The sequence below is a fragment of the Primulina tabacum genome, chromosome 6 (genome assembly GCF_025594145.1).
Source record: "Primulina tabacum isolate GXHZ01 chromosome 6, ASM2559414v2, whole genome shotgun sequence".
Taxonomy (NCBI): domain Eukaryota; kingdom Viridiplantae; phylum Streptophyta; class Magnoliopsida; order Lamiales; family Gesneriaceae; genus Primulina; species Primulina tabacum.
In genome coordinates, this window is record NC_134555.1 from 10,524,878 (window position 1) to 10,588,590 (window position 63,713).

The 63,713-nt window shown below is 38.1% G+C and overlaps 3 protein-coding genes, 1 long non-coding RNA gene and 1 pseudogene across 4 annotated transcripts; 2 read left to right on the plus strand and 3 right to left on the minus strand.

The window, feature by feature from the left end:
• Nucleotides 1-5,444: 5,444 nt before the first annotated feature.
• On the minus strand, nt 5,445-5,897 carry LOC142550035 (uncharacterized). Its single transcript, XM_075659278.1, has one exon. The coding sequence runs from the start codon at nt 5,895-5,897 to the stop codon at nt 5,445-5,447; it is 453 nt and encodes a 150-aa protein (XP_075515393.1).
• A 3,397-nt stretch (nt 5,898-9,294) lies between these two features.
• On the minus strand, nt 9,295-12,706 carry LOC142550036 (uncharacterized). The gene is made up of 3 exons (XM_075659279.1): nt 11,633-12,706; nt 9,820-11,559; nt 9,295-9,747 (listed from the first exon to the last, which is right to left on the minus strand). The coding sequence occupies exons 1-3, from the start codon at nt 12,704-12,706 to the stop codon at nt 9,295-9,297; spliced, it is 3,267 nt and encodes a 1,088-aa protein (XP_075515394.1).
• An 8,914-nt stretch (nt 12,707-21,620) lies between these two features.
• LOC142549144 (U-box domain-containing protein 19-like) lies at nt 21,621-24,165 on the plus strand (annotated as a pseudogene).
• A 4,413-nt stretch (nt 24,166-28,578) lies between these two features.
• On the minus strand, nt 28,579-30,939 carry LOC142550037 (uncharacterized). Its single transcript, XM_075659281.1, has one exon. The coding sequence runs from the start codon at nt 30,937-30,939 to the stop codon at nt 28,579-28,581; it is 2,361 nt and encodes a 786-aa protein (XP_075515396.1).
• Nucleotides 30,940-33,196: 2,257 nt separating this feature from the next.
• On the plus strand, nt 33,197-34,818 carry LOC142548069 (uncharacterized). Its single transcript, XR_012820859.1, has 3 exons — nt 33,197-33,280; nt 33,946-34,482; nt 34,592-34,818. It is a non-coding gene; the product is annotated as an uncharacterized LOC142548069 (long non-coding RNA).
• The last annotated feature ends 28,895 nt before the right edge of the window (nt 34,819-63,713 follow it).

Genomic DNA, 63,713 nt, shown 5'->3' on the forward strand with positions numbered 1-63,713 from the left:
GTTACTCATCTCATTTCCATTGTCAAATTGTCCCCAATATGTTACTCCTCTAAGGGGTGAGGCCAGAACTTGGTTTTATACCCACCGGTGGGGGCCAGACAGAAATGGTTTTATACCCACCATTGGGGGCCAAACAGAAATGGTTTTATACCCACAATTGGGGGCCAGACAGAATCAGCAATTCTCGTCTCATTTCAAATTGACTCGTAACAGTGTAACAAAGAGTTCAGAGGTAACAGATAGAACTTATCAGATTTCTCAGAGTTCAGACTTTTAGACATGTACAGCGGAATCAAAAGAATTCGAAGCATAGCAAGAAAACATAATCGATCGAATTTTTCAACGGAGCAAACCAATATTTTCGAAAATGACATACCAACATGCATGTCATGTTATCTATATCAAGGTTTAAAAATAGAAAGAAGATACGTAAAACAAAAGCCCACTTACAGATTTCTTGTACGAAGCTTCCTCTTGAAATTTCGACAGCACTTCGGCGCAACTTTAACAAACACTGTCTTCGGTCGGCCAGCACTTCGGCGCAACTTTAACAAACACTGTCTTCGGTCGGCCAGCACTTCGACATGGAAAAGTAACTCTGGACTGTACGAAATTCTTTCCTCCTTCTTCTTTGACTTCGGCCGAAATTTGTGAGGGGTGAGGGGAACCGAAATTTTAGTGTCTTTCTTGGAGCACTTTTTCCTTCCCTTTGATGTGGTATTTATAGGCCAAAGATAGCCCCTTCACCTAGCCCCTTGGCCGAAATCTTGGGGTCCAAGATTAGCCATGAATGTAGTCCAAACTCCCATGCATTCCTCAAGTCCAAGGTTAGCCTTAATTGTGGTTCAAAATCTCATGCACTCTTCAAGAGTCACCTTGATCTTCTATAGGGTCATTTCTTGCATCATTAATGTGTCTTAGTCCTTTAGCTCCTCTCTTAGCTCCTTCATGGTTTTACTCAAAGGTTATTTCTTGCATACTTAAATTGTCCAAACCTTAGCTCAACTTACTTCTCCCTTTTTGGTCCTGTTAGGACAACTTGGTTGAGCTGCTTTGAGCTGACAGATCATGTTCTTGAGCTGGGGTTTTACTCCTCCCGTGACAATACTTTGATGGATGCGATTACTTGTAGCTTGGCCTCCTGCTGAGCTCATTCCCTGAGCTTTGAAGTTGCTTTCCTCGAGTTAAATTTAATGAAAATCTAAGTTAATATTCAAGTTATTTAGTTGGAACAAACATTTTTCAGCTTAGTTTTAGTAAAATTTCAAGTTCGTATTACTTACTTGATTTGCTTCGGATCGTAAAATCTCGGGTTCTCACACAGCGGCATCCTTCCTACCCCGAGAATCAGTTTCCTCCATCAGTCCATCAGTTGTTCTTTCCCCTGCCTTCACTACACTCAAGGGATTTGTTGCTCTCCAGATCTTTACTGCCTCATAGTGAGCCATCTCAGTTCAAATCTTGGCCACGAGTTCCTGAAGGTTGGGTTGAATGAATATATTGCTTGGAACCTCATTTTGGACGACAATGGCGCCAACAGGGCTTGTGGCCACTGGTCATGATTTCGAAGATGAAAATAACCAAGCAGTCAATTCTATTTGATTGTCTTCTCCGATTTTGGTCCCCTTCCTGCAACGTCTTCATATTCCCATTCGGTCCACTGTCCATAACTTTGTACGATGTATCTTTGTTCCTGGGGTTGCCAGTGGTTGGGCCAGACTCTCCCTATTTCATTGACGATCCTGCTGCCCCGACTTTATCTCACACTCGCTACTGCTATCCCTCCTATCGGGCAGAGGTTAAGGAATGGTCTTCGAGTACTGGTGTTCCCTCCGTGGTTGAACACATCATGTTTCTCTGGGTGTTGGTATGTCATTATATATTTTGCCCTTCGTCTGGCAAGCCATCTTCTGAATACCTGCCCTTAGCATGCTCCCTCAGCACCGGTCGAGTGTATAATTTAGCGGTAATGCTTCTAGGGTCAATATACCGTAGGTCTCAATCAGTGTGTTCGACATGACCCAATTTCCAAGCTTGGGGGAGTATCTTGGTTTTTGCAGATATGGGCCTTCTCGTACTTCCCTGGCGTGATGGACTTTCTTGCCGGCCCTCCGACTATGTTGCGCACTACTTCATTGATGGGCAGCTATCTCATGATTTCAGCCTCTGACCTGATGGACTATCTGCAACGGTTGAAGCTTGAATCACTCAACCTACCTGCCCGACCCAGCATTTCTTGCCTCACACAGCCTTTCTGGGTTGGTGTTTTTCTCGATTTTTGTTGTCGCTCCCCAGATGATATTGTTGCACTAATCTTGACCCGGTATATCCATCCCAGACTGTTGGTTGTAGATTGTTCTTCCTCATGACCGCCATACAATGATAAATCTAGTTGGTCATTTGAATTCTATAACCCCTCTTTATATGCATATCAATTTTGTCTTTCGCCGGCGGTCCCCTCACACCACACTCTCCTTCCCGGTGGACGTGACTCATATTGCTTCGGAGGTCCAGTCTAGGAGACTCTCTAAGGCCACTGTGCAACTCCTATCCACGTTGCCCCAGAGGTTTCTCAGCCCAATGGTGCAAATTGACCAAAGTATGGTTGAGTCATTTGCTGTCTGGTGGAAGTCTCGCTACCTAGATCTGATTCCATCGGTAGTCCGCCACCCTGGTATAGTCTGGTATCCTTTTGTTTACATTTATGTTTACACTCTTTGCCACCAATATTTGTTATTCCAGTATTGATTTGGTGCTTCTTGTAGGTGTTCGTAAGCGAGATCTGGCTTCCGATGAGGACAGTCATGTGGCTGTCAAGCTCCCAAAAATGGATACTCAGGGGAGTTCAAAATTCAAACAGGATCCTGTTACAATGCCCAAAAAATATCAATCCTCAAAGACAAAGGCCGCTCCCAAAGTTGCTCTGACAAGAAAAACTATTCCTAAGCTCCAGACAGTGGGTCGGCGATATCATACTCGCCATTCAACTAAGCTGATTTCTGGCCCTAGCAACACTTTTGATGATCCCATTATCCTTGGTGAAGATGATTCACCTCCTGTCTCTGCGCAGCCAAGTCCCAAGAATTCTGGCACCGAAGTCTCTGACAATAATGAAGCTTTTGACACTGATTTCAGCTCAGCAACATCTGGACAGGGAGCTCCCCAAGCTGGAATTTCTGGTGTCAAACTCGATGATGATCCTGGTGATTCTGGGAAACGAACCAATGACTTCTTGGCTGAGGATGACACGTTTGTCTTGCGGGAGTTCCCCTCTACTGTCTGTTTTAGTCCAAATCCTCCTAGTTCACTGCCTACTACATCCACTCCCTCCATGGTAATTTCTTTCGAATGTTTTTCTGTCCTGTATGTTTTCAGTACTACTCATGCCTGACTTTAACTTTATTTATTCGACATGATCTTACATCTCGTAGTGCGTGACTCGGACTCATTGGCGAGCCGGAAAGCCAAGTTGATCTGAACTTCTCAGACAGTGTTCCCTCTGCGACTTCTACTCTTGAGAGATGTGCCCCATCCATCGAAGCTCTTGCTCATGCCAAGATGGCGGTTCGAAATTTCCTTGGTCTTGGCTTGCACCAACTCAGGGAGTCCCAAAGATTGGCGATGCTCTCATCCATATCTATTCTTAAGACTTTTCCAGAGTTTGCAACCTCGGAGTTCAGCATACTTGATGGTCTTTCGATCATCTTTTCGCAGTCCGATGCAGCCTTTGCCATCAGCGCAGATATTATGTCTCATCGTACGTCCTTCCAAAGAAAGCGTGAGAAAAAAAAAAGAGCTAGAGAAGCATGACAAAGTGCTTCGTGAACAGATTGTTGCAGCAAGCGGCCAGTTATGACGCAGAGGAAGCTGAGATTAAGAAGCTGGAGGAGGAGATTCATGAGGCGCCGAGCTAGGATGGTCACCTTGCTGGATGAAGCAGAGACTTTGGAGGTTACTCTGTTGGGCAGCAGGCGAGATTCGCAAGCTGTCGGTCAGCAACTCCTTAGTCTCAAGGATGACTATCAGCTCTGGACGAGACAGCTTCAGGAGGCCGAGATCACTCAGTCTTGATCTTGTTTCGCTTAGTTGATTGGCATGTATTAGTTTGAGACAGCCGCTTGTATATTGTTTGATAGGCACATTTGTAGGAACTTTACTATCGTTTCCCCTATTTTAGATTTGATTCTATGCCTTTAGTGCCCTCCTCTTGTTGGTTTCTCTTGTGTGCAAAGACACGTTTATTCTCAGCAGGTAATGAAGGATTGCAAATTGGCCATGGGTTGGCCTCATTTCCTTGGTACATTCGATATTCCAGCCTCGAAGTCTTTTGAAGCACATGTACTTCTCAACTCTTATGTGTTATTACGTGATGTTATATGCTGCATCCACTCAAGACAACTCCCTCATCCTTAACATCACGCATTGCACTTCAGTCGGAACCCTTTCCCGCATACATAGTATATGCATTTGCACTTCAGTTGGACCCCTTTCCCGCATACACGTATATGCATTTGCACTTCAGTCGGACCCCTTTCCCCCATACACGTGTACTTACTGTTCTTGCATGCGGTGACTCCGCTTTTGATTTGTTGACTGGTGGTTTGGTGTTGTGGATGTTGGGTGATGGATGTGGAATGAAGGTGAGTTTGTATGTGATGTTGTGGATTGGATGTTGGGAAGGAGTTTCTATTAATTCTTAATCCACTTAACCCAACTCATTTCAATAGCTTCAATCAAAACCATAGATTGGCTTAAAACTCCCCGCTCGCGATTATTTCCTCCCCTGATATCTTATTGAAACAAAATGAATTCAATATGATAAAAGTGGCCTCCTGGCCAACTTGAATTGATCATTTTTATTTTTAGAACCATAACCAACAAATATTTACGTTAGTGGCCCAAAGGCCTACTTCAAATAAACTCTTACAACATGAAGCTAAAACATATAAAAATGGCTGGTTAGCCTATTTTTCTTCTAAAGTAAACTTCTGGGTCCTCTTGGGATTCGCATAACGCCCTTGTTCTCTTCTGTTCTTCCTTTATTACTCGTTGTCCGCTCGGTGAGCTCAACTCCCAGCTCAGTGTGTTTCTTTCATGTCGTATTCTAAGTGGCCTCAAGGCCTACTTAATGGGTCTGTCACTGCACATACAAACAACCAATTTATATAATGGCGGTACGGTCTACTTCACCATGATTTGTTTTACCATAAAAAAATTGGAAATATCGAATAATAAGTGGCCATAAGGCCGACTCTCTAGTGAAACAAAGGGCCTTCAAAATAATGAAAGTTGCTTACTGTCCCACTTTCTCCGATCAATTTTATTGTTGAATCATAAACAACATATATTTATTTCAGTGGCCCTAAGGCCTACATCACATGAATAATATTTTCTTTCATAAAGTTAATGACATCCCCTTGTTCAGCTTTCTTCATAGGCACTTCTTATACCCATTTGGTGAAAAAATATGTGGCCACAAGGATGAACGAGTGGCCTTTAGATGATGCGGGATAGATTTTCCCTTTTAATTCCATGGCCCATCCCTTGAATGGCCATGGTTTGACGACGCTGTGAAGTTCATCCGCCGGAATTCTTTGGATGTTCCCATGTTTCTGACATGGCTGGCATCCCTTAGCATATTTGATGCAATATTTTAGGATGGATGGCCAATAGTAGCCATACCTCCTTATTAACCATCTCATCTTTACTCCAGATTGATGAGCTCCACACACTCCCTCGTGAACTTGTTTCATGATCTCCAATGCCTCTGGGAAACCTATGCATCTGAGGAGCAGACCATCTAAACCTTTTATGTACAAATCTCCCTCCACTAAAACGTAATTAAGAGCTCTCATTTTTAAACCATGTGGAATATTTCTCCCTGTTGATTCTAACATCTGTTTCATGTAATCCCTCTGTTAGGTGAGGGTGGGGCCCACACATTGAATAATTTAATATTAAATTCACATCCCACATCGAATGTTTACAAAAATGAACGAGGGAAATTTGTTATAAATTGAGTCTTCCTTGTTTATTTTTAGTATCCCAAAATCAAAAGTTTTTCAGCTTTGATAAAAAGAGAGTGCATAGAAAAAAGAGTGTATTTTTTTCTTGAGTGCGGGAATTCTCTTGTGTGAGTTAGAGAAATTATTTTCTCGATATACTCGGGGTTTGGGAGTGAGAAATATTGAGTGTATTGGTGTATACACTTGTTGTAATATTTCTTCCAGTTATAAAAGTTGCAAGTGCTCCCGTGGACGTAGCCTATATTGGGTGAACCACGTAAATCTTTGTGTTCTTGTTGGTTATTTTATTCCGCATTTTTGGGTGCTATTATCATCGTGATCGGCATTGCTTTGGGGTAATTCCCAACAACTGATATCAGAGCCTTGTTGTGAAAATTCTTAAAAATTCTGAGTATGCTTTGTGGTTGCAACTCTATCTGATCTTCCACATCAGAAAAGATTTTTTAGATTTTTTTGTTAAGGCTAGAGAAGTGATGGCCGGAGATGATGGATCGGGATCGGGAATCAGCAAGATCGACGGAATAGATTTTTTGTTCTGGCAGTTACAGATTAGAGATTATCTGTATAGCAAAAAGTTGCATCAACCTCTATCAGGAAAGAAGCCGGAAAAGATGGAGGATGATGACTGGAAGCTTCTTGATCGACAAGTGTTAGGTGTGATACGATTGACCCTAACGAAGAACGTGGCACATAACGTGGCGGAGGCAAAAACAACGCAGGAGATGATGTCCATTTTGTCGGACATGTATGAAAAGCCATCGGCAAATAATAAAGTACATCTCATGAAGAAGTTATTTAACTTGAAGATGAGAGAAGATGCATCGGTGGCTAAACACATCAATGAATTCAACACGATTGTTTCCCAGCTAACATCTGTTGAAATTAAATTTGATGATGAGATTTGGGCTCTTATTCTTTTGGCGTCTTAACCAGACAATTGGGAACCGATGCGGGCAGCGGTTAGCAACTCTGTTGGAAAAAGAAAGCTACGATTCAATGATGTTAGAGATCAAATTTTTGCTGAAGAAGTTCGCAGGATGGATTCGGTTGAAGAAAAATCATCGAGATCTTCTCTAAATCTCGAGAACAGAGGAAGGGGCAGGAGTGGAGAAAAGAGTTTTAACCAATGGCATGGTAGGTCCAAGTCAAGAAATGGAATAGACAAAAGTAACTTTGAAAAGAATGTGGAGTGCTGGAGCTGTGGTGAGGCTGGTCACTTGAAGAAGAATTGCAAATCAACAAAGAACGACGCTAATGTTGTTACTGAGGAGGTACATGATGCTCTATTACTATTCATGGAAAGCCCGGTTGATTCTTGGGTTATGGACTCGGGAGCTTCGTTTCATACCACTGGTAATCGTGATGTATTCGATAATTACATTGCGGGAGATTACGGAAAAGTTTTCCTGGCTGATGGAAAACCTTTGGAAATAATTGGTATGGGTAATATCCGGATGAAGATGAAAAATGGATCTGTCTGGAAAATAAACAAATTAAGGCATGTACCAAAGTTGACACACAATCTGATTTCAGTGGGACAACTTGATGACGAAGGTCATAAGGTGACCTTTGGTGATGGTTCCTAGAAAGTGAAAAAGGGAGCCATGATTGTTGCTCGGGGAAAGAAAACTGGAACACTTTATATGACTTCCAGTTTGAGAAATAAATTAGCGGCTGTGGATGCTGGAGCTAATTCAAGTATATGGCATAGTAGGCTTGGGGATACGAGTGAGAAGGGAATGAAAATGCTTGTTTCAAACGGAAAGCTACTGGAATTAAAGATCGTTGAACACAAGCTGTGTGAAGCTGTATTTTTTGGAAAGCAGAAAAAGGTGAGCTTTACAAAAGAGGTTAGAGAACCGAAATCGGCGGATTTGGAGCTGGTACATACTGATGTATGTGAACCATCTCCTGTGACATCCCTTGGAGATCACTCAATATATTATGGCACTACTGTTGACGATTCGAGCAGAAAATTTTGGGTTTATTTTGTGAAAAATAAATCGGATGTTTATGAGACCTTGAAACACTGGGAGTTAGCCATGGAAAATGTGATGGATTCATTGTCATCCAATCACATGTGGGAGTTGTCAGAACTTCCTGAAGGTATAAAGGTTTACATAGCAAGTGGGAGTACCGGTTAGAACACGATGGTAGCAAGCGGTACAAAGAAATACTTGTTGTAAAATGTGAAAAGGAAGTCATTGGTTACACTGATATTTTCTCTCTGGTGGTAAAGTTAACTACTATCAGGACTGTACTTGGATTGATGGTAAAAGAAGATTTACATCTGGAACAGTTAGATGTAAAGACGACGTTTCTTCATGGTGAGCTAGATGAAGAAATGAATCAATCACATGGATTTGAAGTACGAGGGAAAGAGAAAATGGTGTGCAAACTTCAGAAGAGCTTGTATGGTCTCAAACAAGCTCGAAGACAGTGGTAAAAGAAGTTTGATGGTGTAATGAATAATGATGGTTTTCTGAGGTATCAGGTTGATCACTGTTGTTATGTGAAGCTTGATGATTATTATATCATACTACTGATATATGTAGATGATATGTTGATAGCAGGAGCTTGTCTGGAGAAGATTGATAAACTCGAGAAAGAGTTATCAAAGGAATTTGCTTTGAAGGATTTGGGTGCTGCAAAACAAATCCTTGGAATGGAGATCCTTAGAGATCAGGTGAATGAAATCTTGAAGCTTGAGAAGATTCCTGGAAGCAATAGTCCAGCTGATATGCTCACGAAGGCTGTTATCATTGAAAAACTGAAGTTGTGTTTGACTTTAGTTGGTCTCCTGGACTAACAAAGGAGGTATGAGCTGCTGCACTGATGGTGTGAAGACATGATTAGAATCAAGTTTTCAAGTGGGAGAATTGTTAGGTGAGGATGGGACCCACACATTGAATAATTTAATATTAAATTCACATCCCACATCGAATGTTTACAAAAATGAACGAGAGAAATTTGTTATAAATTGAGTCTTCCTTGTTTGTTTTTAGTATCCCAAAATCAAAAGCTTTTCAGCTTTGATAAAAAGAGAGTGCATAGAAAAAAAGAGTGTATTTTTTTCTTGAGTGCGGGAATTCTCTTGTGTGAGTTAGAGAAATTATTTTCTCGGTATACTCGGGGTTTGGGAGTGAGAAATATTGAGTGTATTGGTGTATACACTTGTTGTAATATTTCTTCTAGTTATAAAAAATGCAGTGCTCCGTGGACGTAGCCTATATTGAGTGAACCACGTAAATCTTTGTGTTCTTGTTGGTTATTTTATTCCGCATTTTTTGGGTGCTATTATCATCGTGATCGGCATCGCTTCGGGGTAATTTCCCAACACCCTCCAGTCACCAGCTAAGTTTATATCCAAGTTGAGCGTGTCTACCTGAATCCCTCTTTGCTGAATTGAAGGGTGATTTTTCTTCTGAATCAACACTAGTCTGTGTGTAAGTTCTGGAGACATCTTCAGTCCCAAACCAACCTGTGCCAACTCGTCTGCCTCCCAGTTTTCTTGTCTTGGGACGTGTACTAATGATACTTCTTCAAAATCATCTAGAAGTTGGGATGTCGCAGTATAGTATGGAGCCAAGGACAAACTTGTGCATTTGAACTCCCCTGATAGCTGTTTGAGTATCAGATGAGAATCCCCTGATATTAACAATTCTTTCGCCCCTAAATCTTTCAGAATTTCCAATCCAATAACCAATGCTTCGTATTCCGCCTAATTGTTGGTGCATAGAAAATCCAAATTAAAAGATAGAGCGGTTTTCACACCTCTTGGGGAGGTGATCACAATACCAGCTCCAGCTGTTGTTTCTGTACTTGATCCATCGAACTTCAACTCCCACGGTCGAACTCCCACTCCACAAACTGGAAAACCAACCTGCTCTCCACTAAACTCATCAAGTGAAGGATGGTCAGCTAAAAAATCGGCTATAGCTTGGCCTTTTACTGATTTTTGGGGGTAGTAGGTCAATGTAAACTCGGCCAATGCTAAAGACCATTTACCAATCCGCCCGGAGAGGATGGGTCTATTGAGCATATATTTAATCAAATCGGTTATAGCCACCACAAACACTCTTGATTGAATCAAATAATGTCTTAACTTAGTACAAGCATAATACAGTGTTAAGCACAGCTTCTCAATTACAGAGTATTTCACCTCTACTGGAGTAAGGAATCTACTCAAATAATAGATGGCTTGTTCATTTCTTTCATGATTATTTTGAACTAGTAGACATCCAATTGATTCATGAGCATCAGATATGTATAATTTAAGGGGCATTCCATACTTGGGAGGCATAAGAACAGGTGGGTTAGATAAATATATCTTGATCACATCAAAAGCTTTCTGATGCAACTCTTCCCATTCGAACTCCTTGCTGTCTTTGAGCTTCAACAACTGTGAAAATTCCTTCGTCTTCCCTGCAAGTTTAGAAATGAAACTTCTCAAGTAATTCACTTGCCCAAGGAAACGTTGTAACTCCTTCTTGTTCCTAGGCAGATTTGCCTCCATGATAGCCTTCGCTTTGTTTTTATCCACTTCGACTCCCCTTTGATGCACCAGAAATCCCAAAAGGTTTCCTGCTTTCACGCAAAAGGCACATTTCGATGGATTTAACTTCAACTCATGTTGCCTCATTCTTTGGAAACTCTTCCTCAATTGTTCAATGTGATCAGCAGCTTGTTTAGATTTCACAACAATATCGTCTATATATACTTTAATATGATGTTCTATCATATCGTGAAAGATTGAGTTCATAGCCCTTTGATACGTGGCTCCTGCGTTTTTTAGCTCGAATGGTATAACAAGACATTCAAACGTACCAACAGCTCCTGGACATCTGAATGCAGTTTTGTAAGTGTCAGTTTCTACTATTTTGATCTGATTGTAACGTGAGAATCCATCCATGAAGGATAACAACTCATGCCTAGCCATGAAATCAATCAACATATCAGGTATTGGCATCACATATACATCTTTGGGAGTTGCACAGTTCAAGTCTCGGAACTCGATGCATATTCTGACCTTGTCATTCTTTTTCATGACTGGCACAATATTCGAAAGCCATTTGGTATATCTGATTTGTTTTATAAACTTGTCCTTTAACAATTTCTCAACTTCTTCTTTCACTTTCAACTCGACTTCTTTTGACATGCGACGAGATGGCTGATGAAATGGTTTGAAACCTTCTTTGAGTGGAATTCGGTGTTCGACCAATTTCCGGTCCAACCCTGGCATGTCATCATAACTCCATGCAAAACAGTCTTTGTACTCCTTCAACGTACTGATCAAATCTTGTTTCAACAGCTCTTCCAGTAGCTTACTCACATATACCACTTTTGGATTCTCAAGCTCCCCCAAGTTAATTTCTTCCAACGGGTCTTGTACTTCGTGTTGGCCATCTTCAATTTGAGATGGCGTCATCAACAATTCATCAAATTGGAGTTCATCCTCTTCGTATTCTTCTTCTTGGACAATCTCAGTTCCATAGGTGTCCCATGGTTCCTCAACTTCTAATTTGTTGACTACCTGCTGCACATGTGCCTTCCATATAGAGGCTGCAGCTACCTCTTTTATTTTTTGGTTCAAATCAATCATCAACCTCCTCAATCAACGGTTGATTTATCGGCCTAGGCGGCACGATAACAGTAGGCTTGAGGATTCTTTCCAACACCAAGCTTGGAGTTGGTGTTTGCATGTACAATGGATTTTCTTTCTTGCTATTGCTACGAATTTTGATAGGCCCAAAATCCCCATTGTAATATCTGGCCTCCACTGCACCTGCAGTTGTTTGGAATGGCTGTCCATCCGCTTCTACAACCTCCACATCATCCCCTTTCCAAAATAACAACAGTTGGTGTATTGAGGATGGGATACACTGGTTTGCATGGATCCAATCTCTGCCTAACGACGCTTGGAAGTTGGCGGAGGAGTTCACCACCAAAAATGCACATAAAGACGACATGCTCCCTACAGTAACATCAGCGGGGAATACTCCAATGGTCTTGGTGGTTTCCCCGATAAACGCAGCAACAGAAACCTCAGTAGGGATCAAATCTTCTTTAGTTTTGCCCAGATTTCTTAACATCCTTACTGGAAGAACATTCACAGCTGAGCCATTGTCAATCAAGACCTTAGACACTGGCTTCCCATTCACGTGGGCTTTGATGTACAACGGCCTTATGTGCTTGGTCATGGCCGATGTAGGTTTCTCAAGTATCACTTGTTTAGGCTTATTTGGGTGATCTTCCTTTATAAACACTCTTGAACTCCCTTCAAGGAGTTTATTTGCATGCTCTTTCTTTTGCATTGATTCCTTGGGCATCAACTCCCCATCCTCTTCTTCCATCATTTTAAATCTCTCGGGTAGTATCACCACTCCTGTGGCACAATCCACAGTGATGTGAAACTCTCCCACGCAAAAATTGATTGTTTTTCCTCTTTGATCATCCTCCTCACTTAACAGATCATCATCATCGTCTACGAACTTATCCTCAGTAGCTGATCTTCCAAACTTGGACTTACTCCCCACCTGATCTCTGATTACTGGACTGTCAATTGTGGGTTCCTTTCTCAATTTAGCTGACTCTTCTCTCCTTGCAATAGCTCTTTCTCTCAACAGCCGTCTCTTCTGAGTCCTAATCGGTGGCCTAGGGAACTTTTTGTGTTGGGCCATTCTCCAAGACTCACTAAACTCCCCTCTAGCTGGAAGGACGTATCATGGCTTTGCTCTCCTGCCCTCCATCATTTTTCCTTTTGAGAGTTCATATGCACGCCGCTCTCCGCCTTGATCAGATGATACTTTCCTGGTTTCCACCCTTCGTGACTCAACTTCATATGTATTTCTCCTATCTGAGTACCTTTGGTTATGATAATGGGATGATTCCCCTCTAAACTTTTGATTCTCACGCACTGATCTTTCAAGGAAATGTTGGTTCATCGGCCTAGAGGCCGTGGATTCGCCAACATTCCTAGTTAAACGCTGCTGAAATGTTCTTAGTCGATCGGTATTATACCTTCCAGTAACTTCATACAGTTGACCCTTTGGGATCCAGCATTTCTTGACTATCCGCTCTTTCACTGCAAAAGATCGACTTCTTTTCTCATTGAAAAGATCCCTCAAATCTATCACATTCACATTGACCAAATCTACTGGGGGAAAAGGATCATCATCCACCGTCATAGACTCCTGTTTGTTAGGAAATTTCACGACTCCCTTGTTAATTTTGTCCTGCAAAATGTTCTTGAACGCCCAACAAGAGTTAGTAGCATGATTGTAGGAGTTGTGGTACTTACAATACTCTCGTCCTTTCAGCTCTTCTGTGGGTGGCACCCTGTGATCAGGTGGAAAAGTGATGAATTTTTCTTTTACCAAAAAATCAAAAACTTCCTCGATCTTTGACACATCAAATGTATACTGCATGTCTTTGGGGAGTTGGGAGTTGTTCTTCTTTTCAAGTTCTGCTGGCTTCTTTTTTAGCAGGGGAACTGTGCAAGAACCAGCTGATTGAATTTCTGCCAATGCCACGTCTTCCACCTCTTGATAATAAGACCCCATAGTAGTTTTCTTCTTGTATGACTCTTCCCGTAATAGTTCTTCGTATTCAGCCACTTTAGCAGCTAGCTCGAAGAAATCCCTGAACTCCATACCTTGGAATTTCTTCCTTAATTCAAAATCTAGCCACTTTTGTGCCATCTTCACGAACTCGGTCTCAGGTAGGAATACCTTGCACCTATTCTTTATCTTTTTGAACCTGTCTATGAAATATTCCACAGATTCTCCTTTCTTTTGGGTTACTCTTGATAAGTCGGCAATGCACACTTCTGGCTCTGTTCTATAGAATTGAATGTGAAATTGTCTTTCCATCTCTTTCCAATTTATCACTGAATTTCTGGGGAGTGAGGCATACCAAGCAAACGCGGTCCCTGTGAGAGAATTTGGGAATAGGCGCAACTTTAAATTGTTGAAGTTTTCTAAGTTGGCTATTTCTCCGCACTGGATGGTAAATCTGGCTATGTGTTCCATGCTGGACTGGTCATCCTCCCCAGAGAACAATCTGAAATCATGAACTCTATAACCCCTTGGGTACGGGTTATTCACGTCTATGTATTCTGGATAGGGTTTGTGGAATTCTGGGCGGCCTATCTGCCTCAAAGCCGGCCCATATAGCTCTTGAACAGCCTCTCTCACCATTTCTGGATTAACCACGTGAATGTTCCGATCTGGGAGTGGGTGATGGTAATGATTTGCTCCCCGAGCTTGAAACCCTGTATTTAAACCAATATTACCTCCTGGGAAGCCCCCATCTACTCCTTGATAATCCATGTGTGACATGTCTTTGTACGTTCCCGGTTGATACAGAGGATTTGTCACGCTGTACACCAGAGTAACAGGTTGCTTCGAGCTCCCCACTCCATGAACACGCGAATATGGCTGAGCTCTCCCTCCTAGGGTTTCTTCTCTTCTGTGAGGTGGTGTATACCTTCTTTCTGGCTGATTCGGGAGAGTGAACTCCGGGCGGCAAGAATTTCCAGCCCTTGAGTTTCCAACTCCCTGGTCAAATTCATGGACGTTGTTATTTCCCTGGACTTGGTTGCTTCCTTGGTTCCCTTTTTTTTCACTTATGTTCTGCTCTTTGTTGGTTGACTGGTTCGGTTTACCCAATACTGTCTTCAAGCAATCAGACACAGCCTTGGACAGTGCTTGTGATATTTCTTCAATTTTCATCGCAGTCAATTCTTCAACCAAACGGTTTGAAATATGAGCATACATCTCTGGAACATTACTTGGATGCAAATCCAACTCCCTGGTCGGCTCTTCTCTGTTAGTGGAATGTGAACCTCTTCCTGGCTTGGTTGAGACTCCCCATCCCCTTGATTGACGTTTTCTTTTCTTCTTGGCGGCATAGTGACGGTCCCACCGGGCGTGCCAAAAATATGTTCGCACAATATTTGATTTTTGCGGGCGTGCCAGGTGCGAAGATGCACCAATTTGTGTGAAAATGATAAAATCTAACTTCTAAATATTCTAGCGACGTGAATTCTAAATTCGACCGTCAGTTATAGTCTCCTAAAACAAATGCAATACCAAAATAAAGAAAAACTATTGGAAATTGATGCAAATAAACCCCTGACATGATTTTGAATTTAAAAAACCGTAGGAATTCATTAAAAATTTGGAAAATATAATAACTTGTTGCTGAAATCTAAAAATGAGAAGACGTAAAATGCTAGAAATGTACTGGAAAGCTTGAAAAACTATTGCTTGAAGATTGAAAATTTTGCAGAGAGTATTTGCAGATTTTTGGTGAGTTGAGTTGTGTGTCCCCCTTTGTTTCAGTGTTTGCCGATGTCTTTTTCTTCCCTGCTGTGCCGTTTCTCTCTACTCCCCCATGAGCCCATGATCTTTCGCCCACCATTCCACGATCTCAAAGATTGTTCATGTAACTAAATTGGTCTTGCATAATTAATTACTTTTAGTCCAAACAATATGATGTTGTAGATCACAAAGATTTTTGAAGCACTTCCAATATTCGTGAAGTGACTCCCCCTTATATCGCTTAATGTGATAGATCTCCTTCCTATTATTCACTACCCTTTCCTAATATTCACTGACCCTGAAGCTGGAAAATATTTCTCCAAGAAAATTCTCTTAATCTCATTCCAAGTTGTGATTGATCCAGAAGGTAGATAATATAGCCAATCCTTTGCAGCATACTTTAGAGAAAAAAAGAAAGGCTCTAAGCTTGATTTGTTCCTATATTGTTTCATACTTGTGCAAACCACATGAAACTCCATCAAGTGTTTATGAGGATCTTCTCCTGCAAGACCATAAAAAGAGGGCAAAATATGTAATAGTACAAATTTCAATTGAAAATTTGCATTGATATCTAAATTAAGAAAAGTAATACATAGAAGTGTCACGTCCATGCCAAATATCACAAACAAATTAAATGGCTCAAAAACAGCGGTGCCAAAATTTGGCATGCAATTAGTCGTGTCACGTCCAAATTAACCAAACTCGATTCAAATAAATAATTATGTAGTAATGTGATTAGGGATCGTTCTCACGAGAAGATATGAATTTATTGTAATAAACATAAAAACATTAAAATAAATAAGGAGGTATAAATTTTAAATTATATTCTAAGAAAATAAAATTTAAATTCTACGAAAAAAATAATTATCATGAAATGAAATTAAATTGATTGAATAAACTCAAAGAAAACTAAACTTGATTTCAATCAAATTCACCACTGAAATAAACTCAGATAAAATTAAAAATAAAAACATTGAAATAGCCAACTTCATTCAATCCTTTCCATCATTCAATCATAAAAACAAATATTTACAACAAGAGCCCTAAGCCGCAGATTGAGTAAAGTTTAAAACAAAGAACCAATATATACAAAATTCGTTAAAAGCACACCCACACAAGATGAAACTTTCAAGAATCACACACTAATATGCATAATCTTTCCATTCTTCCTTGTTTATTTCTTTCAGAGCTAGATACACAAGCCTAACTTCCCACTCTCCCTTTGTCATGCTTTTCAAGTAGCCTACAGGCCCACCTCTTGAATTATCAGTTTTTTGACTCATTCAGACGTTCTTCTTTGATTACTACATCTGAATCACCATCGAAGACTTTACTATTATTACACTCTTCTTGTACTGCTTCCTCGGGTACTGACTCACCAAACTCCTCTTTCCTATGTTGGGATTTTTTCTGGCAGTATTACCAATCATGTGGCGCAATCTACTGATACATGAAACTTAGCCTCACAAAAATCAAGTGTTTTAATTTCTTTTATTTAATTTTCATCGAATAAGTTATCATCAGCATCAACATTTTATCCTCGGAAGCCGACCTACCAAACTACGACTTGCTCAGTTTTTTACCTTAACAGCGGCCTTTTCCTTTTTCAACCTTCTTTTCTGAGTCTGGTGAATGGCCTAGGTAATTTTATGTTGGGCCACTCTCAAAGTTTTCCATATTTGACTTTAAGATGACTATACAAATCTAGCTCTAACTCCCTATTCTTCTTGCATTCTTTTCACTAGGATCCTTTTCACTTTCTTTTGATCTATGCTATGAAAATAAATCTCAATTCTCTGGTGAGATGAATCCCCATAAAATTTTTGGCTCTTGCTATCTCTAGAAAAGACTTGCCACCCACTGGTTGTGAACTTATGGTTCTTCTTGCGAAATGTTGGTTCCTAGGCCCAAAGGCCATGGTTCCCCACCATTTCTAGAATAATTCCGATGAACATGATGTCTTATCACTTCACTAGCACTGACACAAAGATTTGTCCATTTGGAATCCGAAACTTTTTTATTTTTCTCTCAGTGACTGAGTACTCCTTTGACCTCTTTTTATTACCCTAGTAGAGTAAATATGTACCATTCACATTGAATAATGCCACTGGCGAAGATAGAACATCATCCACATCCATGGTTTCTTGCTTTTCAAGGAATTTAATATCTCCCCTGTTGATTCTTTCCAGAAATTTTTTAAAATCCCAACAAGTCTTAGTAGTATGGTTAAATTCATAATGATACTTACAGTAGTTCATGCTTTTCAACTCTCCATTGGTTGCTTGTGCCCCCGAGCTTTTGCACTATCATTTACTCCTTGAAATTCGTGCATGGACCCATCTTCAAACTCTCCATGTCACCATATGCACATAATTGTCTCTGGTAGGTGAAGATCACCGAACTGAGAGTTTTTATTTCCACTCCCCCTAGCATAAAATGGATTTCTATGTCCAGTAATTTTTTCTCTTCAATGAGGTGGTGTCACGTCCCGAGCCCGGGCCCGCGACTGCGTGACTGCACAATGGGCCCCTATAGCAACTATTTCGTATTCGTCCTCGCTTTACGAAAATGATTAACCCAAGTTGCTATAGAAGTACATTGTAAGCCATTATAAACTTATTTTAAATCTTTCATTTTTAAGATGTGGGACAAGGGTATCACAATCAACTCTCCTTCAGAACGCGACGTTCTCGTCGCGGCCTGACCACTCGATCCACCAGCGCCGAGAATCTAGAGGTGGCTCCTACAGGTTCAAGAGGTGGCTCCCATCATGTAGCACTTTGCCCCGCAGGTTCAAGAGGTGGCTCCCATGCACGTAGCACTTTTCCCCGCATAGCACTTATTTCCCGGTGTTCCTTGCTGGTGACCGGCTCTGATACCATTCTGTCACATCCCGAGCCCAGGCCCGCGGCTGCGTGACTGCACAATGGGCCCCTATAGCAACTATTTCGTATTCGTCCTCGCTTTACGAAAATGATTAACCCAAGTTGCTATAAAAGTACTGTTGGAAACTATATTTCAGTGATTTGACAAACCAAGCATCGAATTTATTGAACTAACTGATCAAGTTACCAGGCTTCGCAAATCGACTATCACTTGCCTAACTGATGATTAATATGCTTAATATTAAAGGCAACTGATACCTACGCAACTAATTTACGCAACTGAATGAGCAGTCAACTGACTGATCAGTCGTAAACCTATCAGTCGATAAATTCAGCCGAAAACGCTCAAGCTAGTATCTTTCAGCTAATCTCTCAGTTGTACACGTCATCAGTTGAGAACGACAACTGACAAATAGTACAACAGACTGCAACTAGTAGTGGAACGCCGCATTTCAGAGATTGCAGTGTACGAATGTCAGAGAATATTGACGTGGCAATCAACGGATATATGAATTCAAACATTATTTAATATTACCGTTGAGAGAGAAGCCTATAAATAGGTGAAGAGGGCAGCTGAGAAGAAAACACGAACTACTATTCTATTCAAGCTTGCTGTTATTCTGCTAAAATCACAACTCGTATTCTTATATCAAGAGCTCACTCTTATCAGATTGATCAGTAGCAGTCTAGGCTACATTTACGAGCTTGTTAGCACTTTGAAATATTTGTTAAATTCATTCAGTCGTGTCAAATTTCAGTCACGCACTGTAAAAGTTTTTGTGAACTAAGAGTTTCAGTTTTGGCAGTGTTAAGTCCAAACTGAAGTGGGTCAGTACAAATCTTGTATTCGATCAAAGTCTTTTAGTGTAAATCCTATCTTCGTGATAGGAGGGGTGACGTAGGAGTTATTCTATTCTCCGAACATCCAGAAACAAACGTGTGCATTTTCATTTCAGTTATTACTTTCAGTTAGCTATTCTATCTCTCAGTCAGTTTACTTCCGCAACTGTTTTTCTCAGTTAAACTGATTGTTATCGACTGACGAGATACCGAGCGTCAGTTTGTCACAATACTGAACTCTATATTCGAAAATAATACAAAATTCGTGAGTGTTTATTCAACCCCCCCTTCTAAACACTTATCACCTTATAACCGATCCTTTCAAGTGGTATCAGAGCGGTTGTATCTCGTCTCAGAACATTTCTACTCAAACTGATTATCATGGCATCCTTCAACAAGATCCCAATGTTTTCCAGAGAAGACTTCGATGATTGGAAAATCAGGATGCAGGCTCACTTAGCTGCACAAGACGATGATATATGGTACGTCATCACTGACGGACCAATGAAGATTCTGAAAGCCAACACAGCAGTTGCAATCACCGATGAAGCACCTCATAGAATTGAAAAGCCTAGAGATGAATGGACTGCCGATGACAAAAGAAAAGCAAATTTGGATAATGTGGCAAAGGATATACTATACAAAACGCTGGATAAAATAACTTTCAGCAAGATCAAAATGTGTAAGACAGCTAAAGAGATTTGGGAAAAGCTGATCCAGCTTTGTGAAGGAAATGAACAAACCAAAGAAAATAAACTTTCTGTTGCTGTTCAGAAGTTTGACAACATAAAGATGAGAGCTGGAGAATCGATGCATGAGTATGATGAAAGAGTCAGTTGTATCATCAATGAACTTAATTCACTTGAAAAAGTGTATACCAACAAAGAAGTTGCCTTAAAAGTGATAAGAGGTCTTCCCAAAGAGTGGGACGTTAAAACCATGGCAATGAGGGAATCCAAGGATCTAAACAAAGTTGAACTTCATGACTTATTTACTGATCTGAAAGCCTATGAGTTTGAGTTACATAAAATAAAATAAAAAATAAAAAAAAGATGTTTTTCGTAAATAAATATCCACCAAATCAAAAAAAAAAAAAGTTTGTCATTTCTCTAAATAAAGTCAGCAAATGACAAACAAAAAAGAGGAGTTGTGGCATTTTCGTAATCAAATAGTCATCAAATGACAAACAAAAAGGAATAGTGTTTGAAATAACCAGTTTATCTGACAGTTTTGGTTGTTATTAGAATTAAATTAGGATAAAATCATAAATTTCTCTAAAGTTTCATCTAATTAATTAAGAATAAGTTGGTAAATAGTGCTGAACTTTGATACAGTAAGATACCAACAGTACATGAGATATTATGAATAATGAATATTGATTAGTATAGTACAAAAACTCCAACTAATCAAAGTGGACGATGTAACATAGGAAGCAGTCAGTCTCCTACAAAGATCAACGCTATTTGGTGGTTTGTACAAGTATTCTAATAAATGATAAAAGGTATATTTCTATTAGAAAATACCTTTTCCCATGGTATTTTTGTTGTCTTTGGTAGAAGAAAATTAAGTTCAAAACATTACTCTATATATACTGGCGAATGACACACAAGTTATATAATGTGTAAAATGAGTAGGTCTCTTGTGAGACGGTCCACAAATCTTTATCTGTGAGACGGGTCAACCATACCGATATTCACAATAAAAAATAATAATTTTTCACGGATTACCCAAATAAGATATTCGTCTCACAAAATACTACTCGTGAGACCCTCTCACACAAGTTTTTGCCGTGTAAAATAATGACTATTACGTATATGAACGATCATGATCATCAATAGATCGAGTTGATTTATAAATTTTTTATATAGTTTTAAATTATCGTTTGGATAAGGATAATGTGGTTATATTAAATATGTGATTTGTAGATATGATATATTTATTTTTGAATTTTTAAAGTTGATTAGATATTGTAGTTATGATTAGATTATGTGGAAAAACAATAGTTTTCTAAATGAATAAGATATTTTCTGTCATAAAGTCAGATCACTGAAAACGTTGAGATTTATATATATAGGATTGATAGATATATGATAATTTGGTGATTTTTAAACTAAATTAAATAATATGGTTAATGGATATATCTCAATCCACATAATCAGAATTTGCTAACACGTCAACACTTATTTTAATAATGCTATGTTGTTACGTAATAATATCTTAAAAGAAAGCACACGTAATTATTATTTAATCATCTTTAACGAAATTTCCTTCGTCCGTGTCGGCAGAAAACTAATTAACTTATTTTCATCGCATCAAAGTTCAAAGTTAAAGTTATATTTTATGTAGATATATTTAATGTAACTAAAATTAATACAGATATTATAAGATTTGTAACGTGGACCAAAATTTGGTCAATTAAATTGATTTTTTTAAAATTTTAATCAATTAATCGATCGAAAATGGAAACTCAGAAAATAAAATTTAAAAAAAAAATCGTAGCTAGAAAATATTACGAAATTCTAGGATAAAATTCAAATACGAAAAGATAAAGATTAGTCTACTTTTTAATATTTATAAAAGAGAGAAAGATATTTATTCAAACAAAATATATAATTGATTAAATAATAATAAAATAAGAAAACAGGCGCACCGCAAATCCAATTCCCTTAACCTACGTGTCCAGTATCTTCAAAAGTCCGAGAGCATGCGATCAGATGGCGCCACGTGTCCCCATAAATCCTGCGGTTTAAGCCTTCCTATCTATTTACTCACAACAGAAATTCAAATTGTTCAGTTGAGAAACAGAATTCCGAAACTCTTCTTTATTCCATCCATGGCGCTTACGATTGACCAAGATAATCGCCGAGTTCTCAGTTTTCCGGTGGTTCAGCCCTGCGAGGGCATATCTCCGTCGACCCTTTTGGAATCTCTGATCACCATCTCTGGCAGCATATGCAGTTACAAATCCAAATTCTTCGCAACTCAGCGAAGAAACGCCCGTGAATCGATCCGCCAAATTGAGATTCTTTCGATTTTTTTTGAGGAAATCCGAGACCATTCTCCGAGTATGTGGAATCCTATTGTCCTTTGCCTGTCGGAGCTCCACCACACGTTTCAGAAGATTAAGTTTTTGATGGAAGATTGCACGCGTGAAGGAGCTAGATTTTGGATTTTGATGAAGTCCCACTTGGTAGCTACCCAGTTTCAGTTATCGATTCGTTCCGTGGCGACTGCCCTCGATGTTCTTCCATTAAATTCAATTGAAGTTCCGTATGAAACCAAGGAGCTGGTACAAATGCTATCTAAGCAAGCCCGGAAGGCGAAATTCGTGCTCGATCCTGGAGATGAAGAAGCAATGAAGAGGGTGATCCTGGTAATGAATCGATTAGAGAACAAATTCTATCCCGATGTTTCTATGATGGAGAAGATTCTCGATTATCTGGGCATCAAAACATGGGGTGATTGCCACGAGGAGATTAAATTCTTGAACGAAGAAATTGAGGCGGAATGTGTAGGTTGTAATGAAAGGGAAGTACCTTTGTTAAGCAGTTTACTCGGATTATTAAGTTACTGCAGAGGCATCATATTCGAGTATTCTGATTTTTCCGGGATTTTGGACCAAACTGATGGGAGAAATAATAATCTTGAAACACTCAATTGCTTGAATCCTGAAGAATTTCTGTGTCCCATTTCACTTGAGCTTATGACCGATCCCGTTACAGTGTCAACGGGACAGACCTACGATCGAGCCTCGATTAAAAAATGGCTCAAATCAGGGAATTTTGTCTGTCCCGTTACCGGTGAGAAGCTCGCAAACACGGAAATGGTGCCTAACACAAGTCTTCGGAAGCTGATCCAACAGTTCTGCACAGAATATGGTGTCTCTTTGGCCAAGTCGAGGAAGAAGAATAGAGATATTTCAAGGACAATTTCACCGGGAAGTCCCACCAATGAGGAATCCATCAAATTCTTGTCTCTGTTTCTTACATCAAAATTATGGTCTGGTACAGACTATCAAAAAAACAAGGCTGCCCACGAAATTCGCCTACTTTCCAAGTCGAATCTGTTCAATAGGTCTTGTTTGATCGAATCAGGTTGTGTCCCACATCTACTTGCTTTGCTTCATTCGACAGATCCGGCTACTCAGGAAAACGGTATGTCAGCTTTGTTGAAGCTGTCAAAACAGCCAAAAGGCCAGAAAGTAATCATGCAGAACAAGGGATTGAACTCAATTGTTGGAGTTCTTAAAACAGGATTGAAGTTAGAATCCAGACAAACCGCAGCTGCAACGATCTTTTACCTCTCTTCTACCCAGGAAAACCGAAAGATCATGGGAGAAAACCATGAAACAATCCCTGCCTTAATCGAGCTGATCAAAGAAGGGACTCCATGCGGGAGAAAAAACTCCGTGGTGGCTCTCTTCGCAGTACTAATACGTCACAAAAACCGGCAAAAGGCTATAGAATCCGGGGCCGTACCAGTACTTCTAAACCTACTATCATCTTGCAACAGATTTGAGCTTAAAACAGATACATTAGCAGTTCTTACCACATTGGCAGATAATATAACTGGATCGATCCAAATTTTGGAGGCGGCTTCTCTTCCCTTGATTCTACGGCAACTACAGACCATCGAAACACGAGCTGGAAAGGAATACTGCATATCGATTCTGCATTCTTTGTGCCTGAACTGTGGAGATGGTGTTGTGTCTATCTTGGCAAAGGATGCTCCTTAATGTCTGCGCTTTATTCAGTTATTGCTGATGGAACATCATCCCATGCCAGCAAAATAGCAAGATCACTGACTAAAATTTTGCAGAGATTTAGTGAAACGAGGGCTGCTTTTCAAATCGCCGAGCTGAGGCAAGAACAATTTGTCCATGTTTGATGATGCCTGTCTTTTTTTTTTTTTGGGTATATATGCTTATTTTTTTGTTGGGGATTTCTTTGGTATCACGTGGGTTGATGACTTGGGGATCACAAGCTCCTTTTTCTCCTGGTGCTAATTTCTTTATAGGAATTTTATTTATTGCTGTAATTAAGAGTGAACCTCCATTATTTTTTTATAGTTTTAGACTTATTGCCACTTTTACACGAGTTCTTTTAATTTGGTGGGATTAAAATTCGAGATGGTCTTAGGATAAAAATTATTTGATTTGAGGAAAAAGAGTTTGAATTTATATTTCTAACACTAGTTTTGCAGTAATTGAAATATATTATAAATTCTAATACATGTGTCCTCTAAATTTTGGTGTTTTCATGATTTCAGCTTTATTATATGGAATTTCTTCAAATTTGTTTTCAAACATTAATAATTAGCATTGCTTGACATATACATATGAATCTTTTTCTTTTAGGATAGAAAATATATGTATGTATGTATATATATATATATATGTGTGTGTGTGTGTGTGTGTGTGTGTGTACAACAAATGTGCGGACCTCCTGTAAAGACGATCGATCGTCTTCTAAATTTATATATATAAATCTTAGGCCGAATGCACACGTTCAATTTTATTGGTCCACCATTTAGCTTCTGCTTTCGCCAACTTATGTGAGAGAGGGTGCCTACTTATTTCTTGCCTTGCCGAATTTTATACCATGCCGTTACACTAACGCGCATCAATATCAATATATGTTAGTGGAACTTTCCTTTGGAAGCACTCAAACTTGTAGCAATATCGTGTCTTTGAGCGTGAAAATGAATTATCTTACAATACATATATGTGTGTGTGTGTGTGAGTATGTGTGTGTATAATGTGTTTTATACATAGATTAAACTACTTGACGATAAGCAATAAACCCCATGATGAAGATGTTACGCATTAATAATTTGTCTTGGCAAGATAAATTCACATTATCGTTATGTCATATTATTGAAAATCAATAACTGTAAAACAGTGACAAAGAAGCGTACATATATGGCACACCTCTCCAACGGTAACATTTTGTTGAGCCGCAACTTCAGCACCTTTTCAACTCAATTTTTACTCTCACCCAACGGTAACTTTCTGAACCAGTGTACTTATTATTTCAAGTAACCAGTCAGGATAAAACACCACGTCGAATTAACCCCACAAACAGTTAGAAATCAAGAAATTTCAAAATTAAGTCGGTTAGGATTTTCTTCGTATTTCATGAATTAAAAACTGATAGCCTACTGGACATGATGAATTCACAAAACAACAGTATGAATGACTTAAATTTATGCCTAAAGTATGATCAAAAATGAAATGCACACGCATGTGATCAAACTGTGATCAGTCTGTACTTAGGTGTTGGCAACACCTCTTGGCAATACTCACAAGTTGGACTCAAACTTTCTTGAACATCTTTAATTCAGACATGGTAGCTCCCACTCTAGAAGAACGGTCTTCATAGGACTCCTCTAGGTAGCTTTTTCCATCTGTATTTTGACTTAGAAGTGGTAGCTCCCACACTAGAAGAACGGTCTTCATTGGACTCCTCTAGGTAGCTTTTTCCATTTTCTTCTAAACATTTTTTTGTTCTATTTTATTCTCTTTTCTATTTTTCACCATATTACTCAAGAATTTTCTAAGTCATTATCTACATTGGACAAGATCATGTGGTACATGATCATCCTCAACAGCTTTATGACTTAGATTGAGCACACACCATTCTTTGGAGAATATTGATGGAAAGTTTGATTCACAACTGAGAGCACGCCATTCAGTATCCTACACTTGTACAGGCTTCACACAAAGCAGGATGTATGCAATATGTCTAGCATCCTAAAAATAAAATGCACATGCATGCTGGGTGTTGTCCACAGGTGTTGTAACACCGAGGACAACATCCGTGAGTGATCATTGTGTACACAAGCTGAGAGACTTCCTAAGATTGAAAAATCTCTCAAAATCCAATGGTTTTGTAAAGATATCAGCCAGTTGGTTCTCAGTTCCAACAAATTCCATTCGAATTGTACCCTTATCAACCAAATCTCGAATAAAATGATGTCTAATGTCTATGTTTTTCGTTGGAGAGTGTTGTACTGGATTTTTTGAAATATCAATTGCACTTGAATTGTCACAGTATACAATTAAGGTGTCACTGTTGAAACCATAGTATTTAATCATTTGATTCATCCACAAAAGTTGTGAACAACAGCTAGCAGCTGCAACATATTCAGATTCAGCAGTGGACAGAGATACACAATTTTGCTTTTTACTATACCATGACACCAAATTGTTACCAAGATAAAAACACCCACCCGTGGTACTTTTCCTATCATCTAAGTTTCCAGCCCAGTCAGCATCACTAAAGCCCACTAAATTGGTGTTTGTTTCTTTGGTGTACCATAAACCTAAGTCAACTGTTCCAGATATATATCGCAAAATTCTTTTGACAGCCTTTAGATGAGTGACTTTAGGATCAGCCTGGTACCTAGCACACAAACAAACACTAAACATGATGTCGGGACGACTTGCACTTAAGTAAAGAAGACTGCCTATGATGCTGCGATACTGGGTGTTGTCAACACCTGCCGCAACATCGTCTTTGGACAATTTTTCAGTCGACCCCATTGGTGTTTTCATGTGCTTAGTGTTCTCAGTAGAGAATTTCTTCACCAAATTCTTGGCATACTTGAATTGACATAGAAAGATACCATCATGCATTTGTTTAATTTGCAATCCAAGAAAGAAACTTAATTCTCCTACCATGCTCATTTCAAATGTGGTAGACATGCATTTAACAAATTCATCAACATGCTTTTGAGAAGAAGCACCAAAAATGATGTCATCCACATAAATTTGACACACAAGAATATCATGCTTCGATTTTTGAATAAAAAGGGTTTTATCAACCTCACCTCTTTTGAAGCCTAAGTCAAGCAGATATTCAGTAAGCCTTCCATACCATGCTCTTGGAGCTTGTTTAAGTCAATAGAGTGTTTTCTTCAACTTGTAGACATGGTTCGGGTGGTGTGGATCTTCAAATCCTTTAGGTTGGCTTACATAAGCTTCTTCTTTAAAGATGCCATTCAAAAAGGCACTTTTCACATCCATTTGATATAATTTTATATCCATGTGACATGCAATAACAAGTAAAAGTCTAACCGATTCAATCCGGGCAACAGGGGCAAACGTTTCATCAAAATCAATTCCTTCAATTTGAGTATACCCTTGAGCCACTAGCCTAGCTTTATTTCTCACAACAATTCCAGATTCATCAGTTTTGTTTTTAAAGATCCATTTGGTTCCAATAACATTCACATTATCGGGTCTGGGAACCAAATCCCACACATCATTCCCAACAAATTGTTCAAGTTCCTCATGCATTGCATCAACCCAAAATTCATCTTTTAAGGCTTCATTTATATTTTTGGGTTCCATGAGTGAAACAAAACAAGAGTGACTTACTTGAGAGTATACGGAAGTCATGCATACTAGTCCCATCATTTTGCGATAGTCTACCTTCTCCTTTCTTCTCGTTTGCATTCCTCCAAATGTTTCTCCAATGATCTGAGATGATGGATGATTTTTCTGAACCTTGCTGGGAATATCAATCTCTTCATTGGTTACACTGTCATCATTCTCAGTATACTTTCCTAGTTCATCATTTGATTCTGCCAGTGCAGGTGTTGTCTCCGGTGTTACAACACCGGGTGCAACATCTGTGTTAGGCAGTGTCTCACTTTCGTTCAGCAGCCCATCAATATCATCCTCGATTGTTTTTCCCGTTAGATCTGCAAGATCATCAAAAACAACGTTAATAGACTCCATAGTCGTTCTTGTTCTCAGATTATACACGCGATAGGCACGACTATTAGATGAATAACCAACGAATAAACATTTTCCACTTTTAGAGTCAAACTTTGCAAGATGGTCTCGGTCATTCAAAACATAACATACACACCCAAAGACATGAAAATACTTAAGGTTCGGCCTCTTTCCCATGATGATTTCATAGGATGTCATAGTAGAACCACTCCTTAAGTACACACGATTTGAAATATGACATGTTGTGTTCAAGGCCTCGGCCCAAAATCTCTTTGAAATATTCTTTGAACTTAACATGACCCTAGCCATTTCTTGCAGTGTCCTATTCTTCCTTTCGGCTATTCCATTTTGTTGAGGAGTCTTAGGGGCCGAAAATTCATGAGTTATCCCTCTCTTTTCACAAAATGATATAAAGTGTGAGTTTTCAAATTCTTTACCATGGTTAGTCCTTATCTTACCAACCCTCAGATTATGTAGATTAGTAATCTTAGCATGTAATTTCTTGAAAACATCAAATGTATCGGATTTTTCTCTAAGAAATCTTACCCAAGTAAAGCGAGAGAAATCATCCACACAAACGCATGAATACTTCTTACCTCCAAGACTTTCCACTTTCATTGGACCCATAAGATCCATGTGCAAGAGTTCAAGACATCGTGTTGTCCCAAAGTGTTGCAACACTTGATGGGGAACACGTGTTTGCTTACCCTTTTGACATGCACCACAAACATACGGAATTCCAGAGGATAAATTAGGCATACCTCTCACAGCATCGTACTTACCAAGATCTTTAATGTCTTGAAGTTTGCATGTCCCAATTTTTGATGCCACAAGTTTAGTTCACTTACTTTTGAATGATTGCATACTAAGTCTTCTCCAAGTTGATAGCAATTATCAGCAGACCTTGTACCTGTCAAAATACGAGTATTAGAATTATCAAACACTTCACAATTGTCTTTATCAAACTTAACATGCAAACCGTCATCACAAAGTTGACTTATGCTTATTAAGTTTGAGTTAAGCCCTTCGACATAAAGCACAATGTGTAGATTAGGCAGTCCATCAACATTCAAGGTTCCTTTGCCAGCAATTTTTCCTTTAGCACCACCACCATATGTCACATGACCACTCCTCAGTTCAACATAGTCAATCAAATGGTCTTTAGAACCTGTTATGTGGCGCGAACAGCCACTGTCAAAGTACCATATTCCTGCAATGTTAGTCTTTAATGAAGTATAAATAACGGAACATTGGATCTTAGCCTTTGGTACCCAAACCCTTTTTACCGTCGGTTTTCTGCTGGCAGTGTTGCGTCGGGTGTTATACAACACCTGTGGCAACACCTGTTCTGATTCCCATCTCTTGTAATCATCTCTCAGTTTAAAGCAGTAGGGTTTGATATGACCAGGTCTAAAACAATAGTGGCAGATAAAGTGGCGTTTTCTGGATTTGGACTTCTTGGTAGATATTTTCCTTTTAGATGGAGCACCTTTTTCAGTTTGTGTAGCATTTGAGGTTTCAACACTTCCTTTGACAAAAACAGTTGGTTTTCTCTCAGTATTGGAAGATTCTCCAATTTCGAACAGACTGTTCGGATAACCAAGTCCAGCTTTGTCATTTTGTCCAATCATCAAAAGTGAATCAAGTTTGGATGAACTTGAATTCATCTTGGCAAGAATCTGAGTTACTTCTCCAAGTTCCTCTTTGACTTTGCATAATTCCAAATCTTTCTTGCTTAAGATTACTTCAAGTCGTGAAATTTGTGACTTTAACTCAGCATTCTCTTTGGAGAGAATTGCATTTCCTTTAGTTCTTTTGATCCAGTCTTGATATAATTCTTCATACATCGTCTGCACACTTTCTAGAGTGACTTCATCATCATCTACCTCTTGAGTTTCAGACTGACTTGCCTCCGCAAGGGTTGTAGATTTAAGACATACTGAATTCGAAGATGTGTTGCGGCCAGGTATTGCAACACCTGTGGCAACACCCAAAGGATTGATTTGCATTGAGCGTTTTTCCTTGATCACAGAAGATAACGATGTGTGATTTTCAGATTCACTTGATCCTTGATCATCATCAGACTCTTCATCACTCAGGGTGACAGTCATGCCTTTGTTTTTCCTAAGTCGATTGGCACACTCATTGGCATAGTGTCCATATCCCGAACACTCTCTACATTGCATCGAGTCCAGGTTTCTGACATTAGATTGGATTTGCACTTCGGTTTTTGGTCGAAACTGTCCTTTCATAGGAGTAAACTTTTGAGCTTTTGCAAAAGTGGTGTTATTGGGCAGTTCAGATTTTTGTCCAATTTTCTTCTTTTCTCTCATAGTCTTCAAGTAATCACCAAATTTCTTAGTAAACAGAGAGATCGATTCTTCACCTAAATCAGACTTATCCACCTCTTTAGATATTTGAAGGATTTCATCATAAGATTCGGTTGAGGCTTCAAAGGCTATTGTCTTCCCTTTATCCTTCATTTGTAGATCAAGATTCATCTCAAAAGTTCTGAGAGAACTCATTAGTTCATCCAAGTTGATCGTTGAAGTGTCTTTAGATTCTTCAATAGCGCAAACTTTGACATTGAATCTCTCAGGAAGAGATCTTAGAATCTTGTTCACCAATCTTTCATTTGGTATGGGATCTCCTAGGCCATGTGATTCATTTGAGAGTTGTCTCAACCGACAGTCATACTCAAGAATAGACTCCTTGTCCTCCATTCTCAAACTTTCGAACTTTGATGCCACCATCCTTAGCCTAGTTTTACGCACACTCTCGGATCCTTCACAATGTTTCTGAAGTATATCCCAAGCTTCTTTGGCACAAACACAATTGGTGATTAAATTAAACATCCTTGTGTCAACAGACGAGAATATAGCATTGAGAGCCTTGGAATTAAAATTTGACGTTTGCACTTCATCGATTGTCCATGTACTTTCAGGTTTGAGCCGAGTGTCTCCATCAGCATCCTCGAGTTTTGGTGGACTCCAACCATCAAGTACACGTTGCCAAGCTCTTTCTTCAATGGATTTAATAAAAACCCTCATCTTTACTTTCCACAATGCATAGTTTGATTCATCCAACACGGGAGGCCTAAATACAGTATTTGTTGATCCTTCCATAATTCCTTTTCACTCTGAAAACAAAACAAAACAGGATCTCACTTAGTAGCGTCAAGTGGAAGCTCTGATACCAATTGAAAGTTCTGTTTCCACAGTGTATGTGTGAGTTGAGAGTGAGTGTTGTGTGTATCAGAATGTAGGTGTTGTGCGTAGGTGTTGTAACACCCACGACAACATGCAGCGGAAATTATGATTTTAACACACCTACACGTAGCTGGAATAATGATAATAATACGAGATACGAGATGTAAATTATGCACAAGTATAAAATACTTGTGCGGTGCCTCAGGGCAAAATAATTCACTAGAAAAACTTGTAAGTTTACAAAAATCAATACTAGTGAAAGAATAAAACAACTCCCTTATTAAGGCGAGTAACAAATTGCATCCTAAACCTCTAACAAACCGTATAACCAAAATACATAGGATGCATCAACTGAGAAGTGAAAAAAATCTTCAAAACTCCACACACTAATCAACACGGTGATTAGGTGTTGTCTTCGGATGTTGGCAGCACTTCACAGCAACAAGTTATCAATCACGAGATGGCTTCAATCAGAAAACCTTTTCTTCGTACAAATGCATCTCTGTCTCTCCGAAAGTTTTTGCTCTGTATCGTCACTCTCTCACCCTTTTGTTTCTTCTCCTTTGAGTCCTATTTAACATAGAAAAACCAATTTCATTAGGAAACAAACTCTTTTTAAAACAAGGATAATATCTTAAAGATATTGTGATATCATATCTTAAAGATATTATGATATCATATCTTAAAGATATTACGAGTCATATCAAAATATAGTCTTATATCACATATTGAATTTATAAGAGATCATATCATCAATTTCGAGATTATCCTCATGTCTAGAAAGGCAAAATATTAAAGATAAAAAAGGAAAATATATCAATGAATAAAATTCCTTTCAATATCACTATCGAATTCACATGCAACTCACGATATACCAATGGTTGCAGATTCGATCGAGATATATGTGTTGGAGGGACCGTACTATACGCTAACCGTGACTAAATGTTCTTGCAGACACTATCAGTGATACCTAGGGGATCATGAGGCGATGCTACTAGAGGAGTCTAGAATTAAATTAACCCATGAGTTAGTTTATAAATTAAATAATGGTTATTTAATTTAACATACATATACATGTATATATTTTATATGTTGATATAAAATATGTGTATATGATATTATTATATCATGTATTATTAAAAGTTAATAAATACATTATATATTAGTTATATGAGAGTTTAAATATTTTGAAATAATTAGAGTCCTCGTGGGAGAGGAACTCCTCATTAGATTAGGAGTCTCACTCTATATATACACCACCAGGACTCATAATTACTAACCTAATTTTTGCACACAAAACAAAAGGAAATTCTCTTCAATCCCTCAAGTGAAAGTCACGGCCACATAAAGTTTTTTTTGAATAAAAAATTCGGCCAAATGCTTTGGAAATTTGGAGGCTTCAGTCTCAACGCACAAATCGCTTGCGATTTCTAATGCAATTCAAGCAAGGAACAAAGCTTCTGATCATGGACTCAATTAGACGATCAAAAGAACAAGCCGTTTGTAGGGATTTACAAGAATGACTATATCCGCGTAAAAACCGTCATAGTCTGGAGTCCAATCGTTAATAACACAAAGGTATAATTCTAAACGCCTTATGTATGGTTTTAAACACACGAAGCCTAATAACAAAAATTTTAAACTTCCGTTGCGTCTTAGGTGCGAGAACACGATGTTCTAACAATGTATCCATTAACTTGAGAAATCCGAAGTGATATAGAAATGCCAAAGGATGGAGCACCCTTTGAGAAATCTGTAGAAGGAATAAAGTTTTCTATGTATTGTGGTGTATTGTGCGTACTCTACGTTTGAGGATTATAACCCTAGTTATAATAAAATAGATATATTTTATTTTCAATTTGGTCCCTCGATAAATTGAAAATCACCTAATAGTATCTATGCCTTTAAATCAATAATAAGACAATAATATCCTTTTAATCCAAAAATTACACCTTGATATGATACTTTAAGGGTATGTTTGGTGTGGGTGATAAGTAAATGATAGAATGTTAAACTCATGTTTGTCTCATTTTTTATGTGCCCAATTAATCAAGAAGCTCATGATAAAAAAAAAAACCTATTTGGTTGAAAAAACATCCCATTGTTTTGGACTGATTGACAATCCAATTCCTAAAATATAAAGTAAATTACTATTTTACCCAAGAATTGACATGAGAGATCTACGAATCTGCTCTCGCGATTAGAAGGTCCGGAGGAATGACTGTCCATTCTCAGCCGAAATCCATTGTTGTCTAAGGTGAATCATATAATTGATAGCTAGAATTTTGCAAGAATGACTACTCTTCGTAAATCCATTCATCGTAACTTCGTAATAATCGGTGGGGTTAGTAATAATTGATAGCTAGAATTTTGCAAGTGTGTGCTTGAGTTGTGATTGATCGAGTTGTGTTGTGTTCCAATGTTTTCCTCCTTTTTGTTCGATCATCTCCCGCTTTTCCTTTGGTTTTCACATTGCTGTACATGGGTTAGTGGGCAGTTTTCAGAAAGTATCCGCCTAAATTCTTTTGCTCTAATAGCCCAGCTTTCAATTTTCGTTCCTCCTAGCTTTCAACAACACACAAACAAACGCACACCGTAGAACACATATCATTGACTAATACAAATACAAAGATGTATCAGTTAACATCATTGATTCGTTTTTCAATGTTCCGCGATATTCATGTTGTAACATTATATATAAAAGCAGAGACGGAGCCATAGGAGGGCAGTGGATGCGGTAGCCCTCCACGATTTTTTATTTTTATAGAGTAAAATGTTAGAACTGATCATGTTTCTCTCAGTGCTTGTTTCCTTGTTTCTCTGTGTGTTTTCAACCTTTCCTCACGTGACTGTGATGTGATGTTCTCCTTCATTCACATTTGATACATTTACGGTGATTTATTTGATCATAATTTTTCTTAGAATCTTAGAAATATGGATAATAAACGTCGACAAATTCTACTTTTAGTGTTGCTGCACCAAATAATGTTTCGGTCTTTCGTGATGTTATGTCTTTTAACACTACAATACAAGAAGTTAGTTGCCAAACGACGACGTTTGGAGAGTAGAGCACCAGCCTCATACAATATAACACGAAGAATTAATGCGCAAATGAGCCACTTGTATCGAATTATTGAAATAGGAGATGTTCAATGTGTGGTCAATTTGAGGATGAATCGAAATGCATTTGCACACTTGTGTTATTTGCTAACTACTGTTGGAGGACTGGTAGAATCTAGATATGTCCGAATTCAGGAGAAAGTTGCAATGTTTTTGTCTATCTTGGCCCATCATAAGAAAAATCGAATTACTGGTCACGATTTCATGCGTAGTGGCCACACAATCAGCATTCATTTCCATGAAGTTTTGCGATCAATTCTTAAGTTGCATCCAATACTACTTGTTAAGCCTATTCTCGTCGACGACAATTGCACTAATGAAACTTGGAAATGGTTTAAGGTAATGTACAAATACTTTTTAATATTCGTTAACACTTTTTCCGTTTTTTATTTTGCACATACCATTATTCAATGACATGTAACATTACTGTGTATGATAAATTTTGCAGGGTTGTCTTGGTGCATTGGACGGTACATATGTTAGCGTATATGTTCCTACCTCGGAGAAACCAAAATACAGAACTAGAAAAGGTACTATTTTGGTAAATGTATTGGGGGTTTGCAACCGTGACATGAACTTCATTTATGCACTTACTGGGTGGGAGGGATCGGCGGCAGATGCTAGAGTTATCCGCGATGCAGTGAATCGTGATGGTGGTCTAAAAATTCAGAGAGGTCATATGATCGAGCAACTGGTGAACATGCAGAGGACATTGCAAATTTTGTTAAAGATGTCCCTAATATGAATTACGAAGTATCTAATGACATCGAGGTTGGGCTTGATGACGTATTTCGTGTTGTTGAAGGAGCCTGGTGATTCTATTTCTGGGACACAAATCCCCTCATTCAAGAAAACTACAAGCAACAAGTCAAAATCAAATAAACGTAAGAGGTTAAATGAAGAAGAAGATAGTATCGTTGCAGCCATCGACAATGTTGCAGAAGTGACCAAGAGTTCTATAGCAGACCTTGTTAAACAACCAGCAACTGATGAGAAGATGGAAAATGCAATGGACAAAGCGTTAGATGCATTAGAAATGATTCAAGAGCTAAGCACAGAGGAAAAATTTCTTGTTGCAGAGTTGTTGGTTGATAACCCGAGAAAATTGGCCTATTCTTGCGTCATGGTCATGAAGGTAGGCTAAGCTTAGTCAAAAGGCTCCTCAAATCAAGTTAAAAATTTGGATTCCTAGATCTAACTTTTCTTTGGCTAAGCTGAGTGCATATGTTATTTGGAAGGGATTGATATGTTTCCTGTTTTACATCCAACATCACCTTCAGAGTTGTATTGAATAACAAAACTATTTGTTGCTTCATGAATGCCTATCACTGGATATTTGCCACTCAATGTGAGGAAGCTGATTACACCTGTGGAGTTATCACAGCTGAAACCACGATATAAAGGATCACCAGAGTCTGTTCCGCTGCTCGGAGGATAAGGTATCTGGTTCAGAAAACATGACTGACAGTTTCGTGTGGATTCTGTAACAAATACATAGAAAAGCTTCAGTAAATAACTCCGGTAGATTCTTCCCCAAGATGTCGAAAGAATTAATATAGAAAATTGCTAAATAAGTTTATTTAAATACATTTTAAACTATCAAATATGATTTTTAATACTGATTCTTTATTATGTGACATATGTGTTAATTAAAGTCATATCACTCTGATTAAAATTAATGTGACAAAAAAACTTTCACTACTGCAAAATTTGAAGAAAATTTTGTCGTTTTTATTTATTTTTTATTGATATTTTAATGTATGTAAATTATACACGCACATCGCGTTATGACAAATATATATATATATATATACACGCACATCGCGTTATGACAAATATATATATATATATATTCAATATATCTTTGGTCTGTGGAGGTGAATCGATTTCGTCATCAGTAATTTCTATATTAACAATAGAATTAATATAGAAAACTACAAATATCATTTTTATATACTAAATTGTCATCAATGCTAGTTTAGAGTATTTTTGTCTTAACAACAAAAAATGTTAAATTTATCATACTCATTAAAATCTTACCAAACAAAACATGTTTTATCACAATACATTATATATCCTTACCTTGAGTTTTGTCATCAAAATAATTATTTATCATATCCTACATATCAAACATAGCCTAATTGGATTATCCGATTATAGATATGCATATTTAATTTTGAACTCGAATTGTATATGTCACCGAACAAATGTACATTCCTCATGAGGCTCAAATCTTACTGTCATATATATGAGTGTCACTTGACAATCTCGTCCATTGATCATACAAGTAAAGGACTAAAAAGGTTTTCATTACTTTAAGCGTGAATCAACCCATCAATAATCACATATACCAATGTAGCCAGATGACATAGATCTATTATAGAATAAGCATACCATGGAAATTACATGTAATTAATGTGATCTAACATATATATTTCCATCTGGTTCTCCTTAATCTAGAATGAGATCAACCATAACCATAACAACATAGTGTAATAAGCTGAATACTTTATACATGTACAAAAATATCCAAATAACACAAAAACAAATATAGAGCGGTGAAATAATACGAACTGCCACTAAACCAAAATATGCTCAAATTGTGTCAAACCCATATAAAAAATATGATTATGAAAGACATTGGGTGTCAATCCCTTAGTGAGCAGATCCGCAATCATTGAGTTTGTCCGGATGTTCTCTATGGAAATATGCCCACTTCTTGTTCTTTGTTTTACAACTATGTACTTTATGTCAATGTGATTCGACTTATGGAGTTCCTGTTGTTATGCACTGCTGAATTATTGTCACAGTATAACATTAATGGTCTTTCAGCATTTCCAATTATGTGTAGTCCAGTGACAAAACTTCGCTGCCATATTCCTTGAATGGATGCCTCGTAACAAAATACAAATTCAGTTATCATGGTAGATGATGCTACAAGAGTCTTCTTAGCACTTCTACATGAAACGACTTCTCCATCCAACATAAAACTGCAGCCCGGAGTGGTTTCATGTTGACTTGCATCCCAGTAAATCAGAATCAGAATACATATGATCTCCAACTGATCTGATTTTCTGTATGTGGGCATATAATCCTTAGTTCTCTGCAAATATATCATGACTCGTTTGGCTGCTTTCCAGTGATCCATTACAGGGTTACTTAAGTATTTTCTTAACATACCAACAGCAAAAGCAATGTCAGGTCTTGTGCAGACCTGAGCATACATTTAACTCCCTACAACTGAAGCATATGATATGTTGCATTTCCTTAAATTCCAAATAATCTTTAGGGCATTTATTGAGGCCGAATATTTCTCCCTCAGTAACAGAGTATCTCCAGGTTTGTAGTTTTGCATGCCAAATTTTTGCAGCACTTTCTCTGTATAGCCCTTTGTGATAATCCAAGAATACCATCCAAGAATACCTTGTGAACGATCATGAGATATTTGGATTCTTAAAACAAAAGAAACATTCTCAAGATCTTTCATTTAAAAAATCCTTGATAGAAGTTTCTTGCTATCATTCAACAAATATGTATCATTAATGTCACGCAGAATGTCATCCATATACAATACCAGAAAAATGCACTTACTCTCATTAAACTTGAGATATACACAATCATCAAAAGTGTTTCTCAAAACCAAACGAGACTACCACTTGATGAAATTTGTGATGCCACTGACAAGAAGCTTTCTTGAGCTTATAGATGGATTTCTCTAATTTACAAATCATAGACTTTGTGTCTTCGGACACAAAGTTTTATGGTTGAACCATAAAAGTCGTTTCATTGATGTCACCAATGAAAAATATTGTCTTTACATTTATATGATGCAAATCGAGATCAAAATGTGCAAACAACGCCATAATTATCCTAAAAGAGTCTTTCGTGGAAATTGGAGATAAAATCTCTTTATGGTCAATCACTTTCTTTTGAGTAAAGCTTTTTGCTACATGCTGGACCTTATATCTTTCCACACTATTCTTTGAATCATTTTTGGTTTTAAAAATTCATTTGCATCCAATGGGTTTCACACCTTCAGATAATGAGACAAGATCCCAAACTTGATTGTCTTGCATTGAATTGTACTCCTCATTCATAGCATCAATCCACTTATGAGAGTTTGGACTTTGCATGAATTGATGAAAGTTGATTGGATCATCTTATGTTAGTCCAGTATTTTCATCATTTTCTTGGAGAAAAATTAAGAATTCATCTCAAATAGCATTTATCCTCTCTCTAGTGGATCTACTAAGAGGCTTTAGTTCTTGAGGTTGTTGAGCTTGTTATTCCTGAATCTTTCCCCGTCCAAAGCTTAAAAGGTTTTTTGTAGCTGCTTTAGTTGGTATCCTATTGAGAATATAACTTGTTGTCTTTAATGTTTCTTCTTGGAGTGGTTCTAGTAAAGAGGAATGACTGAGTATAATCCTCACCATTTATTTAAGATTTATGTTTAGTCTCTCAGAAACAACATCGTGCTTGGCGTACTTGACATGGTGTACTGTGGAATATTCCACATTCCTCTAAGTAGGGAGCAAACAACCATGGACGTTTTTTCCTTGAACCGTCGTATCTTTCATAGTACTCACCACCATGATTAGACTTGACCTTTTTAATTCTTTTGTTGAGTTGATTTTCAACCTCCGTCTTAAATTTTTGTAACATGTCAAGTGCCTCATATTTTTCATTAGTTAAGTACAGCCAGCGATAACATGACTAATCGTCTATGAATGATACAAAGTTGCGTTGATCATTCCATGAATCCGAAGGCAATGGCCCACAAATTTTTGTATGTATCAATTTTAAGACATTATATGCATTTGTTGGCTCTCAACTTCTTTTGCTTGTTCTGTATACCTTTGATACACTCAACCCAAACATCGAGTCCCAACACTTAAATGGGCAAAAATAATTATCATACTTGCCCCTAATTTTTTTTTTTTTTTTTTTATCATACATGCCCCTAATTTTTTTTAAAAAAATCATTATTCTGATGGGATCGGCCCATCTAAAAAATGGGCCTAAAATCCAAAGTCTGGGCCCATCTATGCTAGATCCACAGCCGTGAAATGGCCAATTTTGGCATATTCCAGCACAGTAAATTCTAGTTTCGAATTTCCAAAAAAAATCGAAAATAAAACTTAATCTGAATAGAAATTCGAAAATTCTTGGTAGTTCAAATAAAAAAAATATTAATATTATAACTTATTAATTCCATTATCAATAATTCAACATAATTCATGGCTCTTACACTACATGTTAGACTTTTATAATTAGCCTTGAAAAAAATAATCCACAGCATAGCCCAAACAATGGAGTACTGTTAGGCTGCGTTTGGTTAATGAGATTAAGTAGGATTGTTTATTTATCACACTTTATCCAACATTTGGTATGATTTTTATTTAACAAATTCAATCCATTCTATAACTGATTAGGTTGTATCACGTGTGATTAAATAATACCTTCTTCCTATGTATGATTAGTAATCCTTCCTCTATCCATACTCTCTTTCCAATTTTACCCTTCCCCCTTCACCGCTGTTGAACCACCTCGGCTGCCGGACCGCCACCGAACCGGCCGTCGTATCGCCGTCGCACAGCCGTCACCGGACACCGTCGCATCGCCGTACCACCGCCGGACCGTCACCGTCACCTCGGCCGTCGGATCGGCCGCCGACCATCTCCAATGCCGGACCACCGCCGGAATGCCGGACCGCCACCGCCGGAGTGGAAGAAGAAAAAGAAAGAAGAAAGGGCAATTTTGTCCTTTCAAAAAAAAATTCAAAATTATCCTACACTTAAAAATCTTATCAAACAGAATACTATTTTACACCATATGTTATATTTCTACGACAATCATTTTCTTTATCATTTACATAATAATCATTAGTTTATTTTATCCTCCAACCAAACGCAGCTTAGGATTCCTTAGAAAAATCTGTGTACATAATATAATTTTCTACGTATTGTGAAATATTGTGTGCTCTACGTTTGGGAACCATAATCATACTTATAATAAAAAAATGTATTTTATTTTCGATTTGGTCCCTCAACAAATTGAAAATCGCCTAATAGTATATATGCATTAAAATCCACGATAAGATAAGGATATTCTTATAATCCTAAATTTAAACCTTAATAGATCACTTTAATTGGATTACTTGATAAGAATATGCACGTTTAGTTTCTAATATGATAGTCCATAATAATCCTAACAGAAGAAACTCAAAAGACTCATATTCCAACATTAAAGCAAGCATCTTCCTAAATAATTCAAATAAAATCAATCAGCTAAATTTGCATGTGCTCAATCGCCTCTTGCCCAAATTATGTCATTCTCAAAAGTCCAGTGGCAGACTCGATTCTAACCGGATCGAACCCAATGCCACGAAAGCAACATGGTTTGGGCTACATGCCTATGTATCAATTTGACAAATGAAAAAAATCGTAAGAATAAATGATGGGATAATTGTTTTTTTTTTATATATCACTACAAGAAAAATACAAATTAACAACACTCATAAGACAACGGTTTTTATTAAAACCGTTGTGTTTTTAATTTTTAACAACGGTTTTAACAAAAATCGTTGTTGTAGCCTAAAAAACACGCTGATAGACAACGGTTTTTTAAAAACCGTTGTCTTTGATGTGTCTACGCAACGGTTTTTAAAAACTGTTGTCTATGAGCGTTTTTGTTGGGCTACAACAACGGTTTTTGAAAATCGTTGTCTAAGAGTTTTTTTTTGCTACAACAACGGTTTTAACAACCGTTGTCTATGAACGTTTTTTTAGGCTACAACAACGGTTTTTAAAAATCGTCGTCTTTCGGATGGTTTTTTTGGGCTACAACAACGTTTTTTCAAAAATCGTTGTCTATATAAGATTCTATCAAGGGTCAAAGACAACCAAAGCGTTGTCTTTGGGATGATTTTTTAACTACGACAACGGTTTTTTAAAACGTTGTCGTTTTTTAGTGTTTTATTTGGTTAACGACAACGGATTTTTGAAAAAACGTTGTCGTAGTGTATAATTTAAAAAAAAAAATCGGTTAAATTTAGCGACGGTTTTTAAAAATAACTGTCGGAAATTTAAATTAGCGACGGTCTATAAAACTGTCGCATTGTTAAATTCATGACGTTTTAAAAAAACCCTTCGCTTCATTTAGCGACAGTTTCAATAAAACTGTCGCAATTTTAAATTAGCGACGGTTATTTACCGATCCTTCGCTAATAGCGACGACTTCGCTGAACCGTCGATTATAGCGACGGATTTGTTATATCCATCGCATTTAGAGACATTTTATACATAAACCGTCGCTAATTGCAAATTGCCTATAAATACCGCATCCTTAGTCATTTCTTCCCACAACAAATTCTTCTCACTTCAACTATTTTCAGTTCTAAGTTTAAATTCTAAGTGTAAGATTTTAAATATTATTTTAATTTTAAAAAAACTATGTTAAATTCCAAGTGTAAGATTATAAATATTATTAATTTAGTAAGATTGTAAGGTTTATTTTGTAGGTTTATTAAATTATAACAGTAAATTTTTTTTATTTTACGGAAAACTATAGCGACGGAAATCATATTACACACCGTCGCTATTTAGCGATGGAATGCATATACACACCGTCGCTATTTAGCGATGGAATGCATATAAACACTGTCGTTAATTAGCGACGAAATATTAGGGACCGTCGCTGAGTTACGACGGATATCGTACGACAAACAGTCGCTAATAGCGACGGTTTTATAAAAGCCGTCGCTAATAGAGACGGTTAATTTTAGAAAAACAGTCGCAAAATTTAGTTTAACAGCGATTTTTCAATACTACGACAACGGTTTTTCACCGTCGTCTTTAGACGTCTACAACAACGGTTTTTCACTGTTGTCTTTGAGCACACCGTTTAACCACAGGGCTTTTAACAACGGTTTTACAAGACCTACGACAACGGTTTTTCACCGTCGTCTTTGACGTTTATGACAACGGTTTTTCACCGTTGTCTTTGTGCGCACCTTTTAACCACAGGGACTTTAACAACAGTTTTATTTGACCTACGATAATGGTTTTTAACCATTGTCTTTTGCCTTTTTTTTGTAGTGTATATATTTCATTACCGAGAGTTTACAAGAATATATATAACTATTACAAAGGATTATGTCTAAGAGAAAATTAACTCTAACATGATTTATTTACATAAATACAAGAACATGATCTGGGATATTATTGTATCCAAATAATTCCTTTAATATTCACACTTAAGTTGGAGCGCAAATGTAAAAAATCCCAACTTGTGAACAAGTGTGTAACGAAACTTATCTCAATACCTTGTTAAATATATCTGCAACCTGATGCTCACTTGATATGTAGGCCGATTTGATGTCTCCTTTGTCAATCAACCTCGATGTGCTTTGTTCTTTCATGAAAAACTGTATTAGAAACAACCTGCATGGCTGCCTGATTGTCACAGTATAGTGTCACTTCTTGGGGATGAGTAATACACAAATCTCGTAATATGTGCTTTAGCCTAGTTATTTCACAAGCAGTTGTTGCCATATATCTATACTCTACTTCAACTGAGGATCTAGATATGGTTGCTTGCTTCTTTCTTCTCCAATAAATAAGGGCTTTTCCAGAAAGACACAATATCTAGTCACTGATCGATGTGTAGTGACATCTCCAGCCTAATCTGCATAAAAAAACCAACAAAATTCAAATCATTTTTTTATAAGGAAAAAATAGTCTATGTCCACGTGAATTCTCAAGAATAGGAGTAAACAATGAACTGCATCAAGATGAGGCCGCCTAGGCAATTGTATGAATTGGCTAAGTGTATTAATTGCAAAAGAAATTTATGGCTTTGTGATTGTTAAGTAAATCAACTTATGTTGGAACTTTTCAAGTTCGCAAGATGTTAACAAAACTTGTTATTGTGTTTCTAACATATTTACTCAAGTGTGAAGTTGCAAACACAAGAAGCAAGCTGAAACTGAATTTTGCACAAAATGAATTTCTGGCGAGCTTTGGTATTTTGATGATATCTCTCAACTGGATTATCCAAATGACAATCCGCCAACTGTACTGATTAGAAAACTCAATTTGAAACAAATTGTATTTCACGTCAGTTGGGCAAAATCGGATGTTATCATGGTCTAACTGATCGCTCAATTACCGAACTGATCACACGAAAACAGCAATTAGTTGAGTTTGAGCAGCTGCGGTATTTTAGTCATATCTCTCAGCTCGGTTATCGAAATGAAGCGATTCAGTATGCGTTGGAAAGATAAGACGATGATCTACAAATCATCTTCAGAAGTCAAAGTCTGAATCAAAGCTTAAGATGCTGATAAATGACGATAAAGTTACTGGTTCTGCACAAACTGAAATCAGCTAGGCTGATTTCAGCACACCAGCTGAAACTGAGCCAACTGAACCATCTGCTGACCAGCTGACCAACCAACTGAACTGAACCAGCTACTGACCAAATGAAACTGAACTAGACCAGCTGAAGACCAGTTGAACCAGACCAGCTGAACTGAACCAGACCAGCTGAACTGAACCAGACCAGCTGAAGACCAGTTGAACCAGTCCAACTGAACCAGACCAACTGAACCAGTTGAACTGATTGACCAGTTGACCAGAGTTGACCAGTCGAGAAAATGTCCAGCAAGACGAGTTTGACCGTTGCAATTCCAGAAACAGCACAGAAACTTTCCAACGGTCATATTCCTGTGTCTAACGTATATATCAGTGTTGGAGCTTATAAATACAACATATTGAAGATCAAACAACAGCTTTTGAAGTGGATTCAAAGCATGGGCAGTTAGCATGAAGATATCAGCTAGTTGAGAGCACAAACCCTTGTGTGAGGATACATTTGAGATATACACTGTAAATGATAAATTCCTCACACAAAATCACTCACACATATACAAGAGAGTTGAACTTCAAAGATTAGTTGAGTGAGTCTTGCACAAAGACAATAAACTTGTGTATGTAGTCTTTGCATATGAGACATTAAACAATATGCTGATTGTGAGGTGCTGCCTACAATTTTGAGTGCTAGGAGTTCTAGTTGGGTGTTGTCCTTCCAGAATGGGTTTGTACAAGTAGTTGTATAAATCAAAGTCTTCTAGTGGATCATTCCCAAGGGGAAGAAGGGGAGACGTAGGAGTGTATGAAATCTCCAAACATCCATAAACAAATTCGTGTCTATTTGTTTATTGCATTTGCTTATCATTTTCACTGTTTTTAAAGATGCATTGTTGAAGCATTTTATGTGTTCTTCAAATATCAAAATATTGTATACCAAGTGTTTGATAAAATGCTTCAACTGAATATTTTTTACTCATTCAACTTGCATATATTTTAAATGGTTTACAAAATATTTATTCGGTTTCTACGAAGGATTATTTCGAGTATTTTTCGCTTGGTTTGAACACCAAACTCGATTTAATTCATCGATGTTCAATATTTCAAGAATCGAGCTATTTTAGCTCAACGATTACCCCCCTAATCGATCCTAACAATTGGTATCAGAGCGGGTGTTCTTGAAAGAACATTGAAACTGATTTTGATGTTTAAAATTCGAAAAATTTCAGATTTTTTACACATATATATGCAAATTGAATTTTCGCGCAGCTTGCAGCGACCGTAGGAAAAATGGCATATCTCCTTGCTCGAGTGTCCAAATGACTGAACCACTTTTTGCGTTGCAAACTAGACTCATAGAGGTTTACAGCGTTATAAAATTTGCAGCCTAATTATGCTCGAGAAAATACAGTTTATTCGTTGAAGGCAGAGCATATGTGCTGCAGCAGAAAATGAGCCATGGAGAAAATTGGTTAGTTATCATTCTTCTTTTATAATTTTCAAAATTTCAAAAATATAGGGGGAGAACTCATTGTAATTTTAATGGAGTTATTATTTTAAAATATTGAGGGGGAGAAAATTTTGTTTAAAATGTTTTGAAAATATGACTTTTTGATTCACACAAAAAGGGGGAGAAATATGTTAGTTGAGTTGATTGTTTATCCAAGTTTTGTGATCATCAAAAAGGGGGAGATTGTTGGAACTTTTCAAGTTCGCAATCTTGATTTTGATGTTAACAAAACTTGTTATTGTGTTTCTAAAATATTTACTCAAGTGTGAAGTTGCAAACACAAGAAGCAAGCTGAAACTGAATTTTGCACAAACTGAATTTCTGGCGAGCTTCGGTATTTTGATGATATCTCTCAACTGGATTATCCAAATGACAATCCGCCAACTGGAATGATTAGAAAACGCAATTTGAAACAAATCGTATTTCACGTCAGTTGGGCAAAATCGGATGTTATCATGGTCTAACTGATCGCTCAATTACCGAACTGATCACACGAAAACAGCAATCAGTTGAGTTTGAGCAGCTGCGGTATTTTGGTCATATCTCTCAGCTCGGTTATCGAAATGAAGCGATTCAGTATGCGTTGGAAAGATAAGACGATGATCTACAAATCATCTTCAGAAGTCAAAGTCTGAATCAAAGCTTAAGATGCTGATAAATGACGATGAAGTTACTGATTCTGCACAAACTGAAATCAGCTAGGCTGATTTCAGCACACCAGCTGAAACTGAGCCAACTGAACCATCTGCTGACCAGCTGACCAACCAACTGAACTGAACCAGCTGCTGACCAACTGAAACTGAACTAGACCAGCTGAAGACCAGTTGAACCAGACCAACTGAACTGAACCAGCTGAAACTGAACCAGACCAGCTGAAGACCAGTTAAACCAGTCCAACTGAACCAGTTGAACTGAACAAGACCAACTGAACCAGTTGAACTGATTGACCAGTTGAGTTGACCAGTTGACCAGAGTTGACCAGTCGAGAAAATGTCCAGCAAGACGAATTTGACCGTTGCAATTCCAGAAACAGCACAGAAACTTTCCAACGGTCATATTCCTGTGTCTAACGTATATATCAGTGTTGAAGCCTATAAATACAACATATTGAAGATCAAACAACAGCTTTTGAAGTAGATTCAAAGCATGGGCAGTTAGCATGAAGATATCAGATAGTTGAGAGCACAAGCCCTTGTGTGAGGATACATTTGAGATATACACTGTAAATGATAAATTCCTCACACACAATCACTCACACATATACAAGAGAGTTGAACTTCAAAGATTAGTTGAGTGAGTCTTGCACAAAGACAATAAACTTGTGTATGTAGTCTTTGCATATGAGACATTAAACAATATGCTGATTGTGAGGTGCTGCCTACAATCTTGAGTGCTAGGAGTTCTAGTTGGGTGCTGCCCTTCCGGAATGGGTTTGTACAAGTAGTTGTATAAATCAAAGTCTTCTAGTGGATCCTTCCCAAGGGGAAGAAGGGGTGACGTAGGAGTGTTTGAAATCTCCGAACATCCATAAACAAATTCGTGTCTATTTGTTTATTGCATTTTCTTTTCATTTTCACTGTTTTTAAAGATGCATTGTTGAAGCATTTTATGTGTTCTTCAAATATCAAAATATTGGATACCAAGTGTTTGATAAAATGCTTCAACTGAATATTTTTTACTCATTCAACTTGCATATATTTTAAATGGTTTACAAAATATTTATTCGGTTTCTACGAAGGATTATTTCGAGTATTTTCCACTTGGTTTGAACACCAAACTCGATTTAATTCATCGGTGTTCAATATTTCAATAACCGATCTATTTTAGCTCAACGATTACCCCCCTAATCGATCCTAACAACTTCCCAACTAATCGTCGATAATCTGTTGGGTTTTTGAGTAAATCACCCTCAGTAAAGATGAGCTTCAAGGATTGTTCCATATGAAATTTTGCTAGTTTAGTGCGGGTTTTTGAGTAAATGACCCTCGGTAAAGATGAGCTTCAAGGATTGTTCCATAGGAAATTTTGCTAGTTTTATGCCAAGTAATCCAGCTTCTTGAAGAATATCAAAAGTGTAATTGCATTGATGGATCAAAATTCCCATCTTAGAACGAGTTAGTTCAAACCCAAGAAAATATTTTAGCAACCCAAGGTTTTAAGCTTGAACATGATGCAACAAAATTTTTCATCTATAATATTCACTGTTATGATAATATCATCAGCATATAATAAAATGATAATGAATGAATTTCCACACACCTTGCTAAAAAGACAATGATCAGCCTGCGAATGTTGAAAGAAAAAATTTGCGGCAGACAGAAACTTATGAAATCACGATCGTGAAGCTTGTTTTAATCCATATAAGGATTTATAGAGTCAACATACTAGTGACTTCCCTTATAAACCTGGATGAGAGTGCATGTACACTTCCTCGATGAGATCTCTATGTAAAAAGGCATTTTGTACAACCATTTGGTGAAGTTCCCAACCATGAATAGAGGCAAGAGGAAGAAAACAACGAAATGTGGTGTGTTTTGCGACGGGAGCAAAGATTTCTAATCAGTACCTTCTCATTGGGTAAATCCTTTGGCAATGAGACGTTTTTTTGTATTGTTTGATAGTCCAATTAGAGTTATATTTGATCTTGAACACCTATTTACATCCAATATATCGTTATCCAGTGGGATAAAGGAACAATGAGCCTGAGAAATATTGGAATAGGACACACACCTTGATATTGGATGTTTGGTGCCAGATCCAACTGGAAGAGAATATTCTATAGCAGGAATAGGATTGTTGATATGATTGTCTTGGAGGTGAGCTGGTGCACGTCTTTGATGAGTGGATTGTCGAAGTGAATTTTCTGGGATTATTCGGGTTTCGATCACTATAGATGTTGCTTCAAGATCTGGTTGATCTGGTGGTTCAAGATGATTTGTTGGGGCTGATTGAGGTTTGAAATTAAGTGAGTTATTTTGAGAAGTGCGATTGTTCTGTGTGGGTGAACTAGTTGGGATGACAACTTCGTTTATTTCTATCTTTACATGTTCCCTCCAAAATTTTAAAGGAATATTTGCCTGAAAACATAAAGCACGAGCAACATCTAAAAGATGACGGTGCTTGTGTTCCACTACCCCGTTTTGTTAGGGTGTGTGAATAAAAGATCGATGAAAATTTGTGTCACACATTGAAAATGGTTGCTAAGGAAAAAAATTCTAGTTCATTGTTAGACTTTATGCCTTTAATTGAACAATTGTGTTGAGTTTTGACTAAAGCGAAGAAATTTTTAATGAGGAATTGGGTTTCAGATTTATGACGCATGAGATAAACCCAAGTGTAACGAGAAAAAGTCATCCACAATAATTAAAAAATAATGTGCTCCAGAATAAGAATAAATCTTATATGGTCCCCAAATGTCACAATGTATCAAATCAAAATGCTCATGCATAGAAATATTGCTAGTGGAAAATAGTAGACGTGATTATTTTGCTAGATGACAAACATCACAGATATTATTGAAATAAAAAAATCAGGAATAGCTTAAATTCATTTAATTTACAGTAGTTTTTTTTCTATACCATGCATAATTAATTTATCATAAATAAAATAGCATAAATAATCAAATAAATGAATTCAATTATATCCAAAACCCTTCATGCGGAATAAGTAAATAAAGCAATAAAGGTCTCAAATTTAACTCAATGAATTCTAGCAACTTAACAATCTATAAATAAAATCGATAATCCATAAAATTATCAAAAGTCTTTAACATATGCGAAATTTCTAGGTCCTCGGATATGCACTTCGCCTCCCGGATGACTCGATAGTCTGCACCTCACAACTCAACATCATCATTATCTGTAACCATTCAAACCTAGTGAGTTTAATGACTCATCATGCTCAAATCTAATATAGCAAATACATAGATATACACTCACATGCATAAAAATTACTTTTACTAAAATAGATTTTTTCATGCAATTATGAAACCTTCAAAATACGCAACTTTTGAAATCATGTGTAGATATGAACATTGTCCCTTTGAAATAACATTTTTAGGTGAAGTCTGATCCTCGAAAGTGACAACATTCATTTGATTGATCAATCTATAAACCATAGTACTAGGCCGCCGGGTTCAACGTCCACTTCTTCGATGATCCCACCTGCTATCATAAAAATAACTTCACCGTTCACTTTTTCAACAGATCCATTATCATTGAGATTCCCGCCCCCATTTTCGACGGTTCACTCCCTTTGTCATTGCAAGTTCACCGTTCCCGTTTTCAACGGATCCCTTACTACTTTTACGTAACGATCAATTCACATTCCTCAAAAATATTTTCCTTTACTTTATCATTTCATAAAACATTCATAACTTTCCATATTATGTAAAATTTCCAAAAAGATGTTTTATATCATTCATATACGTCGAGATTGCTAAAAATAGCATACACGTGCAAAATACGTTAAAACTTCTAAAAATAGCATATATCATGCATATACTTTAAAACTTATGAAATTAACATTTAACATGATTTGAAATTATTTTGGGAAGTTGCAAACCACCCTCAAATTTCCTTGAACTGGCCGTCCACGATTCAACACTATAAGTACCCGGACTGACCCCCGGCCTTGAATTAACGAAAATGACTCGATATCAAAACTTTAAAAACATCAAAAAATATCCAGTAGCTTGCTGGAAATTCGATCTCAGGACATACATTTCAAAACGACTCAATTCGCTTACCCGATGGCTTATTTACCACCTTTTTCGCGTTTTTTGTTAAACGAATGACCAAACAACCCTTACGACTCGAACCAACCATAGACTAGACCTTTATTAACATCCTAAGACTCCAATTAAGCTGCTGGAAGTTCCCAAGCCCAAGTCAAAACCGAAAGTTGGATTAAATTTTTAACCTAGGCTCAATTAACCCCTTTTTGACATGTTCAGGCAATTTACGACCCCGAACGGACCACGAATCAAAACGACCCCGAATTAGGCCCTAGACCTCTTCCTTAGACACTAAATAAGACCATGGTTAGGCCCTTTTGTACACATACCAGACGCTCAAGGCTCCAAACTCCCCACAACAGCAGCCCGCAGAATGGCTCTTCGTGTGCAGCCAAGGAACAAACGCTCCTTGCGGCTTTGGCTTCCCTTGACTCGACCTTTGGCTCACCCTAGACTCTCACCATGTCCATAAGGCACATCCATAGCCCCTGTAATAGCCCTTAAACCAACACCTCATCCCTAAAAATCCCCACACACCAAAATAGCACAACATGCACGTCCTAAGGAGTCACGATTGCTGCGCTTCACCAGCTCGTCCAGGCCCTAGCCGAACTCAACCAAGACCTAAATAGACCCTAAAGAACCCTCCAGACCATGGCTAAGGCATCATGCAGCCCCCTTGACCGATGAAGCCCAAGCCGCGCCCTTTTCCCCTCGGCCTGGGTGTGCATGTTTGGACAGGCCCTTGCGGCTCTTTTTTTTTTTTTTTAATCTTTTGTCCCTTAAATTCTCTTCCTAAACGTCTAGACCAGCCTTGGAACCCTCGGTTTGCATCTTTCGCTCAACAATTTCAAAACGTTAGCAAGTTCTTGATGGAAACAAGAGATACACATGCATGAGATTAAAACAATCACCTTTTTAAACTTTTCACACAAAATCAGCATTCATGGAATAATATGGATTCAATGTTGGATGAAAAATGGTTTGAAAACATGTCTTGTTCCTTTATTCCTACGATATACAAGAGACGACGCGATGAGAGATGAACGGGACACAAAGCTTTCTCCCTTCCCCTCTTCCTCTAGTGTTCGGCCCTTCCTAGGACTCTAGTGTGTGTGAGTTGTTTGTGCTGAAGGTGAAAGTGACATGAATGAGGGTGTAGGGTGGGTAGGTTTTATTTAAACAAGTTTTTAAGTTGTCAAGTGGGCTTAAGTTTACATAATGTGCCCTATAATTAATTAATTAAATCTTTGCTAATCTAGGTCCAATAAAGAATTAATTAAATACTTAATTTGTCCACTAAAGAGTCCTAACAATATTAAGAAAATATTTGGTGCCACTTGTTTCTAGTATCGCACGCCTGAAACTACTCATTTTCTAGCAAAAGTTTGTTACCGATTAATTTCATCCCTTACTATAAATAGATTGACGCTTTCCTAATTTGGAATTACTAAAACATAGAGTTTCTATTTATAACTTTCTAAAAGTAGAAACTTTATCAAAATCATCTCCGGTTCTCTCGTTTTTGTCATACATCGCGTATTCGACTACAGAAAGTTCACATTCATAATATTCGATTAAATAATCATTAAACCATGCAAATACTTAAACATGCTTCTATGTGAGAACCCGAATTTCCAGCATTTCCGGCATTTCAGTAGCAATGCAAAATTTCCAGCAGAAGATAATATTTCAGAAGCTGGTACTTTTCCAGCAGAGTAGAATCCAGCAGAAGACAGCAGATAAAAATCCAGCAGCAGAAGATTAGAATCCAGCAAACAGTTACTGATTCAGCCTAGACTTGTAACTGAAGCATTAACATGGAATAAAGGCTGTTAATGGCTGATTATGGTCATTAATAGGGAGGCTAACAGTCAGAATTTGGCCTATAAATAACACCCTTAAGTCTTTGAGATTGTGGTTACACAATTCTTGAGTTATTACTTGAAAATTTAGCTAAGAGAAGGGCATTTTAGAGCTGTAAAAACCAGTAGCGAAGCAACCAGATTTCCAGTAGACTTCAACCGAAACTCTAGCAAATTACGGTAAGTGGGCTTATGTATAAATATATTGAAATCAGTTTGATAATTCTGTTTTAAAGCTCATTTTCTGTATGTTTAATTTCTGATATATGATTTTGAAGCACTGAAACTCCCTAGTGAACTAATGGCAGGAATATATATTCTGAACATTTCTGAATTCTGATTCTGATTCTGGCATCATCCCCTTAGAAGAGAGAACATATAGGGGACTAATATCAGTTTAGCCATGAAATTCACTAACGTGCTCAGTGCTTACTAATTCTGATTTCTGTTCTGAAACCTGTGATTCCTGAATTCTGATTTTTGTTCTGAAAATACGAGTTTTCTGTATATTATTGTATTACTGTTTCTGTTGAATACGATTTCGAAAACTGGGAGTTATTCCCGCCCCTGCTTACTGAGTGACAATCATATCACTCACCCGCCAAACCCATCTCAGATAAGAACGAGGAAGAAAAGTTAGAAGAAGAAGAGCAGATCCAGTTCTGGGGCTGGTGAAGAAGACTATTGTTCTCAGTTTATGTTAATTCCGCTGCATCTGTTAAGACACTGTTATGTCTGGTTTTACATTTACGCTGTAAAACATTAGTATTCGAGTTGTAACAGACAATTGATTTATTATGTTTTATGAATAAAAAGACTGGTTTCTGAATTTTATACTTCTGAGGCTTGTTGTTTTCGAATGTAAATTTGAGAGCAACGCCGGTGTCAACCAACCCCCGTCCCGGGGCGTGACATTGAAGTGGTATAAGAGCAAACCAAGTTTCATAATCTGGGGAGGAGGAACTAGAAATAATAATTTCTAATAGATTTCTGAAAATAAGTTCTGAAAATTACTGTAATAGACTACTGAAAATAAGCTACTGTAATAGACTACTGAAATGATAGACTGAATACGTACAGTTAGGAAAAATCAGTAGGGAAACAAATCAGAATACAGTAGAGCTCTGAGTGTTTCAGCAGCATGTCTAAAAAAAAAATTAGTAGACCCAAAACCAGTAGCCCGAAACAAGAACCAGTATATGGAAACCAGTAGATCTGAATGCAGAAGACTGGGTCAGTAGACTCGGAATGCAGCAGACTGGTTCTAACAGTGCTGGAAAGCAGCAGACAATGCTGGAAAAAGCAGCAGACTGATTGTAGTAACATCAGAATTGCAGTAGATAGTGTATTTCAGCAAGTGCATGCAGTAGACTTTGCAAATGGCATGGAAGTTGAGGTGTTTTTCGCACAAACTTCAAACGGCCATAACTTTTGATCCAGGAGGAATTTTTACTATTAAAAGTATGCGTTGGAAAGCTTTCGACGAGGAGAACATATTCTAGAAAGCTTTCAATCCTTTTAGCACCGCCAACGAACCCCAAAATCCTTCTTTAAGATAGTGATATCATCATTTCCGTAAAATTTTCCAATTTTTCGAAACTTTGAGAAATTTTCATTTCCAAACGGCTTAGTATTTTTACCCCAAACTTGGTACCATTCATGTTCTTGATGTGAGGGATTTTTAGTAAATTTTTCACGGAATTCTGAGACCGAAAAAATTTTGAGCTATTTCTTCTATTAAATGTATAGACAGTGCTGATTTTGTTCATTCCAGTATTCGTCTATAACTTGACCTGTATTTCTGAGATCATTTCTGAACATTCTCTCTCATATTTTGGATGTAGGATATGACTGACCAGAGTACCTATATTAAGAGCTTAGAGAGGAAGCTAGAGAAATTAAAAGAGCATAACTACTGCCTAGAGCTGGATAAAGACGAGTTAGAGCGTCGAGCAGAACACTTGAGGTGTGATGTGCAACGATATGCTCACTATCTGCATGAAGCAGAAGAGAGGAATAGGAAGACTCAAGAAGAGTTTGAGACCTCTCAAGATACTGTTGCCTGAGTTCATCGAGTTACGTGATACCTTGGTTGAGAAGATCCAAGTGCTTAAGGATCAAAATCACCAACTCATTTACCAACATAACCAGTATAGTGAACAGACTGATGCTCAGATTCAAGAGCTGCATGACACCGTGGAAGTTCTTAGTGACCAGAATGCAGTTCTGCATGGTCATATTGAACACCTACAAGTAGTAATAGCCAACCAAGATGAACATGAAGAGAATTCAGAAGAAGAAGAAGAAATCGAAGAGGATCCTATGGATTTGGGATTAGGAGAAGTGATAGATTAGAACATCAGTAGTGGTTTTCTTTGTAATATCACTTGTTCCAATTGCATTTCGGTTTTCAATTTCGATGTTTCGTTGTAATTGCACTTTCTTCAGGAATCAATAAAAATCTATTTCTATCCATTGATTTCATATTTAATTTTTGGAGCAATTACTCGATCATTGTGATTCCTTTGTTTAGTTTCTATTCTGCCATCAACCTTAGAACTTTCATAATTGTAGGAAATGGACGGACGACCTAGTGAGAAACAACCGTAACCCTCGTTACAACAACCGCAACAACAACCGCAACGATAAAGACGCGCAACAACAACCACCAACCGCAGTTGGCCCCAGTCAGGCCGATTTGATGGCTATAGCCACGATTGTGGCAACCACTCTACAAGGGTTTGTGAACCTTAATGCTAATCAGCCACCACCACCACCACCTCCAGCTCAGAATGGGACTAAGCAGCACTATGAGGCTCTCCGAATGAGCAAGAATCCCCAATTTCGACGGAAGCTCCGATCCTGAGGTCGGACAGAATTGGATGAAGGAGGTGGAGAACCATCTTCGACTACTTGAGGTTCCACAAGGAGTCAAGGTAGATGTGATTAGACCTTTTCTTGTGGATAAAGCAGCCAAATGGTGGGAAGGAGTCTCACCAGCTGTGGTAAGGGCGAGACCTATCACTTGGCAAAGGTTCCGAGAGGCATTTCTGTAGCAGTACTTCCCGACAGCAGTTCGAGTGCAGAAGCTATCAGAATTTGAAAGCTTGGTTCAAGAACCAAACATGACAGTGGTGGAGTATTCATCCAAGTTCCACTCATTGGGAACTTACTCCCAAACCATCATGGGAGACGAGGCCTTGAAGATGCAGTCGCTTCAAGAAGGGATTGAACAGCCGTATTCAATCTGCTCTTGCCGTTATCGAACTCGATAGTTTTGATGAATTGATGGGAGCCGCCATCAGGGCTGAGAATGACATTAAAAGGCATGAAGGTTAGAACAAACTCAAGCGTCCTCAGCCAAGCCAGTACCAACCGGGCCAGCAATTCAAGGGGCCTAGGTTTTCAAGCAACCAATTTACCAGTGCTCCATCCAAAGAAACCACTTCTTCTCAATCAAGCAAAGAAGGAGTCAAGTGCCAAACTTGTGGATTCACACACACTGGTGAATGACGTAGGAATTCTGGAGCTTGTTTCCATTGTGGAAAGATGGACCATTGCATTGCTCAATGTCCTCTCCCAGATCCAAGGAATGGACCAGCAGGAGGAACAACTCCAAACAAGCATAAGGAGAACAAGTCAAATGCTCGAGTTTATGCTATCACTCAAGAAGAGGCCGACAACTCAAATGATGTCGTAGCTGGTACCATTCTAATCAATAATATACCTGCCTATGTGTTATTTGATTGTGCTGCTACGCATTCATTCATGTCTAAGAGATTTGCCAAGAAGTTAGGAGCTAAGCCTGATAACTTAGAAGAACCATATATAGTAGCAACTCTTGCAAATCAAATTTTAGAAACTCGCACTCTATATCGGGATATTAGTGTTCTTATAGAAGATCAGAATTTCAAGGACAAACCTGATTCAATTAAACATAGTGGAATTCGATGTAATTCTTGGAATGGATTGGTTAGCCAAGAATCATGCTTTAGTAGACTGTCATGGAAAGACGGTAACCATCCAAGCTCCACGCCAAGAGAAACTTTTATTTCATGGTAAGACAAAAGAACGAAAGACTCTTCTTTCTGCTTCTCAAACTTGGAAAGCCATGAAAAGTAGAGAAGAAGTTTACCTAGCTATGTTAAGCGAGGTAAAGAAAGAAACCACACTTACGCTAGAAGAGATTCCGGTAGTACAAGAATTCCCGGATGTCTTTCCTGAAGAACTCCCTGGCGAACTTCCCGACCGCGAGGTGGAATTTGAAATTAATTTAGTACCCAATGCTACACCAATCTCAAAAGCACCATACCGAATGGCTCCGGCAGAGTTGAAAGAACTCAAAGAGCAACTTCAAGAATTGTTGGATAAGAAGCAAATCCGACCAAGCGCATCTCCGTGGGGAGATCCTGTCCTATTTGTAAAGAAGAAGGACGGAAGCATGAGAATGTGTATTGATTACAGAGAGCTGAATAAGATCACAATCAAAAACAAGTATCCGCTTCCAAGGATAGATGACTTGTTTGACCAACTCAAAGGAGCTTCAGTCTTTTCCAAGCTCGACTTAAGGTCAGGCTACCACCAACTGAAGGTCAAGACAGACGATATTCCGAAGACAGCCTTCAGAACAAGGTATGGACACTATGAGTTCATGGTGATGCCGTTCGGGTTAACAAACGCTCCTGCAGTATTCATGGATCTCATGAACAGGGTGTTCAAACCATTTCTTGACAAGTTTTTTGTGGTGTTCATCGACGATATTCTGGTATATTCTTCAAGTGAGGAAGACCACAAAGAACATCTTCGTCTCACCCTCCAGACGCTGAGAGAAAAAGAACTTTACGCCAAGTTCAAGAAATGCGAATTCTGGCTAGAGAGCGTCGCATTCTTGGGACACATAATATCAGCAGCGGGAGTATCTGTGGACCCTAAGAAAGTTGAAGCAATCTCAGATTGGCCTAGACCAAAGACGGTGACAGAAATTCGAAGCTTCTTGGGACTAGCGGGCTATTATCAAAAATTTGTTGAAGGATTCTCTTCAATAGCCATACCCCTCACCAAGCTCACACAGAAGAACTCTAAATTTCAATGGAGTGAAGACTGTGAGAAGAGCTTCGAGACTTTGAAGAAAAAGCTTACCTCCACGCCAGTGTTGGTATTGCCAATTGAAGGCAAAGACTTCACCATCTACAGTGATGCATCTAAAGAAGGTTTAGGATGTGTAGTCATGCAAGAGGGAAGGGTGATAGCATATGCGTCAAGACAGTTGAAGCCGTATGAACAGAATTACCCAAAGCATGATCTCGAACTAGCCGCAGTGGTGTTCGCATTAAAAATTTGGAGACATTATCTTTATGGAGCCAAATGTGAGATTTTCACTGATCACCAAAGTCTCAAATATTTGTTCAATCAAAAAGAACTAAATATGAGACAAAGACGATGGATCGAACTTATGAAGGATTACGACGTGACGATAAGCTACCATCCAGGCAAAGCCAACAAGGTAGCAGATGCTTTAAGTCGAAAGAATATGAGTAAGGTGATCCTGACATCACTTTCAGCACAACCATGTCTTCGAGAGACAATCAAGATAAGTCAGGATAGAGATTCCGCTTTGGTGAAACTAAAAGAGCAAGTTAAAGAAGGGAAATCACCAGATTTCGAGACGGATAACAAAAGAATCTTGTGGATGAAAGTACGATTGTGCGTACCAGACATCGATAACCTTCGACAAGAAGTAATGTCTGAGGCACATAAGTCGAAATTTTCAGTCCATCCTGGCAGTACCAAGATGTACAGAGATTTGAAGAAAAATTTTTGGTGGAGTTGAATGAAGAAAGACGTGGCAATGTTTGTTTCCAAGTGTCACGTGTGCCAGCTAGTCAAGGCAGAGCACCAATGACCTGGAGGACTTCTGCAACCTCTAGAAATTCCAGAATGGAACTGGGAACATATCTCCATGAACTTTGTTGTCGGGTTACCAAAGTCTAGACAAAATCATGACGGCATTTGGGTAATCGTAGATAGACTCACGAAATCTGCGCATTTCTTACCTGTCCGCATGAACTATAATTTGGACAAGCTAGCCACATTGTACATGAATGAGATCGTACGATTGCATGGAGTTCCAGCTAGCATATTATCAGACAGAGATCCTAGGTTTACCTCTCGATTTTGGAAGAGCTTTCAACAAGCTATGGGGACAAAAGTTACTCTCAGTACATCATATCACCCTCAAACCGATGGCCAAACAGAGAGGACAATTCAAACTTTAGAAGATATGCTGAGAGCATGTGCTCTAGACTTCAGTGGTGATTGGAGCGAACATCTGCCCTTAATCGAGTTCGCGTACAATAATAGTTACCACAACAGCATTGGAATGGCACCATACGAAGCTCTGTATGGATGAAAGTGTCAATCACCACTGTATTGGAATGAGGTAGGGGAAAAAGCAATTTTTGGACCCGAAATGGTCCAAGAAATAGTGGATAAAGTCGCTTTGATCAAGGAGAGATTAAAAGCTGCACAAGATCGACAGAAAAGCTGGGCTAATCAGAAAAGACGACCCGTGGAATTTGAAGTTGGAGAAAAGGCATATGTGAAAGTGTCACCCATGAAGGGTGTAATCCGATTCAATAAGGCTGGGAAACTGAATCCCAGATACGTCGGACCATTTGAAATTCTTGAGAAAGTGGGAACACTTGCTTACAGATTAGCACTTCCCCCTGATATGTCAAGGATCCATAATGTTTTCCACATGTCCCAATCAAGAAGATATATTCCTGATCCAAGTCATGTTCTTGACGTTGAACCACTGTTGGTTGAGGGCAATTTAAATGAAGAACTGAAGTATGAAGAGATTCCGGTTCGAATTGTGGATAACAAAGACCAAGTACAGAGAAGACGAACTATTCCATATGTCAAAGTACAATGGCCCAATCACACCGAAAGAGAAGCTACTTGGGAGTTGGAAGAAAAGATGCGAGAACAATACCCTTACCTCTTTGAGGATCATGTATAGCCAAGTTTCGAGGACGAAACTTTCCATAAGGAGGGAGGGATGTGAGAACCAGAATTTCCAGCATTTCCAGCATTTCAGTAGCAATGCAAAATTTCCAGCAGAAGATAATATTTCAGAAGCTGGTACTTTTCCAGCAGAGTAGAATCCAGCAGAAGACAACAGATAAAAATCCAGCAGCAGAAGATTAGAATCCAGCAAACAGTTACTGATTCAGCCTAGACTTGTAACTGAAGCATTAACATGGAATAAAGGCTGTTAATGGCTGATTATGGTCATTAATAGGGAGGCTAACAGTCAGAATTTGGCCTATAAATAACACCCTCAAGTCTTTGAGATTGTGGTTACACAATTCTTGAGTTATTACTTGAAAATTTAGCTAAGAGAGGGTATTTTAGAGCTGTAAAAACCAGTAGCGAAGCAACCAGATTTCCAGTAGACTTCAACCGAAACTCTAGCAAATTACGGTAAGTGGGCTTATGTATAAATATCTTGAAATCAGTTTGATAATTCTGTTTTAAAGCACATTTTCTGTATGTTTAATTTCTGATATATGATTTTGAAGCACTGAAACTCCCTAGTGAACTAATAGTATGAATATATATTCTGAACATTTCTGAATTCTGATTCTGATTCTGGCCTCATCCCTTAGAGGAGAGAACATATAGGGGACTGATATCAGTTTAGCCATGAGATTCACTAACGTGCTCAGTTCTTACTAATTTTGATTTCTGTTCTGAAACCTGTGATTCCTGAATTCTGATTTCTGTTCTGAAAATACGAGTTTTCTGTATATTATTGTATTACTGTTTTTGTTGAAAACGATTTCGAAAACTGGGCGTTATTCCCGCCCCTACTTACTGAGTGACAATCATATCACTCACCCACCAAACCCATCTCAGATAAGAACGAGGAAGAAAAGTTAGAAGAAGAAGAGCAGATCCAGTTCTGGGGCTGGTGAAGAAGACTATTGTTCTCAGTTTATGTTTATGTTAAAGTAGCTGCATCTGTTAAGACACTGTTATGTCTGGTTTTACATTTCTGCTGTAAAACATTAGTATTCGAGTTGTAACCGACAATTGATTTATTCCGTTTTATGAATAAAAAGATTGGTTTCTGAATTTTATACTTCTGAGGCTTGTTGTTTTCGAATGTAAATTTGAGAGCAACGCCGGTGTCAATCAACCCCCGTCCTGGGGCGTGACATTCTAGACAACTCATTTATATAATTTCAAATAAATTTTCATGCATGCATGTGGTTCAGAGTGTTCGGGTTTTTTGGCGTTACATGAATTGTTTGTTTCGCACGTTGGAAATGGATGGGGACTTAATGTTTTTCTTTTGCTTTGGTTTGACATATTTTCCATGATATTGGTGTCCTGGTGGGAACCCATGAAAGTAAAAATATCAATCAATGGTATGGCCAACTAATTCACAATGAGAGCATTTCAATTGTTTGTTGCCAATAGTCAATCGATATAGATTGGTGTCTTTGTCGGTGCTCCACGGTTTCGTTGTTAATCTCAAAGATATGACCATCATTCCCTTGTGAGAATCTGTCATATAAATTATTCCAAACATCAAGTGCATATTCAGCATAAATAATTCTCTCGGCAATATTGGTCTTATCGTCATTGAGAATTCACAATAATACTATGTGATTGCAACGTTCATGTAACGTACCGTATTTTGAACAATTTTAAAATTTGCGGGAAAAAAAATTTTCTTAAATAAATGGTAAACTTTCAAATTGCGATAAAGATAATCTACTCGTCTAAAATATTTGAAGTAAAACCATTACAACCAAAGTTCGCAACAAAAGCACATGTTTAAACATCGCAAACACATCTCATGAAAATCAGAATATTTGAACATGCATAAAGTCTCAAAACATGGGCGGTCTTTGGGTTTAGCCTCCTGCGCAGTCTAAGCCGGCTCATTGGTCCCCATCCCTCGTCTCCTCATACTCATCCTCACCTGCACCGATCAAGTCTAGTGAGTCTAAAGATTCAACATGTATAAACTGAGGATAACAAATACTACATGATAAAACCACATGCATATTTAAAGTAGAACGTACGTACTTGAAACTTGAATGTAATAACATAAACATAGACGTGCTATCAACGTAACACTTTTCATAAACATACTTGCATCATACATACTTAAACATGCATAACTTCATCATTTTGCGTAGAGATATGTTTCAAAGCAAGTGACCCATACATAAATGCGCCTGATCAGACTAAACCACAGTACTGGGCTGGCACAGAAAATCCACTACCACATACATGAGATCTCCGGTCATGTTTTACCGGGTGGATTGGTCCCTGGTCATGCTTTACCACTTTCCAATCCTGATATAAACCCGGTCATGCTTTACCGGGGTAGAGAGGTCCTCAGCCACGTTCACCGACTTCTAAACTCGTTCATAATTGGTCACAAGACATTTAGCATACCTCAAAAACATAAAATATTTTCTTTTTGCACGTTGAACATACTTACATGGCGTTGAGGGATTCGTTGTATCTTGCTTGGGGCCACTGCTGCACATACTAACACGAGTTCAAGCACTTAACTTTCATAACTTAGACGTAATAGTCATGCTCACACCCAAAATGAAAAATTTCCTTATGACATTCCAAATCTCTCGGGGCTTGACCTCGTTTAATCATTGTACTAAACATGACATCGAATCCCCAAACTAATCTCTATTTGAAGTGAGATCATTTCCCAAGTAATGGTAGACACGGCAAACTCAACTTACGGAATTAAAAAGGGAAGGACCCCGGGTCAGGGTCCGGCTTCGGGTCCGTGTAGACTTTGGAATTTCACACTCCGAAAGAAACAAGGGCACGGACCCCGTGTCAGGATCTGGCTTTGGGTCCGTGTAGGCTCTGGAATTTCACCTTCCTAAAGAAACAAAGGCACGTACCCCGTGTCAAGATCCGGCTTCGGGTCCGTGTACCTTCGAAAATGGTAAACCAACGAAAATCACTGCACTTGTGGCTTAATCCTCCTAACTCGATCATGCGAACCGTGAACCAACACCTCGAGACTCATCATAGGATGCTATGGCAATGATTCAAACTCCCATGACGCCTCAAAACAACGATGCAAATCATAAAACACAACTCAAACCGTGAACACAACATTTTCACACCAAAATGCTTCCTACGACTTCTAATGCAACCAAGTGCCTATCGACATAAAACGAAGCACCAAAAATCATCCCAACATCATACTCACAATACTTAAATGCAGCAGTGATCACCCAACGGTTCTCAACGAAGCCTGCAACAAATAAACTTCAAGAACACGTCAAGAACACATTTTTAGAAAATTACAGTTTAAGCAGTTCCACGAAAACGATCATAATTCACTCGTTTCTTATCCAAAAATTACGAATTTACTGTCAAATCGAAGGTATTAAAAAAAATACGTTTTATATGTTGAAATTTTTCCAAAAAGTCGATCTAATTTTTGCAGAAATCGAAATGACAGCAGAATTCGGGTTTTTAGATCTAAAATCATTTCAAAATCGATCCAACCAATTTTTGCTCAAACTTTGCACAACATACATGAATTTTTACACATAATAAACATAAGAACATGTACTATAAAGAGATAGATGCATAAACGAAAAAATATACATGCCTTTTGATCTTTAAAATTACCGAAACGACGATACCGAAGCGGAACGAGTGTGAGGGTTGATCCGAGACGAACGTGGCACGATTTTCTTGAAGAAAAGTGGACGAAAATTGCTGGAAAGATGCAGAGATAGGGGCGGCTGCTCTTGTTCCTTAGAACCCTAAATTTTACCTCTCAAAAATCTGAAATGTGATGGAATGAAATGTTTGTGTGATGTCGTGTAAGTGTGTGTGAGTGTTTTTAGGTAGTTAGGGAGAATAAAAATTGCTTAATTACATAATTAACAAGGTAATTAAAATACTAACTCCCTACTCACCTCTAATAAAATTCCTTAATTAAGAATAAAATACACATGTGCTAAACTTTAAAAGTTTAAAATCTTAAAATCACCTAATAAATAAATTAGGCTTTAAAAATGCTTAAAACTAAATAAATCATTTAAAATGTCTCAATCCTAATTTAAAATAAAATACCACATTGTAAAAATCGCCAAAATCATCGTCGGTCTCTTTTCCTTGATCCCACATTGAATAATCGACTGAAACATGAAACTCAAGAAACATTTTAACGTGCATCACAAAAACATGAATAATTTAAAATTATGCAATTAAATAAATCATGCATCGCTAAAATCAATTTAAATATTTGCATAGGTTTTACGTGTACTGAATTTGGGTCTACAATTCCTCCACCACTTAAATTTCTCGTCCTCGAAATTAAATCTTACCAAACAACTCCAGGTAGCGGTTCCTCATATCTGCCTCTGCCACCCAAGTGGCCTCCTCCACTGCTTGATTCAGCCACCGAACTTTGACCAACTTGTTCACTTTGTTCCGAACTCTTCGTTCATGTCTGTCTAGGATTTGGACAAGTCTTTCCTCATACGACAGATCCGGAGCAAGCTGCAACGGTTCAAAACTCAAAACGTGGGAAAGATTTGCTAGGTACTTCCTCAGCATTGAAACGTAGAACACATTGTGTACATCGGTCAGATTTGGCGGTAGGGCTACACGATACGCAAGTGTCCCAACTCTGTCAAGAATCTCGAACGGTCCAATAAACTTCGGAATAAACTTGCCTCTCTTCCCAAACCTCGTAACACACTTCATAGGTTCTATATTTACGAAAATGTGATCACCTACGGCAAACTCAAGATCCCTTCTCCTCTTGTTAGCATAACTCTTTTGACGACTCTGGGCGGTTTTCATCATGTCTCGGATCTTGACCATCACCTCTGCAGTCTGCTGAACAATCTTTGGACCAAGTTATGATCTCTCGCCGACTTCATCCCAACGAATCGACGATCTGCTCTTCCTTCCATACAGTGCCTCATAGGGAGCCATACCTATAGACGATTGGAAACTATTGTTGTAGGTAAACTCCACTAGAGGTAGCTTTGATTCCTAATTCCTGTGGAAGT

Bases quoted from the DNA above. Each gene is read 5' to 3' on its own strand.
- LOC142550035 (XM_075659278.1), bottom strand. From the start codon at position 5,897: ATGTTAGAATCAACAGGGAGAAATATTCCACATGGTTTAAAAATGAGA.
- LOC142550037 (XM_075659281.1), bottom strand. From the start codon at position 30,939: ATGGAAGGATCAACAAATACTGTATTTAGGCCTCCCGTGTTGGATGAA.
- LOC142550036 (XM_075659279.1), bottom strand. From the start codon at position 12,706: ATGGCCCAACACAAAAAGTTCCCTAGGCCACCGATTAGGACTCAGAAG. The intron at 11,560-11,632 runs GTTGATGATTGA...CATGTGCAGCAG, and splicing joins ATCAACCGTTGATTGAGGAG to GTAGTCAACAAATTAGAAGT. The intron at 9,748-9,819 runs GTGATCACCTCC...ACCAACAATTAG, and splicing joins CAACAGCTGGAGCTGGTATT to GCGGAATACGAAGCATTGGT.